Raw genomic sequence first — 72,089 nt, 5'->3', positions numbered from 1 at the left:
TTCAATGTTTGCCATTGAGGGAAGGGCCATTGCCCCAAGCAGAAAGAACCATGATGACTACCTGAATATTACCTTTTTTAACCATTACCAAAATCACTGTGCATCTGTTAGCCTGGAGTAACTCTTACCTGGGAGGAATGACTGGACCAGCATATTATGAGGGTTAATAAAAGCAGGCAGCATAGACAAAAGAAAAAAAAAACAAAAAAACAATGATAATGTTCTTCAACCAACTGTGGCATGAGTCAGACATGTATTGTTCATTTTTTTTTCTTTTTTCTAAACAGATTGTATTAAACTGTCTGAATTAATATATTTTCCTTGGATTTGCAGATAATTTAGAACATTGCTAAGAGAAAACTGTTTAGGCACATAGTTTATAAAAGCAAGACAAGCACATAGGTTATACAATAAATACATGTGATTCTCTGTTCAATATGTACAAGAACAATTGGGTGCCATAAGTGTTTGGTGCTGGCAACTCAACCAGTAGCTATATTGCGGCTATTTTAGTCAAGAAAAAAAAACTTCCCTTTAATATAGCACAGATAGAAAATGACATCCAAGGATATATTTTTATTTTATTTATTTATTTTACATTTGTTGACCGGGATAGTCCAACTGGATATATGTCCATTTTCAGTGGAGGCCCGGGGAGAAAAGATGGAGCATATGTCATAGTAGTGCACATCACTCTACATTGCCTCATCCCGTTGAGATGGTTTCAGTCTGTATACCATCTCACCATTCAGTAATTTTCTTTTCAACAATAATTTCACATCATGTCAGTTTTCCACAGTCATTTCATTATAACAGAGACTAGAATTTACCTCTGAGTTTATCCTTAGACAACTATTTTGCCCTACAGTAATATGGATATTCATTTACTATGCTAGCTTATTAAAACTTGTGACCTTTTCACATGTTGTTGAATCAGCAAACGGGTACTGAAATTATTATTTCCCCTTTCCATATATCCTGGACAAAAATAGACATCTTTCTTTTACCTAAAACATTTCAAAGATACAGCCTTAATCAAATTTAACTCAGTACTCTGTCATTTTTAGACCATTATTCATTTCAGCTCAGGATTGTCACTTAGGATATGAATGAGCCTGGTCTGAACTGAAAGCTTATTCTCCTCTTTTTCCATGATAAGGAGGTGAAAGGCCAGGTTATGTGACTGCTTCAATCTTTATTCACATCAAATCAAGACAATAATATTCCATTTGGGATAACATGTGTAGCCTTTAAAGCTAAGTTTATAGGACTTTTTTATTAGTAAAGATATATACATTAAAAAATGGAAAGAAAATGTTGATCCTTGAAAGTTGTACTACACAATTAGATGATAAGGTATAACACATTTTTGATCGACATAAATGTGTTCAACAACTGCATGGCATGAGCTCAGATAATTGCATGCCTCTAATCTTTCTACACAGGATATTCCTGTTGCCTTGTACTACATGTATGACAAAATGGATGCCTCAAAAATTCCCATATTGGTACAATGGATATGGATAAACTTACATTCAAAATACCATCAAAATAATTTCTAGATCATCCAACTATAAAACAAGAGGCATAAATTGCCACAGTTGAAATCCTGGATGCAACTTTATATCTCAAAACAAGGAAGGACACTAACTTTATAGCTTCAGTGCTGCTTTCTTTGAAGAATAAAGCTAACTTGTCCCCTTTTCAATTAAAAGTATAAAATTGCTTTAGAAAAATTGGACAAAAAGAAAACAGTTTTTATTTTTATACATAATCTTGATCTTCTGCTAAACAAAAATTGTCCTTCTACATTACTGATCAATGTAGGCATCAAGATGAATAAATTATAGTAAAAAGATTTCTTCTCATGGCTAACTATGCTGTCTGTAAATTTCAGTCTGGTTTCATGTAACTGAGTGATCTGATTTGTGATTTGAGGGAGCTGCAGTCAATCTTTTGATGTCTTATTTGACTCAGCATCTATCTGTCTTACCAGCAATGAATGTGATTGACACCTACCACAATTTGTAGAGACAGTAGGCAGGCATGTCTTATGTCAATTTATCTTTTTATTTTATCTATATATCTTTTAGTCTTTAAAATCTCAAGAGATTCTAAATAGCTAGCCATTCATTTTTTAAATGGCAACATCAACATTACTTCCTTTACAACAAATTATATTTTCAAAATCTGTTTAAGCCCATATATCATTTACTGCAATTCAAAGAGGAATAAAATAGATTAAGATATTTAGAAATAAAACATAACATAAAGCTAAAAATGATAAATTAAACCTTTTCTAAATCAACATTGTTTCTTTTCACCACTATGAATAAGGTAAATACTCACTTTTAGCATTTATATTAATGCCTGAGAAAATGAACTTAAATGTCTGGCAATTAAATAAAAATTAACATCTTTATCACTGTCTACATGAATTTCAATTAAACACTAGGTAGAATCAAACTAGACTTAGAATGGATCTAAATTCAATGTACTCACTCGATCATTTATAATTAAAATGCACAACTTCCCTGAACTTTTTTTTATTTTGCAGTAAGTTATTTTCAGGTAAGATAGTCATTTTTCAAAAGTTTTGTAGAGTAAGAGCAATAGTTCGTTTTAGTAATCTATCACAATTGAAATCTAAACTGCAGTGAAAGATCTCAATTTGGTTTAAGACTCATAAAATTATTTAACATTACTGGTCAATTGACTTCAGGTCTAACATATCTTCCATGATCTTGACAATAAAAGCATGTATGTAAAGTCTATATCTGTCAAGTTCACCCTTTATAGCTAAAGGTTAAAATATTTTTTCAACAACTCCCTTTATATATTAAACTTTTAATACTGAATGCCAAAAATGTCCTGAAAATGTAGTTTGCTCCAACAATACATGCTGCTTTAACCATTCCATGATAGCACTAATGTTTTGGCTAATAATAACACTTTAACAGTTATTTAGTTGCCTGTGTTAAAAAGAAAATCTTGATTATATCATATAACATTGGGTGTCAGGATATTTGTTAACACAGAAATGCTGAAATTATACAATTTCAAAAATAGCACCATTCTACAATTTAATATGGAAGAACAGAAATGGCAACATTTTAATCACTTTCTTGGTCTGACAACAATATACTGAAACTGATATCTGCATTAAGAGTTATTCCAGAAGGAAACCTTTCCTGCTATTTAAAAATGCTTACTGCAATGTGAAGGTTTAACTCTAAATACTTCCCCATGATGGCAAAACTGAGATATTCAAAGACTTCTCTCCCACTTTTTATGCTGGCATTAGCCATAGCATGACGACTGGTCTTTCTGTTAAAGCAGCATGCAAACTTTGCAGTTCATGGAACTGCCTAATCCAAAATAGCCACATGCTCTCTACTAGAAATCATGCTAGCATTAGAATATCACAGTAAAGCTATTCATAGAATCAGTACAGGAGTAAAAGATCAGTGTAGCATTTTGGCAGTATCCAGCACTTCATCCCAATGGAATGATAGAGGATCACACCTGAATTACAAATAGGTATCATGGAATTGTCCATGTGTGTGCGTGTGTGCGTGTGTGCGTGTCTGTGTGCGTGTGTGTGTGTGTGTGTTTTGAGAGGTACATGCACTGCTCCTGTAGTGGTTTGGCTGGTTGAAGAAAAAACAGCTTTAATATCTGACAGCACAGTGTTGGATTCAGAGATGGTTATAAGCTATTAAGGATGTGTTCCTTGGTTCAGCTTCACCTCATTCCTGAACTGGTGATTCTCACTAGAATGCAGTCTAGCATACCCACTTTAATCAATTAATGCTGCCAGTGAGAATATCTCTAAATTCTAGGGATTATCTTTAATTTTTGTATAACTCTATACACTACTGAAATACTTACTCTTCAAATTAATAGATTATCATTACTCAAAACTCTTAGCATTGTCACAGTCATTGAGACTGGGAGAGACTGTTCAGAATATTATATATATACAGATCTCTCTATCTCTCTCTCTCTCACTCTCTCTCTCTAGATATATATATATATATATATATATATATATATATATATATATATATATATATATATATATGTGTGTGTGTGTGTGTGTGTGTGTGTGTGTGGGTCTACCTGAGTTGACTGAAATTACATCAAATTGAATTTTGCTTAACTGAAACAATAATACCAAAAACTTAGTTTAATGAAAATTCACATCAGAAGAATTTTTATCTGGGAAAAGAGGCAGTTGACCAACATAAAAAACAAACACATTGAAGCATATCAGACCCACCCAAGTGGGGAGTTTCACCCCCCCCCACACACCCTATTCCCCCCAACTAAATATACCAACTCCAAGATCACACTATACTGGGGAACAGGGCAAATTTACACATGTCGCCCAAATGCTTCCTTTTCTGGTTGAAATTCCAGTGATGTGAATGTTCATTAAACTAAGGTTTGGGTATTATCATCTCAGTTAAGTAAAATTTGATTTCATGACATTGCTGTCTACTCAAGTACACCTATACACACACACACACACACACACACACACATATATATATATATATATATATATATATATATATATATATATATATATATATATATATATATATATATATATGGGTCTACTGCATTAGACAGACAGTCCACAACACCGACATCCACAGCACCGACACCACAAGAATGAAACCACAAAAACAAGAAAGTTCACATGCCCGACAAACCACAAAACTGACAGTTAACAAACCAAAACATTTGCTGTTCCACACAACACACACACAACACAAGCGCATCAACAACTTAAAAACCTACACTACACCTTACACACAACTATCTATGCACTAACCTTAACCCAAACCCTAACCCCAAGGTCTGTCACTATTGGACACTTACCTTACCCGCACCCTAACCCTAACTCACTTAATCCTCCCCTAACCCTCAAGTCCCTCACTATCGCACACTTACCTTACACGCACCCTAACCCTAAATCCCTCACTATCACACACACACCTTACACGCACCCTAACCTAAATCCCTCACTATCGCACACTTACCTAGTTGTGCTCACACATTTCCCATGTCAGTGTTTTCTCTGTCGGGATTCCGAGTTGTCAGTTAACTGCTCCATTGATCTTCTGGCATCAGTGATGTCAGTGTTGATCTTCCGAGCTTTCGTTCTAATGTAGGGAACCCATATATATATATATATATATATATATATATATATATATATATATATATATATATATATATATATATATATATATATATATATATATATAGATATATATATATATATATATATATATATATATATATATATATATATATATATTACTAAGAATCCATTGAAAGGAGGATTAGTCAAAACTAAGCCTAATCTATGAAATAAACAAATTCTATGCATAAGTTATGACAGGCAGAAGCCCTAGAAGTAAAGCAAAATACCTTAGTTCAAACATCCTGTCGCAGAAATAGATTAGCAAGTCAATTTATGATAGGAAGAAGCGAGGAAGGGCTAGGAGGCAAACAGATGTTATCAGAACCAGAATGAATGGTCAAACCCAAAACAATTCGCCATGCACAAGGATGCTAGAATATAAGAAGAACTTCTGGATGCTGGTTCTCACAGACACAGAACGTTGAGGATGAGAGAAACCTTATGGAAGACTAAGAAGATGGTAGAAAGTGTTACAAGCAAGTTGGAGCAAGCTAGAAAATGAGAGACCACAGAAGACAAACTTAGGAAGACAGCCACTCAGTGCCATCAAAAGACACATATACTGTCTAATAGATGCCAGAAGGTCTCAGTAAATTGAATAGAAGCACACTAAACAAACATTTAAAAAAAACAGGGCTACAAGAAAGAACTCATGGATGACAGAAAAGTAAATGGAGGTCATTCAGAAGTGAAAAAGCTGGACCAGAGAAGGGTAATGAGTGGAGAAATAGCAGGCCATGAGAAAGACATATATGCGAATGCACAAAGACTTCCAAAGCTATTCAGATGTTACAAGAGGAGGCAAAATAAATTAACAATAGGCTGAGATTAAGATAAATTAATTTAAAAGATTTAGATAGGTAGGACACTATTTTGACATATATATATATATATATATATATATATATATATAGAGAGAGAGAGAGAGAGAGAGAAAGACATAAAACAAAAGATGAACCAGAAGCAGTCACATATAGAAATGGCAACAGATTGCACTAGATAACATCCAAAACAATGGAATTGGGACTAAAATGGATGGAGAGAGGAGTTTCTCTGAATAACAAGAGGTGAGGTCTAACAAAGATGCTGTTAAATGAAAAGGTTTATAACCAGTATGGTAAAATACTGTTAGCACCAGTATTAGATTACATTGTCATGCAATAGACTAGGCAATTAAGCACACAATTAAAAGCAAAGAAAAAAGATGAGTGTACAAGTCAAAAAGAGTAAGTGTGCTAAAGGAAGCTATGATGAAAACAGTGAGGAGGGATATAAAAGAATATCTTGAAATGCCATGAAATAATGCAGAAAAGGCAAGAGTGCCTAATGTCTAGAAACAAACTCAGTTGTACTCTGCAAGATGATGCCTCACATTCCAGGGGGAGATGGCAGGAACAGATGCTAAACAGTAGCAAATAAAATAAAAAAAAGGGAGCAGTGTTTTATCTCAGTGGGAGGAATCAGGAAAAGGGAGATATCCAAAGGCAGTTGAAGAGGGAACACAGCAAAATAGTGCAAGGGAGGAAAGACAAATAGGAAATGACAAACATGCAAGAAAGTGACATGGATTTTGGTTGGGGGTATCAAAATTACATTAAAATGCATGCAAAAGTGAACAGGCTAAAAGAACATATAATGCTGCTATAGGAAACTAAGCTAAAATTAAGGAGATGCAGAAAATGCTGATCCTGCAGTTCTCCAAATGAGAGTTTAATAAAAAGGCTGCAGTGGCAACAACAAGATAAGTGATACAAAACTCAGGAAATGTTTAGCTCTTCATTCATATTTGGTTTATGTTTTGATTTCCATTTTCAAGTAGTTGTTTTTTTGTATCCAATAGCTTTAAACTAATACCTTACCAGAGTCTAAGCATTTCATATCCTGTATCCCAGCTCAAAAGAATCATTTCCTTAGTTTCAGCCATTTGCTTCTGCATCTCTAACAAAGTACTCTGTATGGAATTTTTAAGGCCTACTAACTATACTCACAAAAATATGTTATCAGTTATATCTCTCTTTCCAATCACACCTACATTTGTTATCTACCTGTAGAAAAATTCTGCAAAGTTTGCTCGGGAATAAAAATACCTATTTAAATGCTTCCTAGAGAAAATCTTAAACCTTCTGGACGTTGTTGCATACTTGGAATTTTGTAAGTACAAAATAATATTGTCTGCAAATACAGGTAACTTTGCTTGATTACAATACCATTTATATCCTTCAGTTTTTGACTATTTCTACAGGCAATTTCTTGATGCTTAGGAGCACACAGGAGAAAAAGCATTGCTATAATAGGAGGATGCCAATGTTGTGACTGACCCTGGAAAAAAAATGGCAAAATAGAATGCAACTACATGCTGAGATGGGGCTTATATGCAGGAGCAAAAAGAGCAAATAAGTGGACATGTAGTGTGAAAAAAAAGAGTGACTACGTAGTGCAAGACAGCAGACTAGACAACATATTAGCAAGAGAGAGAGATGCTACCCAGAGTATATAAAATGGACATTTAGAGAAGGCACACATTGGATCACGCTACAGTGGTACTCATATTAATAATGGAAGGAGGGCAGCAAGGAATACAGGGGTGATAATGAGACATGCATGGAGACTGAGTGAGGCAAAACCCAAGTTGCAAAAGCTGATACAGGAGGCAATAATGGAAAAGAAAGAAGGAAGGGATAAAATGGAAGTCAATTTACAAAGATCATTCTGGTGTGACTCTTATCCTAACACTGAAAGGCAATCTCCTTCTGTTGCTTCAAGGAATTCTTATGAAATTTTCCAGGCAAGATCCAGTGATAATTGCACTTGTATTTGATTTTTCACAGCTCATTAGCTTTTAGGTAAAAGCAGGCAAGAGAATCTGAAATATGAGTATGCCTGTGACATCATGTGAAATATTTGTATTTTGCCATAGCATATACAAGTAACAGAAAATATTTTTCTCCAGAAAATAATATTATCTTTGGATCTCATTTCAGAAGAGTGTACCATCATTATGATTTTGATACATACTGATTTTATCAGCTTGAAAAAATGCAACATATATGACTCTCTGTTGTCTTTTCAAGACTTGCAGGTATGAACCCAGGATTTATGAAAAAAAAAATATATATATATATATAAACAGCAAATGTCAAATAGCACTGTTTTCTTTTGAAGCATTATTTCTGGAGGGAAGCAATCCCCTTAGCACCCCCTATGTGGGAGGAAAGACTTTACACCCTCTAAGTACATATATATATATATATATATATATATATATATATATATATATATATATATATATATATATATATATATATCTCCAGAAAATAGACAGGATACCAACACTTACTATATTCCACTACAAGTACATACAGAAACATATTACCCTTCAACTATATGCAGGGGGGCAAACCCCCTGCCCCCCACACCCCCTGCTACTTAAATATATCAAATCTGAGATTGCACTTCACTACACTAAGTGCAGTCTTGGAGCTGATAGATTTAAGTAGCAGGGAGTTTGGGAGGCGCAGCCCTCCACATGGGGGGGGGGTGCAGGGGTGCTTGCCCCCCTGCTTATACTTGTAGAACAGTAATATAGTTTATGTTTTATTTATTTCTGTATGTACTTGTGCTGGAATATAGTAAGTGTTAGTATTCTGTGGGTTTTCAGGATTTTGAGTTTTCAGTATTTTGAACTTTCAGGATTTTGGGCTTTCAGGATTCTGTAGTGCTACTATATATATATATATATACACAGACACACACACCACACATGCACATAGACACACACACACACACACACACACACACACACGCACACACACACACACACACAAGATGTATAGATACTCTGCATTCTACTGATTTTTGTTGTTGTTGTTCCTCTTCATGGACCCCAGCAGCTTCATACTCTGCCCGTATTATGCAGTAGCAAGAAAATAACCTCAGTTAAAGTAGTGAGAAAGTACAAAACAAGGCTGCCTTCTGCCACCAGGACATCTTACGCTGATGAACAAGGAATGACAGCGAAAACAGGAAACCAATGACAATACTGAAGAAAGAAAAAGGCAGGTGCAGTCAAAATTCAACCAGCACATTGATGGTGCATGCTGCTGTCTACAAATGCAGATCATGCCTAATGTTTTGTTCAACATTTTGTCTTGTATTTCACAAAAGAATAAAAAAGAATCATTATCAGCTAAAAATTACCAAGGTGTTGACAAATGAGATCTGAAAAGGATAACGCATGCCTCATTCGCTTATTTATTTTTATTTTCATTTTTATTTTATAAGAGAAGACAGTCTGTTGTACTGCCTGCTGGTTTAGCTTTGTTTCTGTTATTTTGTTTACTGACTGTGTGCGTTATTCAGGTATTTGGTTCATCAACCAAACTGTATCTTTGGTGATGTTGACTGTACTCTCCTTTTGTACTGTATATGTATGCTTTATTGCTGTTGACTATGTGTACAGCAGAGCCAGTTCCCAACATAATGAAATGCACATTTAAAAAGTCATTACAGGCATGGTTATCACTATCAACTTTCAGCAGGTAGAGGTGGTTGATGCTGGATTTTTTTCTTTCATTGGAAGAATGTCTCTTCCCTATTTCTGCAACAAATCTCTGTTATCTAGCAAAACAGAAACTAGCATCTGTTCTTGTCAGCTAAGGATTTTATAAACTTCATATATGCAGTTTATAGCAATTTTCTTTTCATAATTACATTTCATATGAGAGTCTCCCACAGGGATATTTCTGTATCATAAATCCTTACAATCCTTTTCGGGATCATTACAAGAAATTTTGTTACCTGAAGTAAATCTATTCTTAGTGAAGCTCAGAAAAGAGAATACAGGCTGATTTTTCTTTCCTGGCATCTGCTTTTTCAAAACTACAAAATGCTTTCTTTTTTTCAGCACTCCAGTAGAATAATCACTTTTGCAAAGGAAAACTGTTTCTTTATTTTATCCAGCAACATATGTTTTTTTCATCAGTCTGATATAGCTGTTTTCTTTCTAATGTGTACACTTAAAGCAACTTTAGTTTTCAGAATCTTAGTAGGTTCACAAAATTTTGAGAGATTCCATCTGTTCTTTGCATTTTTAAAAGTATCATTTTACCAACTAGATACCTTAGTCCTTGAATCACAGAACCCCTTCCATCCTAGCAGCATGAATTTTGTAGTCCAATATTCAGACACTGACTGAAAGTTTGTATGTGCTGGACAGGGGTATTTCTCCATGAATGACATGGCTTGCCCATGTGGGTGAAATTCAAGCGGTTAAATTCCAGCAGGACTGGGTATATCCATCCTTATCTTCTGACTATCCAGTAGATATTAGCATTATACAAAATAATTGCTTTAAAATATATATGCCTTATCTTTGCAGAAGAATTCCAGCGCTATGGAGACCTTCTTTTTACATAGTCATATTGTTGATGTGAATAGATTCATAAGAGACATTCACAACATGTATTTCACATCTACGTATGCACATATAATAATTTATATAGTTGAAATAAGCAAATAAACCACTCTATATAGCTGGTATGTATCTCACTTTCTGTGCAGCTGTTAATGTATGACCGCACTTCTGTTTCAACTTTAATAATATCTCAGAATACCTAGCCAACCATGATACACTATTTAATGAAAAAATGAACTGCCCTAATGCCAGGATGATTGATTGATAGACTCATTTGTTTAATCACTGCCTTATATATTGTAGATGTGCCATCAATCTTATAATAACAGCAAGTTATCTTCTATTCTGACTTAAATAAACATAAATTTGTTCACTGATAATCATAGGTTATCACTGCCAAAAGATTTCTGTTTAGTCAGATGCACATCTCAGATGTTACACTTGACGAACATCTGCTTTATAATGTTTACTGAATTGTATTTACTAAATATTCTGTCTGAAGCTTCAGACTACATTTGGTAATACCAAGCCACATTAGGTTTTATTAATTCCTTTAAGCTCTGACCCAGGATTTTGTGGCTTGAGAATGAACGTTCCTTCGACCCATCTTGTTCCAGCTGGGCAGATGGCATTCTTCCAGAATGTGGGTTTCTCCTGAGAATTGTCTATTTGATGGGAAGTTATCTGCAATTATTGTTTCATTACAGCTGCTGAATTAATTATTGTTTTTGTCAGTGAACTCCAACAAGACTTAGTTTAGTTCCTGCAAAATTTAAATCCAGACCAGCGTTCTTCATAATTTTCACAACAGCTCATTATTTCAGTCTGCATTCATTTATCCATTCGTTATCTGATGCCCATTTTATTGCATCCAGTGCCAGAGGAAATGGAATCCAATCCTGATAAGCCATATAAGAATGACATAAGGATGTTTTTATTAAATGAGTAATTAAAACATAAAAGTACTATAATCAAGTAAAAAAACAGAATAGTAACATACAGAAAACTGAAGAAAAATGTGTTCCTGCTGGAATAGCAAGACATACTGCACACATTTTGTAGGGTGTTTCACACATTACTCTCTAAAACATGTATGCCAACTTCATGGTCACACCATCTAAAACACATGTCCCTGCAGTGCTTCTGCACCATTTCACTGAACATATGAATGTAAAAATAGGCTTAATGACCTAAATGAAAAAGAAATATATACATTTGCACTGTATAATCTAACTGACAAGGCCCACAACCACTAGTACTATATAGATGACCTACTTCTCCTCCTTTCAGATAAATGGGATCTCATCTTGGTAATAAAGGATGAATGAATAATTTAAAACAGTGCATAGCATGACTTTGGGATGAGATGCCCTCCCACTGTAACATGTCTGCACATATATGCAAACACAGACACACACACACACACACACACACACACACACACACACACACACACACACACACACACACACACACATGCACACACATTAGGGGGGGTGTTCATATAAAAGCATACGGGTAGAAACAAAAGGCTGCACTCAGTATGAGGAGGGGCTGATAAAAGGAGTGTGAGCCATCCTTGTTAAAACAGGGACCCTTATCAACCATTTCATCAAAGGCCAATATATACTGCACCCCCTTTGTGTGACATCAACTACTTAGCCAATTGTTTAAGCCTGTTATTTTGTGTTGGTGTGTAGGCATTATTGTTGGGGAATGCAATGTACTAGTTAAGACCAGTGCCTGTAACACAAACATAGGAAGTTACATTAATTCTTCTTTCATTTCCCACTAGATAGAACACTTCTGGTCATTCTCTCTCACATAGGCTATTAGTAGGTTACTTTCCTATTTGTCTGGCTCGAGGGACTTTAGGGCCATTATGACATCATGGATCCCAGTACCTGACATGCCATTTACAGTTACTATGTTCTTGTCCGGTCTGGGGAGTGGACAGTCTGTATACCTAACTATATGCCACCTAGGACTAAAATGTTTCCATGTGCAAAAGCAGACTCAGTGGGCCTTATGGGCTTCAGTCTGCATTCCACCTGAGTATGCAATGTGGATTTGAATTATGTATGAGTGGAAAAAGAGTCGGTTGTGCAGTGTTTGCTGGAGATTGAGATCTTTGTATTCTATGGTACTTATGAAAGTGCTTCTTTAAATGCTCAGTATAAAATATGAGCCTGGGAGTGTGTTGTGCTGACATGGTGTTGTGGACATATGATACTTTTAATCTTCTATGATGTTGTGGACATATGACACTTCTATTCTTCTTCATCTTGTCCTGACAAACATTTCTCCTAGCTGTACCACCCCACCTGTTGTTTGATCCTTAGACAAATCTAACCATTGTGTCATGAGCACCTCTATGAGAGCATGCTTTGTGGCCCCTAACAATTCTACTGCATTCAGGATTTGCTCCAAAGCCAGTTATTTTCTATTAATTACCTTAAAAATAACCACAAGTGATATTGCTCTACAACACATCTTGTAAGTAAGGCTGCTGTCTCCTGCTCTGGATTTTACTCTTTGAATCACTGCATTTAGGCACCTGTACCAATCCAGTTTAAACATAATGGAAAGTTTCAAATGGCACATTTAGGAGTACTGGAAAACTAAAACAAGTCCACATAAACCCATCCATAGTTACTGGATATGTAACTGGTTATCTTGCAGATCCCACAATATTAAGATCATTGATGTTTGCTGTTGCCAAAAAATGACACTAGTGTGTCCTGCAGAAATCTGGCATGAACTCCTTCCTCTTTAGTATATATTTCTCTGATATAACAGCTGATAACAATGTACTATGCCTAACCAAGTTTGTTGATGATTGCAAAAAAGGGGCAGTTATTAATGCCCATTCTGATATTTAAATTTACCAGCCTGGCATGACCAAACTAATGCTAGGTGAAACAGTCATGGGCTTGCCCACAACACTGAAAGAAAAGAAAAAAAACAAAACAAAAAAAAAAAAAATAACCAGCAGCCTGCTTTACTTTGGTAAATTTTGCATCACTACTATTTACCATATAGATAACATTCCACTTATGTCTGACACTGTTATCAGTGAATTTTGATATATATGTTTATAACAAACTCTCCTTTGACCAGCATGTCTCTGACATGGTTAAAAAATCCTTCTACTTTCCTGTAGATCCAAAGAAGGAATAGTCCCTCTTCATTCAACCCTTATTAGGCTCATCATTGAATATAATGTTCCATTCATCAAGCACTTTGCTAAACACCTAAACCAGATTGATAGGCCTCAATGTTTCCTACAAAAACATCTCTGGAATCAGTACCATTAGCTACTCTGATGGTCTAAACACTCTGCTCTCTTTTCAGTGTCATACAAACTCCTGAATGGTGACTTCTGTTTAGTCTTCTGTGCTACAAATAACCCAGATCTCTTTGGACTGCTTCACCTAAATACAGCCAGTGGTAAAGCAAACACCCTCTCTAGAAACCAAACCTATGCTACCACATCAGCAATACCAGATGTCATGACATACCTAACCGAACATATCCCATATTTGTGGAATAGGATGTGGTTACCTATGAAGCAGTGTATTTCCATGGCGACCTTTAAAACCAAACTGGATGGCTGGATGGGCGATTACAAAATTTCATTGGGGATATGTGGAGAAAGTGCACCTAATAGGAGAAATTGCTAGTTTCCCACCAGAACCTCATGATGAGTCTGAGCTTCTCAATGGTCTCCTTGGCAATAGGCTTAGTAACAGCTTATGGACCTATAATCTGCTAGTGACCTAATGCAAGACATCTACCTCTATGTTTCTTAATATTTATATCTGTATCAGATGCACTACAAACTGGCAGAAACAGTGAAGATATCTAAACAAAAGGCAGTTACTACACTGCCTTTGAACACATAATAGGATTAAACTGGAAACATATTGTTTAAGACCAGCCTGTTGAGCCATGTTGCTAGAGGGTGAAGGTCTAAGGCTGGTCATAGTTAGACCAGTATAGTAGGTCCTGAAGCTTTATGCATGAAGTATTTAGGGTGGTACTCTGAAGTTAGGTTATATGCTATCTAATCTAGTACTACTGAGTGAAAAGACAAAAGGACTACATTGTATAGCATGATGATTTTACACAGCTACTTTGGAGAGTTACAACTCCTAGGAATATACAAGTCATTGTCTCCTAGTATAATACAGGTTATTTGAGTATACTGCAAAGCAGTTGCTAGGTACTGTACATTATATTTTAGTTTATAGCCCAGAATGAGCAGTACACACTTACACCAGACTTCACTTGCTGACAGTAGAGTGAAGTGTTAGGGGGTTGCTGCACTCCCGAGTGTGCCAACTTTTTAAAGAGACAGTAAAACAAAGTCCCATCTGCTTGAGCTGGTAATAGTTCAGGTGGACGTAAAAGATCCCATGGTACTAACTGGAAAGTATAGTGATGGTTATGGGGAGTTCTGGCCAAATTTCATTTGTTCACTATGAATTCCACTTGGGGTCTCTTGTGAAAAGAGGCTGCTGACCCATGGTGACTAAGCCAGTTAATAAAGAGCAAATAAAATGTAAAATAAAATAGGAATTATATCCAACTGGTTCCTAATGAGTCACAACCTAAATGTACTTTTCCAGAGAAAAAGTCTCAGCACTTTTTGACCAAGAATAGCCAGACTGAGTTTCAATGAAGCTACACCTGTACTACCAAAAGACCTACCTCAACTGAACATTCAATACACTGGTTGAAGTCAAAGTTTAACTGTTTGCAGTGACAGACTGTCTGCAGTGCAGCCATTTCAATTATTTCTAAGCTAGAGTCAGTCACTGTTAGGTGTTTGTAGTATTAACTTTATTTCTGTTGAGCTGCTATGTAGTTTGGAATAAACCACACGTTGATGATCAGAAACGATCCAACACCACTCAAACTAATAACAGCAAAGAAACCAAATGGATACACCCAATAAAATCCTTTATTAGCGCTTTTGTTTTCAATTTAGAAAACTTCATCAGACAACCATATTCCAGTCAACCCCCCTCCCCTTTTATACATCCACAAATATGACCTCACTTCCTACTAAAGTTGAGGTGCAATTATATATACTAAAACACATAAGTTAATGAGACAAATATAATATTAAAATTCATCATATAATACTATCGATATAATTAATAAATGCATTTATGTAAACATCAAAATAATTTACATATAAAACTCTGATTTTAAGCTTAAAATGGCACTAATGGATATGGTGCTTTTCAGCCCAGGATATTCTGAGGCATTGGTTCTCATCTGCCATCTCAATTCCTTTAGTTCCAGAAAGTCATTACGAGGACCACCTCTTTCCCCTACAATGGCTTGGTCGATGATGGTAAAGCTAAACTTGTGTCCTTCATGTGAAAGGATATGTGCAGCAAGAGCATTTTTCATCTCCTTTTTACTTATGTCATAATTATGTTGATATATACGTGCCCTTAAGGCATTGATGGTATTCCCTATATAAAAACAGGGACAAGAAGAACACGTTGCCAATATAGTAACCCATTCCTGCTACATGTGTACTTCTTGAGGAAATTATACTTGCCAAAATGTGGAATGTATACTTCCTTCCCTTCTTTTATGTCTCTGCATTGAAGGCAATAACCACACTTTTTTTTTTTTTTTTTTTTTTTTTTTTTGTTCATACTAGGCTATCTGCCCAAGGGCATTTATAAGCCTAGCCCATAGTTATGTGGCTTTTGCCACCCCTTTAGTTTGAATAAAAACTATGCCTATCATTTTTCTGTGCCTCTGTCAAGCAGTGACACTGAAGTAATCCCTGGGGTATATCTGCGATCTCCCATCCATTGGTCAAGATTCCTCTTGAACAAGGCCAGCGAGGTGCTCTGCCTCACATGTACCGGGATTTTGTTCCACAGCATAGGAGTCTCTGGGTGATGAATCTGTCCCTCCAGCACGTTCTATTTATAACCGTGTCAAGGTTTAAGTCTCCGCCCTTGTGGTTCTGAGGGATCTAGATTTTTGAGGTGAAGCATATTCATCAAATCTGGGTTTGACATGGCCTTATATGTCAGGCACAGGTCACCTCTGAGCAAGCGGTATGAGACTGAATAAAGCTGGAGTTCTTTCAGTCGGGCAGCATAAGACATATTTTTGAGACCCTTTATCCTTTTGGTGAGGAACTTTTGGGGCCTTTCAAGCTGCATCAGGTGTCTGGTCAGATACATTCGAACGGGCATTGTACTCAATCATAGGTCTAATGAGTGATGAGTACAGGGGACGATGACCTCCCTTGATCTAGATGTGAATCCCTTCATGATCAGGTGGGCGATATAGAAGGTTTTCCTAACTACTTTAGCAACATGAGTGTCAAACGAAACACTACTGTCAACTTGGGTCCCCAGATCCATGATGACTTTTTCTGTGCTCAGTGGATTGTCACCTATATGGTAGCTAGGGGTAACCTTGTTTTTCCCGAAGGGTATGACTATGCATTTTTGGCGTTTAACTTCAGGCCATGGCTCTGGCACCAGTTATCCGTTTCTGTGAGGCCCTTCTGGAGGATATCTGTGTCAGATGTGTTTTCGACTATGGCCCAGTTTGCAGTCATCTGCAAACTTTGTCAGCCATAACCCTCCTGTGTTTGCTTGTACTTCAGAAAAGTAGATGCCGAACAAGAGTGGACCCAGGACTGAGCCCTGTGGGACACCACTTGTGACAGGCTTTGAGTCTGACATGGCTCCAGCAACTCTGACCCTGTGGGTTCTGTCGCTTAGCCAGTTTGCAACCCATCTTGTGATGTATGGGTTTACATTCAAGCTGATGAGTTTTTCGATGATACCTGAGTGGGGTATTGTGTCGAAGGCCTTTGCCAGGTCGAGGTAGGCTGTATGGACTGCCTTTCCCTCATCAATGGCCTTGGTGACTGTCTCGAAAAAGTCAACCAAGTTTAAGAGGCAGAATCTGCCTTTGACAAAGCCAAACTGGGTTGGATCCAAAGTCTGCAAGTTCCCTATGTCTTTATTTATGAGTTCCATTATGATCCTCTCCATGGCTTTGCAGATAAGGCTTGTCAAGCTAATGGGGCGGTAATTTCCAGGGTCTGTGGAGGCACCGCCCTTATGAAGTGGGACCACAGTCGCCGTCGCCACTCCTTGGGTACGTATCCTGAGGTGAGGCTAAGATTAAACAGCTGTCCTAACTGTGGGTTTAATTCCTCGTTGAGTTCATGAAGCACACAGCCGGGGACACCATCCGGTCCCATGGATGCTGTGTTTTTGCCTTAGTGAGGGCAGTTCTCACCTGGGCGTTGGAGATGTTTGGGGGCTACAATCCTCTGGAATAGATATCTCTCCTTTTGGGGAGGGGGAGAAGTTTGCACTGAACCTGTCAGCCAGTATGTTAGCAATGTGTGTAGGTTCAGTAATTTTCACATCATTTTGAACTAATTCTGAGCATATCTGGGAGTTTCCTCCTAGGTTTCTAACATAGCTAAAGAAGGCCTTATGATTGTCTTTAGAGTCCTTGGCGATTTTTCTCTCAAAATTTGCCTTGGATGATTTTATGAGAGCTCTTAGTTTTTACTTATAATGATCAAAGGTGTCTTACCTTTCAAGGATTTTGCTCTATCTTGTAGTAGCTTCCTCCTTTTGTTGTAGAGCTTGTTTATGGCTGGGGTCCACCAGACTGGACGCTTGCCTTTGGTACAGAGAGTCTTAGTTTTGTTTGGGATTGCCTGATCCATGCAGTCCTGTAGGTGCTGGTAGAAGGCATTTGTAAGTGATTCAGCGGTTTGAGTAATGTTTACCACTGGCTCAGGGGCCTTAAAGGAGACCACACTAGTTTTTAGAAGTGTGAAATCGGCTTTTGAGAAGTTTTTCACTGTGGTCTTTTTGTTTCAGGTGGGGCGGGATGAGGACCTCCAGCGAGATTAGTTTATGATCTGATCTCACCAGTGAGGGTATACTTCCGGTGTTGAACATTTTGATCCCATGTTCGTGATGATGAGATCAAGTATGTTTTCACCTCTTGTGGGGATGGTGACTAGTTGTTCCATGGCATTTGAGTTTATGAACTCCAGGAATCGTTGGGTTAGAGTGTTCGGGCTTGAGTAGTGTTCCCAGTCTATATTAGGGTAGTTGAAGTCACCTAGTATGATGGTGTTTGGAGATACATTTATCCCTCCAATGTTTTCAGGAAGGCCATGTGAGGTTCCTGAGTTTGAGAGGGTGGCCTGTAACATGCTACAAATTGCAGAGCAGTCTTGCCTATGGTTAATTGCACCTGGATGGTCTCAGATGCATCGTGCGTTGCCACCAACCTTGAGGTGTGGGTGTCCTTTATGAATATGGACACCCCTCCTTTCTTGGTGTTGTCCGGATTTTGGGGCCGGAACGTATGATATGAGGTGAAACCTGTTAGTGCTGGGGTGCTCTCAGGAGCCTTGAACCAGGTTTCTGTCACAGCACAGACATCGATGTTCTCCATATTGAGAAGGGCCTCGAGTGCGTGCATCTTGAGATTGAGACTTCTGGCATTGAGCAGCATTACCCTTAGTTTTTCCTTTTTGGTGTTCTAGGGTGGTAGGTTTAGAATTTGAGCCTTGCCTAAAAAGGCACTATGGGGGTGGCAAGAGCCTTTGCCAATATCCGGAAGCCCAGGGTGACAGGTGCAAGCCGTCCCTTGTGAAGCAGTGTGGCTTGTCCAGCATGTCATCCCAGGCAGACAGACATTGGATCCCCTTTGAATGACACCAGAATTTAAGCCAATTATTAAAGCTGATCATCTTATCACTGTATTGTGGCATCATTCTAGGTGAAGGTAGGATACTGCTCAAGGTCAGGGTCATACCTGCCTGGGCTACATAATCAGAGAGCTCCTCGACGTCCCTTTTCATGTAGTCCAAGGAGGTACGTCTCAGGTCGTTGACACCAGCGTGGACAATGACTGAGTCGTACTTGTACCTGCTGTTGAGAGACCTGAGTGCTTGCGTTATGTGGCGGATTCTAGCGCCCGACAGGCAGCTTACTGTGACCTTCTCCTTACTCAGTCTGGTGAGCGGACGTCAGTGTGTCTGACTATGGAATCACCAATGACAAGTGTGTCTGGCATTTTGTTTGGCCTTAAGGGCTGTGACTGTTTGACACTCTGACTGTGTGGTCTATGTGTTGCATGTGTTGGGTCGTGAGGTGGTATTTGTTTGGGTGTCTGCGTTGGTGGCCTCTGCTGTTTTGGTAAATTTTTGACCAGAGCCTCCGAGTATGTCTTTGTGTGAGTATGTGTATGATTTGAAGTTGTGATGGTACCATGTGTGACTGGGTATGTATTGTGTGTGGTTGCCTTCTCCTCCTGTCTGGTCTTGCCAGTCCTATGTTGAGAGAGCTCAGCCTCCAGTTTGGCCGTATAGTTGCATCTCTCGCATGTATTTGTGTTTTGTGGGAGAAGGAGAGGATTGTCTGTGTACATGAGGCAATTGTAACATTGCCTCAATATTCCCAGGTTCACCAGTTGAGCTGGAGAGGACACTAGCAACTGATCCCTCGACATACTAGAAGTAGTAGATAAAGAACTTTCAAAGGACTCCGGGGAAGTGGGTTTTGGGCTGGTGGGGTACTATCTATAATAAGAGTGCTTTATCAAGGTGCAAGTACTGTAGGAGTAAGTGCTAGGCTTTACAGACAGAGAATAGTCTACTTGGGAATCAAGTAGAGATGAACTTTTCAGTTATAGGATATGCTGGTTAGATCAGCAGTACAGTTTAGCGTGTTTTATAGCAGGGGGCTGAAGGGAGCTAGGAATTGGCCCAAACGACCAATGGACTACTAGTTTCTGGCTGAAACTTCACCAAATCGGACAAAAAGGCCGCTCAGTGCTTCCCACTCCCACTGGTAAGCAAAGAAACTTCCCTCCTTCCTAATAAGGCAATGGATCAGTAACAGGAACTAAAAACAAAGCCCAGGGATCAGCAACTCTGAAACTGGACTACTCTAGTTCAGTAAAGTGGGAAAACAAGAGATTTTTTTGTTTTATTACAGAGATAAGGAAAAAAAACAGACAGTAAATGCTATAAATGCTGTAAATCGGCTAGCGCACTTTAGTGTGTAGCCTACAGAAACAATTTGCAACAATTAGTAACTTAAAGTGCAATAAACAGTGTAAAATGCAGAAATCACTTAAAGTAGCAGTAAAACAGGCGAAATGCAGTCGCTAGCTTAATAACAGTGGGAAAGCCACAAAAAATACTTATATCTGGTAGAAAGTCACTCTTTTAGCTCTCTGCTGCTTGGATCACTCTGCAGGCCACCACGAGGATCTGTGCAGAGTTGGTACAAGCTGGAAAACACGTGTTTAGCATGTTTTATAGCAGGGGGCTGAAAGGAGCTAGGAATTGGCCCAAAATGACCAATAGACTACTAGTTTCTGGCTGAAACTTCACCAATTCGGACAAAAAGGCTGCTCAGTGCTTCCCACTCCCACTGGTAAGCAAAGAAACTTCCCTCCTTCCTAATAAGGCAATGGATCAGTAACAGGAACTAAAAACAAAGCCCAGGGATCAGCAACTCTGAAACTGGACTACTCTAGTTCAGTAAGGTGGGAAAACAAGAGATTTTTTTTTTTATTACAGAGACAAGGAAAAAAAAACAGACAGTAAATGCTATAAATGCTTTTAAGTGGCTAGCACACTTGAGTGTGTTAGCCTACAGGTAAAATTAAGCAACAAATAACTTTTAAGAGTGCAAAACAGTTAATCAACACAAAAACAGTTTAAATAGAATGCAGAGCTGTATAAACAGGCTAAGATGCAGTCGCTAAGCAGTAAATATTCAAAAGCCAGAAAAAATACTTAAATCGGTTATAGCAAATACAGTTATAACAAATGCTCTGAAATATACTGTATATTTCCAATATGTTTGAGAAGGACAGTCAGAACACAAGAAGGTTCAGGCGAAGAAGAAAAAAAAGTTTTGTTTTACTTTTTGAAAAGGTAAAAAGGAGGAACAGAAGGCCTTATCAAATGTTCTCTCTGTATTAAGAAGAATGAGATAATGACACTAGACTGGGAGGTGTGTCACAGTAGGGGCGGGCAACTGCAAAGCCACCAAGTATAAGAGCAAGACACCAACAGGGAGGGACGGTGGGACAAAATAGCCTAAGACAACAAGCTATGACAGTTTTTAAACAAAATAGCCTAAGACAACAAGCTATGACAGTTTTTAAACATACCTTCCCTTCTTTTGCAATTATTTCTAAGCTAGAGTCAGTCACTGTTAGATGTCTGTAGTATTAACATTATTTCTGTTGAGCTGCTATGTAGTTTAGATGAAAACATCCATGTTTGACTAAACCAGCAGTGTATCCTGACATTTTAAAGTGACCAATATCAAAAACACAGGGTAGTCACTAATGGATACTCTGACAGGTTTTGAGTAAAAAATAGTTGTATCCCACTGCATCTGCTCAACAAAATTACCTAGATGACACAAAGAGAGAGAGAGAGAGAGATTGAGATCATGTTTGTACAGTACAGCATGGACTTTGTTTCTTTTCTTTTTTTTATGGGGTGGGGTAGGGGTTAATTTTGTGGTTTGAAGGAGCTAGACTGTGATAGAGTCTAGAAACCTATGAATGAGACTTCTGCTATTACTGGGTCTGCAGTTGCTCTACCATATAATATTGTCAATGTATTCTCAAAAAGCAATGGAAAAGATAAACTCTTGTCACTTCCCATACAATGTCCCATAAAACAAGACCAATAGAAGTGTTAATTTCATGGCTAAGAAGTTCTTCTGCTCAGTGCTTAATGGCTGAGTGCTAATGAAGTGAAAGTGTTTTCTGTACTGCTCTGAAATAATACCTACCCTTATCAAAATTCAGAGAGATCTAAGCATAAAAATCCCAGGTATCATTTCTAGGAAGTGGACTGCTGATATGCTATGAAACATGCAGTAGGACAGTTATTAAGCTCAAAAATGTGCACCAAAAGAAGTTGCTACCTTTAAGGCAGACTGTATTTGTTATCCATAACAGCATGTAAGACACTGTATCTATCTCTTAAGGCCTTATGAAACGTTCAGAAAAATCCATTAAGTCCATGGTGGCTTGCATGACTTCAGAGAAAGTGTCAGGAACTGTAACACTGATGCTGTGACTGGGATCATAAAGGGCCCTATTTTTGCATGCATCAATTTTGGAAGATCAGTCATGAACTCACACGCACACACACACACACACACACACACACACACACACACACACACACACACACACACACATATATATATATATATATATATATATATATATATATATATATATATATACACACACACACACACACACACACATATATATATATATATATACATATATATATATATGTATATATATATATATATATATATATATATATATATATATATATATATACATATACATATATATATATATATATATATATATATATATATATATATATATATATATATATGTATATAGGTTCATAGGTTTATAGGTAGGTACTAGGTTATCGGCCCAAGGGCCTACGTAAGCCTAGCCAGCAAGGTACCATAGCTTACGCCACCAAAGAAAGTTATTTTCCTGTGCCACTGTCCAGCAGAGACACAGGAGTGATCCCTGGGGTGTATTTCCTATTTCCCATCCACTCATCAAGATTTTTCTTGAAGAGTGCTAATGAAGAACTTTGCTTGATGTAGATGGGTAGCTTGTTCCAGAGTATAGGAAGTCTTTGGGACAGGAATCTATCCCTCCAGCATGTCCTGTTTATTGTGGTGACAAAGTTTAGGTCCCTAGAGCGTTTAGCTTGGAGGGATTGGGATTTCTTTAGGTGTATCATGTCCAACAGCTCTGGGTTTGACATAGCTTTATATGTTAGGCAGAGATCACCTCGGAGTAGGAGATATGCTACGGAGTAAAGCTGGAGTTTTTTCAGGTGGTCAGTGGAGGGCATTTGTTTGAGGCCAGTAATCTTCTTTGCGACGTACTTCTGTGGCTTTTCCAGCTGCTGCAGATATCTTGTGAGGTGCATTCCAAAAGAGGCGTTGTACTCTATAATGGGTCTATTGAGTGACAAGTAGAGGGGAACAATGACCTCTTTTTTCCTAGATAAGAACCCTTTTATGATGCGGTGTGCCATGTAAAAGGACTTCCTGACTACTGTGGTGATGTGACTATCAAAGGAGAGACTACTGTCCACCTGGGTCCCAAGGTCTCTTATCACGCATTCGGTGTTAAGTAGATTGCTGCCTATGTGGTAGTTCATGGGTACAGAGTTTTTACCCAAGGGGATGACGCTGCACTTTTTGGCATTGAGCTTGAGGCCATGGCTCTGACACCAGGCATCTGTCTCAGTGAGGCCCTTCTGTAGGATGTCCACATCATTTGGGGACTTGACTATGGCTCCTAGTTTGCAGTCATCTGTGAACTTCTTTAGCCAGAGGCCTTCTGTGTTAGCCTGTACTTCAGAGAAGTAGATACCAAACAGGAGAGGTCCCAGGATGGAACCCTGTGGTACTCCTCTTGTCACTGCTTTGAGGTCAGATTTGGTGTCTGCAACTTTTACAGTGTGGGTTCTGTTAATGAGCCAGTTGGCAACCCATCTTGTGATGTAGGGATTTATACCTAGTTTAGTGAGTTTAGCTATAATTCCAGAATGGGGGATGGTGTAGAAAGCCTTGGTGAGGTCAAGATAGGCTGTGTGAACCACCTTACCCTCATCCACGGCTTTGGTGACTGCCTCAAAGAAGTTGATCAGGTTCAGGAGGCATGATCTGCCTTTCACAAACCCGAACTGGGTGGGATCCAGAGTTTGGAGATTACCAATGTCTTTGTTTATGAGTTCCAAAATGATACATTCCATGGCCTTGCAGACCATATATATAGAGAAACTACATAGAAAAAATGCATCCATATACAAATAACACTCATAGTGTGTATAATTATCAAACAATGGGAAATAAAATTCAGTAAACAAAGATCGGCTTTTATGTACTTCATAAATTTACTTAGCATGTCATATTCCCAAATACCCAGGGTAAAAAATGTTAAAGAGTTGAGGTGCTTGAGGACAAAAAAAACAGTCAACAGAGATTCCTAAATACATTCTGTGAACATTTAAAAACACAAAAGATGAGGACCAAAAAGGCCTAAATATGTCTCTATGGGAACATGAGGTACTTTAAATATGGGGACCCAAATCTTGCAGGAAAAAGTGTACTCACATTACAACTTTAAAGATACTCTGAGAATGAAACCATGGCCAATTCATATTCTACACAACTGGAGTAATATGATGGTGACTAGCAATCAATTTAACTAACAGTTCAAAAAAAATTAAATACATTAATAAACTTTTGTTCATGCATTCACTCACTCTTTTATTCATTCATTCTATGATACTCAGTTTATCCAATACAATGTCATAAAAAGCTAAAGCCTATATTGGCATTCACATATTATAAGACAGACAAAGTCCTGGGTAAGATGTCAGTGCATCACAGAATGTACACAGTTATTGTTTTGAATGCAATAAGATAGCAAACAATGCTTTCCATGGCCAACAAACAGCACTAGTGGGAGATGGAACTCCTGCACTGTGCCCTTTTTTCAGTGAGAAGTTAAGTAAAATTTATATGTCATCTTTAATCCAAGAAACATATGCTCTTGAGATCCCAACTATTTCCTAAATGTAATATATCCCTCATTGAGCCAACCACTTTAGATGGATACACATACAAATTACCTAATACCACATAATTTCTGTAAATGTGAACTTTTTAATATAGTTTGATTACAAAAGTAAGTTTGCCTGTCTCACAAGTGGTAATTCAATAAAGGTGTTTTTTTTTAGAAAAAAAAGTAAAATAAATCTGTTGCTCAACTACATTATAGCTAGCGAGGTCATTATACAGAATTTTCTTTCAGCTGTCATTCATCCATCTATATAATTTTTCAAATCCTTATGTTACCTTATCCTTATAACATTAACTTTCTCTTTGTTTCAACATGTTAAAAAGTTAAGAAAAATCACATCAATCCTAATATTGTGCATTTCATGTACATATCTGTCTCTTCTGTCTGGATTAGCAACTAACAGTTCATTGTATGTTTAGTTACTGTAGCTGTAGCCCTTAAATCTCATTTTTTCAAAAGAAATATTATGTTCTTTAGGCAGCATATTTTTGTACACAGTCCAGAACTACCTTGTCCTTTTATCACTAAATAAGGGTTTGCTTTGAGTGAAAATTACATCATTGTGAGTTCTTAACTCTGCCAGATATTTTGTTTTATATCTTCCTTCCACTGATTAGCTCTCTAGACTGCCATTCACATCCCTAGCATTGTGGCTTAGCTGTAAACGATAGTGGAGGGTATCAATTTACATTTTTAAACTATTTCTAAGGTAAACTTCCAGTAGGAAGTTTATATATCTGAAGGCATTTTTGAGATAGTCTATCACCTTTCTCTGCTGTAGATGACTATACATTCAGTAGGCGTTACTTCATATTTCTTGATTTGCTTTGTATTTATTTAGTTTGCATGAAAGTATGTTAGGTGCAATATTCTGTGATGAAACAAAGAAAATGAAATCAGTAATTTTATTTTCAGATTTTAAATGTATTTGCCCTACTTCTTTGTATGAGTTAGATGTAGCAATTTTATCTTGCCCTGGCTATCAAGGATCCTAGTGCTTGAATGTTATTGGAAACAAAGAATTAAGGAGATTTTGTCAGGCAGATCTGCTGAGGGGGTGCTTTCCCTTTAATATTGTAACTTTCAAGCATTTTTCTGTAGTGTGCTGAAAGTCTGCTGTCAGTGTACTGCTGTTTTCAATCTGCTTCTTTTGGGTTCTGCATTCTTAGTATTCAGTAAAATATCTGAACCTCTGTAAGGTAAGATGTTACAGCTGAGGAAGGGGATGGGGCTTCTTGTGTGAATACCAATATTGGCATGTTTCTTTTACATATTTATTTTTAACATTTGTTTACCAGGAAAGTCTGACTGGGACAGAGCCCATTTTCAACAAAGGCCAAGGGAGAAATTTGGAATGTGGCAAGAAACCCAAGAGAACGCAGAGAGAATATTCAGACTCTACACAAAAGGCACTACAGCCAAAATTCGAACTGGAGAACCTGTTACTGTGAGGTGACAACACTAACCACTACACCACGGCACTGCCTATTAATAAAATTGTGATTGTGCTAGATTAGAACCCTGGATAACATGTATTGTGAGCATTAACTTAAACCAGTCACCACAGGGAAGGTTTTCTCCATGTTTCAGGGTGTTTAAAATGTTCCATATTCAAAATGTTGCCATCTGTTTCCCTCATATGACTGCAGTCATGTTACTGTTGAGGTATTGGTTTAGGCCATAAGGTTCTGTTTCTGTTGGTTTAGAATTTTAAAAGATTTACTGTCATATTAAAAACAAATTTCATAATTTTAAAACAATCTGGAAAGAAAAAAATGATATTTTCTAACCCCTCCATTATGCAGTTGTCCCAATGGGTAGTGCAAATCTTGTTATGGAGGTCAGGATCTTAGTAAGGAAGCTATTTCCCACTTCCACCCCTGAGAACTGAGTTTTGCTGTTTTCTCAAAATTCCTAGATCAACATTATGCTTAAATCCTGCAGGGACTGCAGAGCAAAATGTCATATTACATAGATGACTTTATGCTAACATTACACAGTGCTTTTAACACCTAAACTGACTCTGCTGTGCTTGCACAAGGTCATGTGTGTGTATATGTTTGAAAAATGTATTTGTTTAGTTACATTGAGATGGGAGCTTTGATTTTAACAAAGCTCATGGTTCTGTGATATGACATACTTTGCTAAGGCTGGGCTAGACAGTATGTATGTATGCAGGAGCGGAAAAAGTGTTTAACATTCTGAAGATGTCATCTATATTCTCTGTAACCATTTTGCAGATTGTGCTTTCACATGGATTTACTCTGCTACTATTATCAGCTGTTCATCCAATGTGTTTGATACATTGTTGCCACTAAATTAACAGTGCTAAGGATAGATATACAATCAGTACAATAATAGCTTCTATTTAAATTGTGTTACAACAAAGTGAATAGTATTTTCTCAGTATTATTAGCAGCTGCTCTTACAATGTTACAGACGTTACCACCATATTATATGTGTAAGGTTTATCCTGCTTTCATGCTAGTGTAGCGTTTATGTTTGATTGCAATAGGACTGCTCTGAAAGACTAGGCTACAACATAGCAAAGTGCAAGGCAAAGGATTTTAATGGGTTGTTAGCCACTTTACAGCAATACCCTGCATTTTAACTGTTTTGAATGTTTGTTCCATATAAAATTATAAACTGTTTGGAATGTTTTTTTTCTATATCAAATGTAGAGCACATACTGTTAAAACATAGTTAGCTCAGCAACACCTGTTACAAATATGGTATGCCTGAATGTCTTAATGTTACCAGCTCAAACCTACAGACCTCCAAGTGTAGTGGTGCAGCCCAGCCTCAGTAAGGCTTACTTCATTCAGTCATAATATTGTTCTAGTGGAGAAGCCTTCTCCTAATGTAACTTTCCTCTATTGCAGCTAGTAAAAGTCAATGAAAGAAGCTGGTGTTCTCCTACTGGACTGAACCCAAATCCTTCTAACCCTCCCAACCTGCAAATATCACATAACCTCCCTCTGTCTGCAAGGTCACCTATACCCTGAAGGAATTGTGAAAGTGTACGTTTTAATACTTTTTAATGTATAATTTTATATTTGTTATCTTTACCATTGGCTAGCACAACCGCACGGACTATACATACTACGAGCAAAATAACTTGCCTTCTCAATTAGACCTATCCACCCCTGGGGTGCTCGTTTCCCCACTTAAGCCACTAGATGGCAGCAAACCTGAAGACATCCAACCTATTCATTTACTAGACCCAAATTTAAAAGCCTTAATTCTAGTCAACCTTCTCAAGAACTCCCCATTCTTTCCTACTCTATACCTAGTGCAAGCCTACACAAATTAAAGTACTGTTTCCAAAGTCACTCTATCAGGAGCAACCATAAGTAGGTCCATTTGGCAATATTAGCTGTTAAATGCTAAAAGGGACTGACCTGCCTGATAGAAACAGCAATCTAATCCTGATTGATTGATTTCTTTTTAGCAAACACAGGTGGCTCAGTTTGGTCCCCACTCCATTCACCCTTGCTGTGCTTGGGCTCACTCCACTCCCTACCCCCATTCCTACCCACCCCACATCAGTTATCTTTATACCTATACACCAGACCCACACTTCACCACTCCACCTCCAGCACCCCACCCCAACCAATCACATCCACCATCCAATTAAGCTACATACACCTTCTATTAACACTCTTTATCACCCCCCACCCTACCCTCTCCCAATAACACCTGTTACTAACCTACCTAATTAAATCATGATATCACTATCAGAACCCTCACATCCACAACTCCTACTATATTCCATTTGTATCTCTTGCTTCATACTGCTAACCTCCATTACCAGTTATCAAACTCCAATTAATTACACACTAATCATCCCTAACAAAGAAACATCCCTCAACACTGCAAACCCCAAGCCTTCTACTCAGCTAACCCCATCCCACTATCACACCACCATTATCCACCACCTCAGACACAAACTAGACCCATCACACAGACAATCCACACTAATCTAAAGTACACAAAAATCATCAATAAGCTATTCAAACTTTATTTAATATGCTGTGGTATAAGCTATTCAAACTTTATTTAATATGCTGTGGTGACATACATCCCAACCCAGGCCCATTCAGTCCAGACACACTAATCCCCGACCTAAATAATAACCTGCTCCACAGACCCACAAACTCACTCCTCATCATAAATCTAAATGTTAGAAGTATCTCAAACAAAGTCCACAACCTCCATGCCTTAATCTCCTTTTACCATCCAGATATTGTGATTCTGAGACCTGGCTAATGCCAGAAATCCACAATAACAAAATCACAGCACCAGGCTACAATATAATCAGAAATGACAGAGTAGGAAAAAGGGGTGGGGGAGTAGCCATAATAAACAAAACTAATCTTATCTTAGAAAAAATAGACATCACAACCCCAGACCTGGATAATATTGAACTCACTCTCACTAAACTGAAACTTAAAACAAATAAGCACATCAATATTATAGAATGCTATCTCCCTCCAGGCATTAATATTCCCATCACAGAAAAACTCCTAGATTGGATATCTAACTCCCTTCCCTAAGAAAAAAATGTATTAGATTACCTTAATATTGACTGGGACAACTGCTTCAGTCAAAACCCTCTCTCCCACATCAACTTACATGGCATGGACTAACCCAGCTTATAACTTCCCCCACTAGAACAGACAAGAGAACCAAACATCAGTCTATACTAGATTGGATACATGTATCTCATCCTTGCCATATATCTCATGCCGGGTGCCTGCCAGGCACTCTCAGTGACCAACAAGCTACATTTCTACTAAAAAGCAAAACTCCCCAACTGACCCAAGTAACTGTGCATGAAATTAGGAACAAAAAACTTCAACCGACTCAACTTTAATGGTGACCTAAAAAAGTGTAACTGGATCCCTCTAAAAAATTTCGACCTTGATGAAGCAGTACTATACTTCAATACTATCTTCACAAACATACTTAACCATCATGCCCCCCCCCCCCAGAACTACAAGAATCATAACTAAACATGCCTCCTGGCTAACTTTAGGTACTAAAACATTCCTCAAAAATAGAAACAAAGCCTTGACAAACTATCGTAAAAGCACATCCCAAATAGATAAACAAACATACCTTCAATTACACAACAAAGCCAAACAACTTATCAAAACAGACAAAATCTCCTACTACCAAAATATTCAGGATAAATATATACACAATCCAAAAAAGTTCTGGGCTGCAGTCAACTCTGTATTAAAACCAGGTAAGACAACCACCCTCACCCCCAAAATAGTGAATAACCAAGACAATATCCACACGCAGTTTAACAAATTCTTCATGGAAACTATCCAAACCTTAGCTAACAACCAACTGAGCCCGAACAACCCCACCCCAACAAAAACACCCTTTTTACCCCAAAACAAATCTCAATCATCCCATCTTCACCTTCTACCCAGTCCCAACCGAGATCATACAAAAACTACTCCAAAAATTTAAACCAACCTCCACAGCCACCAATAAATTACCAACACAATATCTTCAACTAGCCACTGAATCAATAGCCTGTCCTGTCTCCATACTACTAAACAGATCTATCTCTGAGTGCAAACTACCCCAGCTTTGGAAAATATTTCATATAACACCACTGCACAAAGGGGGTAGCTCTGTAGAACTCAGTATCTATCGCCCTATAGCTATACTATCCCACCTATCAAAATTTCTAGAGAGAATTGTCCACATGCAATTGATGAAGTACTTCCTAAAAAACAAATTGCTATCCACACAGCAACATGGTTTCAGACCTTTCCACAGCATCAACACCACACTTACATCATTTATTAATACCATCAATAACCACAGAAACAACGGACTGCTAGTATCTGCTACAGTCTTAGATTTATCCAAAGCTTTTGACATGGTCAATCATGAAAAACTGCTTCATTCACTAACCACCCTAAACCTTAGTATCTCTGCTATTTTTTGGTTTAAGATCTATCTAGATGGTAGGCAGCAAGCTGTAAAATGGCAAAAACAGCTGTCTCCCTTATTGTCTGTCTTCCTAGGGGGTACCCCAAGGCTCTATCCTGGGTCCACTGCTCTTCACCCTATCTACTAATCAACTACCATCCACCATTCTCAAAGCCTCAATAGTCCAATATTCAGATGATACCACCATAATCTGAGCAGCCAACACCCTAGACCTCCTCATCTCCCAAACACAAGAATGCTTTTCCCTAGCCGAAACATGGATCACCAACCAGAATCTCACTCTAAACCCAGCTAAAACTGAAGTACTCCTCTTCAGCCCTCACAGATCTCTAACCCCCTCATGTAACTTTACAATCTCCTCACACAACACCACCATCACCCCCACCAATCACGACAAACTGCTAGGCCTGGAAATTGACAATCACCTTAAATTTGACATTCACATTTCCCAGACCACAAAAAAGGATCATAAAAAAATGGGTCTACTCTATCGCAACAAACAATTTCTCTCCAACCACTCCAAGATTACTACAGTCAAGACACACCACTTATTCACCTTACTTTATGCCTCCCCTGTGCTTACCAATCTTCAAAAAACAGACCTAAACAAACTAGACAGCTGTTACAGTAAGATAGCTAGATTCACCACAGGATCATCCTCTAGAACCCACCACTGTGAAAGCCTCAAAAAACTCAGCTGGTTAGAACTCCCACTAATACTTCAAGTTAATCAACTATCACTCACACACAAAGTACTACATCATTCAGATGACACCCCAGCCCTACAACAACTACTTCAACCCTACACCACTACCAGATCCTTAAGATTAAATACCCAACACCTCCTCAAGGTAACCAAATTCAACAATGGGGCAGGAAAATCCGTTTACAGCCACTACATCTCTAAAATTTGGAACTCCCTTCCTGCCCATATAATAAGTAACAACTCCTCAACCCAGTTTAAGAAGCTACTTAAAATACACTTCTTGAATCATAGACTATGCTCCTGTACCCCCCCAGCTAATAATTCATTATTCTTTGTTATTATCAACTAGAGTAATAACTGTATCTACAGGTTTTTATTTTCTATATGTGTAGATGTAAAGTCTCATAATTCACAAGAAGACTAATTGTATATCCATTTTTTCTAAGGTGTAAGAAATCTGTCTTCTGTAAGATGTCAAATGTGCCTTTTTGTTATACTTGCTGTCTTATATGTTAGCAATAAAATTGTTTTGGAGCTTTTCTCCCCGGCCCGCCACTGAAAATGGACATATATCCAGTTGGACTCTCTCGGTTAACAAATGTAAAATAAAATAAATAATGAATGGCGCACAGCAACAGTTATCCCACTCCACAAAGGGGGGGCCACCACAGACCCCGGGAACTACCGCCCCATTAGCCTGATGGCATGGTCTGCAAGGCTATGGAGCGTATCATCATGGAACTTATAAACAATGAAATTGGTAATCTCCAAACTCTGGACCCTACCCAGTTCGGGTTTGTGAAAGGCAGATCATGTCTTCTAAACCTGATAGACTTCTTTGAAGTGGTCACCAAAGCTGTAGATGAGGGTAAGGTGTTACACACAGCCTATCTAGATCTTGCCAAGGCTTTCGACACCATCCGCCACTCTGGAATTATAGACAAACTCACTAAACTAGGTATAAATCCCTATGTCACAAGATGGGTTGCCAACTGGCTCACTGACCAAACACATACTGTGAAATTAGCAGACTCTAAATCCAACTTCAGACCAGTGACAAGTGGAGTACCACAGGGTTTAGTCCTAGGTCCTCTCCTGTTTGGTATCTACTTCTCTGAAATACAGGCTAACACAGAAGGCCTTTGGCTAACAAAGTTCACAGATGACTGCAAACTATGAGCCATAATCAAATCTCCTAGCGATGTGGATATCCTACAAAAGGGCCTCACTGAGACAGATGCCTGATGTCAAAGCCATGGCCTCAAGCTCAATGCCAAAAAGTGCATTGTCATCCCTTTTGGTAAAAACTCTGTACCCATGAACTATCACATAGGCAGTAGTCTACTTAACACTGAAAATGTGATAAGAGACCTTGGGACACAGATGGACAGTAGTCTCTCCTTTGATAATCACATCGCCACAGTAGTCAGGAAATCCTTCTACATGGCACACCTCATCACAAAAGGTTTCTCATCTAGGAAAAAAGAAGTCATTGTTCCCCTCTACTCATCACTCATTAGACCCATTATAGAGTACAATGCCCCTTTTGGCATGTACCTCACAAGACATCTACAACAACTGGAAAGGCCACATAAATACCTCACAAAGAGGATTACCAGCCTCAAACAGATGCCCTATGCAGACCATCTCAAAAAACTCCAGCTTTACTCTCTCGCATATCGCCTACTCAGAGGTGATCTCTGCCTAACATACAAAGCTATGTCAAACCCAGAGCTGTTGGACATGCTCCATGTAAAGAAATACCAATCCCTCCAAGCTACATGCTCTAGGGACCTAAACCTTGTCACCACAATAAACAGAACATGCTGGAGGGATAGATTACTGTCTCAGAGACTTCCCATACTCTGGAATAAACTACCTATCTATTTCAAACAAACCTCCTCATTAGCACTCTTCAAGAAAAATCTTGATGATTGGATGGGAAATTCACCCTGGGGATAACTTCTGTGGCTCTGCTTGACAGGGGCACAGGAAAATAATTTTCTTGAGTGGCAAAAGCCAGGGTACCGTTTGGCTAGGCTTATATAGGCTCTAGGGCCAATAGCCTAGTACCTACCTATGAACCTATAAATATTGTGCTTGCAAAGAGTATATTAGTTATTAGTTTGTTTTTTAGCTGGTTAGTTAATTTTAACAGGGGAGAGAAGTAGGTAATAGGGATACACCATCGGCTATGATTTAGTTACAAAAATATAGAAGGCATGCATTTCAAAAGAGAGAGAAAAAAGTACTTTACAAAAAAAAAATGCAAAACCTGGAGGTCACTTCTATAACCAGATAATGAAGGAAAACAATCTAAAGCATTATGTTGTGCAATACACACACGTACCATTATTTACCTAAATAAACATAAGAATAATCAATCACCAATTATTGAAAATTAAAGATTTTAACAAGGAAACTACAATATTACCATTATATCAAGTGCATACTTTGTATATCAGTTGGTCAACATTTTTAGTGGAATTTCTTTTTATTTTTCCATGCCAGATTAAATATGACCCTCCAGAAGCTCATACATTTTCAAAAGACAGAGGTTTATTTTTTTGACAAATGCAAATTTAGTCACATTTGTAGCATTTCACAAAAGTATCACAGAATAAACTATGCTGTCCATAAACTGAACGTGAATTGTGCATTATAGTCATTCCATGTTTTTCTTAACATTCATAACATTTTTAAATTTAGGAGATGTCCACTCTGAAAGCATCATTTTTAGTGTTTTCAGAACAGAGTGGTAGGACTTGTCTTGATATACAATAGAATTCCAGTGCTATATCACATTCTGGGTATCAACAAGGACATTGTACAGCTTCATGTTGGTTCACAGGGTGATTTTATTGTGCTCAAAGGCAAAGTACACATTTTCAGACCCAGGCTGGTATATCTATTTGGCTATAAATTACAAATTCAGAGATCACTAAAGATAGCAATGAGAGAGAATGCTTCTGAGGGGTTTGTTGGAAACCAGTTATTCTGATTGTACAATATTCAAAATGAAACGCTGTACAACAATGGCCAATGAAGTAAAGTTCTCTTGGAGAATAGGTAGTGTGGTTAAATGATATAAAACTTAAAAGTGCAATACATATAGCAAAAATCTTGCATACATTTCCAGTACTTAAATTAAATGCACTTACAAGATATTCACGCCGTGAATACAGTTATACCATAGCAAAATGATGGCTCCAAAGTTTCCAGTCTTATGATGGCTTTAAAGTATCCAATCTTTTTGGTCTGATATACAAAGTATCCACACTGAAGATGTACTAGCTGCTATGTGACTGTGATGAACTGTGATAACAGCTTAAACAGTCTAACAGATCAAATAAAAGCTTCTAGCTTTAATGGCAGTTAAAATCCTTTTATTGTAGGAAAAGTTAAAATCTTCATGTCAAGTTAAAATCTTGATGTAGAATAAAACAGTCCCTATGTATTCCAAACGATTCATTTTGAATACTGTTTTTACTTGTTACTGATAGCTGTACTTTAGCATTAGGAGGTACCCTTTCTTTAAGTTATTCTGATTGGTTGGGTAAGGAATAAGTCCTAAATGTTTCATTGTACTCTGTGTCACTGATAAATTGGCTAGCATATTTTGTACATGAGATGTGTTATGCCTACTTCATGATGAAATGTCCAAGGACTTGTGCAGTCTGCTTCTCAAAGAATGGAATAATACATTTTGTGTAATGTTCCTTCTGTAGTGGTAGTGGGAGAGTAATAGACTAGTGCAGTGACTTACTTAATGTACACAACATATAAAAAATGATAGCCTAGCTAGACTGGATGATGGTTACATATCATTAGTGACATTTCCAAGAAGGTGCAAGTCATATATTTGGATACAAGGAGCAGGACTCCTTCTCCAGAAACAATCCAAGGCTTTGGATTTGGAATGGTTGCAGTCATTCAGGGTGTCAGAAGAATGAATGAATGGATTAATTTAATAATCTAATTCTATACATGATTTTATAATTCCAAAAATATAATTTGCATACTGTAAGCATGGCTGACATCCCAATAGATTTATTACTAATGCTGACAACATTAAAGGTAGCAGTCCTTAGCCCTTTGTGCCTGCATAGTGTGGAACAAGAAACACCACTACTTTGGGTCTATATCACTGAAAAGTAGCAATATAAGAGATGCTACTAGGACAGAGATGATGACACTGCATGAATCCTTGAACTCTCCATCTTCCTTAGAACATGGTCTTCATCTTTTTCCATATGCCCCTCTGATGCAAAAGTGATAAGAAGTTATAAAACACCTTGACAAATTATTTATGAATAGGAGCATCTGTTTAGATTTGGAGCTTGACAAATTCCCGAGAAGATGTTACAAGGCAAAGTTTGCAGCCAATAATCAAATTTTACTGAAGGTATCTGTGCCCGTCTAATACAAGGCCAGTTCTTTTTTAGGAAACATATAAAGTATAATAATAATAATAATAATAATAATAATAATAATAACAATAATAATAATGATAATGTACAGCTGGGTCCCATACCTTTTATAGAGATGAGATCAAAATTATGAATTGTGTCACTGAAATAACCATTGTGTCCTTAGTTCTTACTCTTCAGAGGCCATGGACAGTCATATTAGAAGTGATGATGGCATGTTATAATTTTTCATCACAGATGTTTTGAGTTGAGGAAAAAGAAAGTTAAGATTATGATTCTCAATTTTAAAATGACAACTGCACCCAGAGGTTTTTTTTTTTAGTATTAAACACACCAACCCTCCATTTGCTAGACCTCCATATTTATTGTTGCTCCTTATTTTTTGATCAGTCATTTTTCACTCAACAGTTTTTTTTTTCATTTCTTTAGTTCCATAAATGAACTTGTTCCCTTAGAATCATACCTGTAATAAATAACCATACTGTTATACACTGAAAACATTTATCCTTTGTGTACCCAGAATCTCTTTTTCAGTTTTTGGAACTACTTCCTGTTTTTGCTGTCTTATCAAGTCAAGCCTTTCTTATTCTTGCAGTCTGACTCATTGCTTTACATTGTCAGTCTGTCTAAAGTGGAAGTATTTCTAGTGCTATGGTCTACAATTTATTGGCTTTTCGAAAATGTGTTATGTCTCAAAGCTCCAAGCAGAATAGTCTCCCCAAAGAGTTCTTACATTTGTACTGCAGAACCTAACTAAATATACCTTTGGGCATACCTTGTCAGTACTTTTGTCACCCTTTCTTGAATTTCTACCCATTGACAGTAAGCTGAGAGAGGGTTCTGATTTATGTTACTCTCTGCAGGAACTTCTAGAGTCCTACTAGATTCCACAGGGATAAATATGTTTGTGTTACCAAACATCTTGGCTATGAGGGTGCTTTTGTTCCATATTGTGACAGTATAATCTTGAGTGAAATGCAGAGTCACTCTCTGTATCCTGGTTCATAACGTTCAAGTCTAATGTTTGATTTGATGCTATAATGTAAGAAGTGGCATCTCTCCAACCTTAAAAACCAGGGACACATGTAGGATTCTTAACCAGTTTGTTTGATGCTTGAGAACCTCAGTATTTGAAGGAAAAGGATCTGAATCTAAAGGGAAGGTATACATGTCCTTGTACCACCACCTCTAGTAGACCCTTAGACTTAAATCTTTAACCTGTCACTCTGCATGATTATGGGAAGATGGTGGTGGGTGCCAGTTTCCAGTTAAATATGGACAGACCCTATACATGTCTTCCTACTGCATAAGAATGTATACAATGCACTTATAGATTTCTGGCCCATATTACGGTACACATTTTTTTCAGACCACTGAATAGCTAATCTGGAAGAAGGTCAGTGTGAAAAAAAATTCATAATTGACAAGAATGAGTAGGCATGTACTCCAGGAAACAAAACAACGCTGTGTCCCATAACATTAAAAAAATACAGACTAAAAGCCCTCATATGAAAACAGTCTGCAAAAAAAAAAGAAATAATAATAAATAAATAAATGAATAACTAACTAACTAACTAACTAAATAAATAAAACTAAGCAATACATCAACAAATCTGCAGCAGGCTAAGTAAAAAAAAAAAAATAAATAAAGAATTGTGAAGCAGGAAGCAGAAGGCAGGGAAAAAAATAAAAAGACTGCAACTTCAGAGTGCTATTTATTTGGTTAGGTTGTGTTTTAGAAAATTTGGATGAGTAAGTGTTGTTCACTGAAATAACGTGGTGCTATAAGGTAATAGTGTTAATGCATCAATAGCTGTGTTAGTCAACAAAAACAGGAAAGCAGTGATAGAGAGAATGTCATCAAACTTGTAGTAGAGATCGATGGAGTTTCAGGAAAGCCAAACAAGAAAGACAGTCAAAAGAAAGAGACAATGAAAAAAAGGTCTTGTAAAAGTTACAATACATTTCAGCTAAAATGATAATGGCGCAAGCCATCTGAGCAACACTATTTCAACCTGTTTAAAAGGTCATTATCTGTGCCACTGTAAGAGATACATCTGTTGGGGCTAGGAAATTAATATTTCATCCATTTATAGAGACACGTTTGCTATCTAATCACAGGTTTATTGTTTTCATTAGCAGGAATATAACTTCTAGAGCCTTGTATATTTCTTCTACTCATACATTATTTTGAAAACAAAAAAAATGTTTTAAAATCCCACAGAAAATGGGATACACATTGAATGCTTTTAGGAAAACTTTGTCATTTAGATTTACTATGCCTCAAGGCTGTGTAGTCATCTCTCTAACACAGTCTTCAGAGTTTATTTGTCTGATGTAGATTATTCAAACCGTATACTCATGCGTTGAGTATGTAGTGTCTGGCAGTTGGTTTAGGTGACTAAGGAACTGTTAATGAGATGTTTGCTGTGGTCCAGTGCTCAAGAGTTTGATTGCCTAACTGCAAGACTTAAGCAGGCACTACACTCAGGTTCAATCTAAAAAGAGGTTCATGGAGATTAGTGCTCTACCCTTGTCAATGAATGCCATTTGTCAGACACTTTACTGTGCTGCAGACATTTTTATTTAGCTTTTATGCTGCCCTTCTCTTACATACTGTCACATATTCTGTTCTCTTAGCTAGTAAGATATTGTTTTTATTTCTTATTTATTTACTGGGAAAGTCTGACTTGGAACAAAGCCAATTTTCAGTGGTTTTTCAGTGGAGGCCTGGGGAGAAACCCTCCAGACGCATGTCTTTGTAAGGTGGGAGGAAATGGGAGAACGCAGAGGAAACCCACACGAATGCAGAGAGGACATGCAGACTCCACATAGAAGGCACTCCAGCCAAGAATCAAACTGGAGAAGCTCTTGCTGTGAGGTGACAATGCTATCGCTATACCACTGCACAGTCCACCTTATAAGATAAATGATTTATGATGCAGAAGCCTTATTTTTGAAGACTTTTTTTATCAGAGTAAGCCTGTATGAATCTTGGAATGGTCTTCTGCCTTGGTTTTCCCTTGTCAGGGCTTAGCACAGAGACTAGTTTCATGGGAGAAGCCACAAACTAATGAAACAGAATGGGGGAACAGCTTGTGCTAATTGGCCAAGTGGTCTTCCATGGAAATGGTCATGATGCTGACTTTACCCAGCTGATATATTCTTGGCCAAGAAAAACTGAACTCTAGGAGGAAAAGGGAAAGACATTTTTTTAATGATATTCATTCATTCACTTCTGTGGGAGTACTTACATTACACTGATACCACGAGGGTGGAGGTGTGTCAGTATATGTATTTGTCTGGAAGTCTGTCTGCATTTCTTTAGGGACATGATTGAGGCTGAATGAATGTCTGCATGTGTGTGTGTGTGTGTGTGTGTGTGTGTGTGTGTGTGTGTGTGTGTGTGTGTGTGTGTTTGTGTGTGTGTGTGTGTGTGTGTGCCTGCATGTGTGTGCTTGTGCACATACAAATGCATGCAGATGGGGAACTTTGTTAATGCAATGCTTAGGCAGCTAGCACAGTCACATCTGACCACACAGTGATTAGTTAAGAGACACGGTAATGAGGTGTTTCTCTCTTTTTAATTTCTCCAGGTCTTTTGGGTTTCTAATACCATGACAGGAATGGACCACATTCATAGTCAAAGTATTATTCAAATTCATGAAATCAGTCTTGTTTCAGTTTTTGCTATTAGCCAGAAGTTTTCTTTGCAACACCCACAACATGCCCAGTAATGCCTCCTTCTGCAATTCATACAGAGTTACATGTATTGGTAACATATCTAAGTATGATCATACATTTATTTTTATAAGACCTGCTGCTCCTACTACTATTGGAACTGTCTGCACATGCTTTTTACACAATGCCCTAGTTTCTGTCTCCAAATCCTGGTATTTTATGACTTTGTGTCTCTCTGTAAGTAAGACACTGTAGTCACTGGGTGTAGCAATTTCAATGATTAATGCTACTTGTCTTCATTTCATTGACTACACTATTTGATTTTCTCGCATATATTTTATGCGTGATCCCATGTGATATAAACTTCATCATTTTCTAGAATGGTTTGTGGCTCATGTTTCCAGTCTTTTTCAGATAGTCCAGTATTATAATATTTGCAGACTCCTCAAGGCAACAGTCTTGCCACATTATTATGCCTTTCAGTATACAGCCCTTCTACCATTAGTATATTACAGCCAGCCATAAAATGTGCGACTGTTTGCAGTTCTGTTTTACAATATGGGTAAAATTCTTGGCTAGGCTTATAAGGGGCTCTGGGCCAATTGCCTAGTATCGTCCTCTGAACCTATGAACCCATGAAAACCTACATTTGTCTATTTCTCCCACACATTAAATGGACTTTATAAACCAATGTGCATGTAGCCCACTATCTTGGGCCTCCAATATTAACCTTTCATTTTTTGGTTTAAATTCAGCTCCCCTTAACCATTCCTATGTTCAATCCTGATCAACATGAGTTTTTTTCCAAGAGTTTTCTATTCTTGCAGCTGTATTTATGTATTTCCCACATTTCTTGCCTTCTGATCTGATCCTTCACCTTATTGTCTTTCTTTTGTTTTTTGGCACATTCAGCTGCTACCTTATTTTTATCTACTTCTTGTTTGATCTCTATTCCCGCTTGACACAGATATGCTTCTCCTAAACTATGCATGGAAGTCATCTTAGACTTATTTTTATCATGTTTCAAAACCATTACTATGTTTGGGTCTTGTGAAGTCAGCAGATATGTATGCACTCCCACGATTGCAGATCTATACATGTAATCAGTTTCGAGGAGGCCCATATCTCCTTCAGAATGGGGAATATATAATCTTGGTATGCACTGATTTTTATAAATCATTTGGTGAGCATGAAGCATCTTTCTTGTTCTCCTGTCCAACAGCTCCAACACCTTTCAGGGGTCAGTCAATCACTCCAAAACTGAAAGTTAGGACAGGAAGAGCAAATTGGTTTATAGCTTGGATTTCGTTGCTAGTTGTCAACACTGTTTTCAGTATTAAAGTATTCTAAAATATCCCTTACTAAGTTTTGTTTTCACATTTGTTCATGTTTTATTGTTGATATATCAATTGTCAAATATTTATATGCTCCCTCTTGCTCAAGTTCTTTTATATCACATTCCTGTTCCAAATTGATGTTTTTTTAGTGCTGTAGCTTTCGAGCTTTAAAGGTTGCTTTTGTACATTTATGAAGACCAAATGATATTTTTATATTATCTGAAAAAGTTTTGACCACTTGCAGTTGTGCTTTTGATTCCTCGCCTGAAGAACTATACAGTTTTAAATCATCCAGAAAATGAAGATGAGAAGTCTTTACACTTTGTTGTTTTCTGAGAACCAAATTTAGCCATGACCTAATCTGTTAAGTAGACAGCTTAATGGATTGAGGGCAAGACAATAAAGAAGAAGTGACAGAGAGTCACCCTGGAATATCCCCCTTTGAGTAATAATTTGTCCTTTATCATGCCTTAACTGCAAAGTGGTCTAGCACTGTTTCATAGTCACCATAATGCAATTGATCAGTGTAAGGTGTATCTTTTATCCATAATGTGGAATACTGTAAAAGGCTTTTTTATAGGAAATCCATGCCATACTTAGATTCTTCCCCTTTTTACAGTACTCCATTATGATTTTATTTAACAATAAATGATCCGTTGTTCAGTATGACTTTCTTTTGTTCCCCTTTTGTTCTATTGCCATGATTCAGTTTTCTTCTAAATGACTATAAACTCTGTCAGCATCAATTCCAGTGTATAGTTTATATGTCATCGAAAGGCAAGTTACTGATCTATAAGTTTTAGGATAGCTTACAAGTTCACTCTTAAGTAGAAGTATATTTTTCCTCTTGTTAACCAGGTTGGTGGCTGTTCATGGGGCACATATAAATAGTTCTTACTTATGGCTAAATCTTCATGCAAAGATGTTAATTCTTTTAGCCAGAAGATACGTACTGCATCTGGGCCTGGGGTTTTCCAATGAAAAGCTCTTCATAACTTTGTTTCAATTTCTCTGGCTGTTACGTCATCCCATTTCATGTCCTGAACATTTGAACTTTTATTTTTTTTTACTTCTTCTATCCATTTAGCATCTTTATGTTCCAAACGATCTTCATAGATATTTCTTCAAAATGTATCTATTTCTTCTTTTTGGTGGTGTTTCAATTCCTTTTACCTTGTTTCCCAATTCTGTATAAAACATTTTTGTGTCATTAACAAATTGCTTATTTTGTACTTTTACTTTATGTTTTTCTGCATGTCTTCTAATTTTTTCTGCCTGAGCTGATAGTTTTAGTTTATTATTTGCAATAGTGCAGTATAGATCCTAATCTGTTCTGATACTGTGCATTGCTTTTATTATGTCTATCTTTCTGAGTGTTTTTGTTTGACTGTTCCCTCTTCCATACTCTTCTAACAGTGACAACTGTTTTTCTTAATTGCTTTATAGTTTTCTCTATTCGATACTTCCATGATGGCATTTGATTTCTCCTCTTCCTTTCCCTTACTACCTTGTGTTTTGGTGGTTAAGACTTTATCTGTTATTTACTTAGCTGTACAGTAATATATCGTATTTACTTCTATTATAGCGCATTAAGCTCTATGAACAGTCCTAATTACTGTGTTCATTTGTTTTATTAAACGTTTGACTTTTTCAGTTTTATTGACTTTCTGTAGTCTATGTCTTTCATTGTTCTTAATATGTCTGTCCATCTCTATTAAATCAAGAAACTCTTCTCTTAGATCATTTTCTTCTAAACTGAGGGCACATTCTTTGCTCTACATTTCCTGTGGGCATTCTATGCAAAGTTCCAGAGCATCTTCCTGTACCACATTTTCTTCAGTTTCATCCTGTGCCATCCATTGCTTTTTCATATGAGGGCTCATTGGTCTATCACTTCACAACATTGACTGCATCAGAGTTGCCACAGCTTCCTGTTTCTTCCCTTGCTGTGCAACTCAAACTAAATGTTTGTACTGGTTTCCTATGGGAAGCTTCAAAGTATCTTCATATGGCAATTGATCGGATATTTCCTGCTCCACTGGTTCCTCCTTAATTTGGGGATCCATTGCTCTCTCCTGCTGTGATGCTATCAAAGTTAGATTTTCTACACCAAATCCTTTACTTTGCAAGTAATCCATAACTTCAGTTTCTATTTTTCTAACTTCTCCATTACTAATCCTCTTTTCTACTTTTTTTTTTTTGTATTACAAATTTTCCATGTCTGTAGGCTTTTGCCTCTGCCTGTATTTCTCTTCACATATCTTTGGTGCTGCTCTTTTTATATTGATTAGTTTTGCTTTCTCCTTTGCATAAATATTGCACCATGTTAAATCACTTTTTCTTTCCCATGTCCATATTGCTTCTTGAAATATCTCCTGCTCCTCATGTTTCTCCTTACTCGGGGACTCATTCTTCCATCATGCTTTGACATAACCTGTGTTAGACTTTCTACTCTAAATCCTTCACTTTGCAGGTATTCTATAACTTCAACTTTTATTTTTAACTTCTATTTATTAATCTTCTGTCTTACATTCCCTATTTGTGATTGTATTTTTTGTATTGTGAAAATTTCCATAACTGGATGCCTTTGCCTGTATTTCTCTTCAAATATCTTTGGGGCTGCCTTTTTTGTATTGATTAAGTTGGTTTTCTCCTTTGCATAGATATTGCACCATATCAGATCTCTTTTTCTTTCCCATGTCCGTATTTCTTTTTTTATACCTTTCAGAAGTCTCCAGATTTTGTTCTTTATATTTTCACACTTCCTCAGTCATTTCATTTTTCCAAATGGCCCAAGGGTTCTTGGTCTATATAATGTTTTTTTTTTCATAAATCTGTTTTATTACTGAACACAAAATTTTATTTGAAGCTTCTGAAAGTTTTTCTTGTGGAAGTATTTTAATTTTGTCTATTTTTTCTCTTAATCCTTTTGTATACCTTCTGTCTAGAAAATCTGGGCTTCTTGCATAGCAGCAATAATACATATTTTCTTTCTTATCCTCAATAGTCTATTCTGTCATCTGTATGGCTCTTTTTGGAATATCATTTTTTTGTCATTTTTGTGGACTACTGCTTCTTTCTACAACAGGGGTCCAACCGCCCCCTGGGCCTGGCCTAGCCCTATTGAAGTTGAAGGACTATTTCCATGTCTTGAGGATTCTACGCTGTCAGTTTTCCCATTTCTGGCACCAGTGTGCTGACAATAATTGGGCACTTTTTCATCCTTGTTTTTGTGCACCCAGCTATGTTTGTTTTATTTTTAACCCACTTCTCTCCATGATCTATGCTATATAAAATACAGTCTCTATATCAGTGTCATCTTGGTGAGGTTTTGTGAAAAAACAGGGTCCACCTCTTGAAGGTACTCTCCAAGACATTAGGATGAATTCAATGCCAGCAATGCTGCTTTCCTTTGCTTGCTGAGCTATCATCTCTCCATTCAGACCATGGTTTCTCAGTGCAGCTTTATCAATGTCTTACTAATTACCCATCTGGAACTGGTCAATTAGTGTGGCTAGAAAGAAATTCTTTGAATTCCATGGGTTGTTGGTTTACATGCATTATACAGAAGAACACTCCTCTCCCTACTCTGTAGATCTTGTCATACACTTAATATGTCACTTTATCTAGCTTTGTGATTCTTTCTTATACTTGTTTTCCTGTTTATTTATTTATCTGTTTGTCTGTTTGTTTGTTTGTCTTTAGCTTATTGTGTGTTTTGTCCTCTTATTTCATAATGGTAACAAAGAATATTCCTTTGGTGAATGAGCCTTATCAAGGGAGACTGCAAGGGTGAAATGTTATTAGCGTGAGTTAAAGAGAGTAGTTGCCCAGGGTGCACAATATTAAGGAACAAGAAAAAACAGGGATAAATAAATATGCAATACTGAAATAAGTGTAGGTAAGTACACTGCTGTACGGTTATAAAGAAATTAGTTAAGTCATAAGAGAGAAATAAAATAAGATATATTCAAATAAATAGAATGTGAATAATAGGTAAACTCTTCATGGATAAGAAACAGGAAACATAGTGAAAAGTATATTTTTTATTTATTTATTTACTTTACATTTGTTGACCAGGATAGTCTGACTGGATAACATGCCAATTTTCAGCGGAGGCCAGGGGAGAAAAGCTCCACACAAGCAAGACATTACATAGACAAAAACATGTGGTGATATGCATATACATAAGGAACAAAACAATGATAAAGCAGTTATACACATTATAAAATGGATAACATGTCAATTTTCAGTCTAGGGAGAAAAGCTCCACAAGGCAAGTCATTACATAGACAAATGAATAGAGGTAGTGAGGGTTCTAAAGTTAGTTCTGTAGGGAGTGAGTTCCATGTTTTATCAGCTGAGTTTGCAAACAGAGAATCCCCAGCTGAGTTGTTGGACTTAGGTTTTTGCACCATGACTCTGTTTGATGGGTGTAGTGATCAGTTGTTGCTGTAGGGGCTGATTATGTTGTTTAAAGCAGGTGTGTTTTCAGGATTGTAGATGACTTTATGAACTACTATTAGCTGGTTGAACTGTATTAGGTTAGGTAATTCAAGCCAGCCTAGAAGATTTAAGTTATGACAGTGGTGAGTCCTGTGTGCAGTTCCAGTGGCAAATCTGGCTGTATGGTTATAACAACAGGACAATTTGTTAAGATCAGTTTTATTCAGGTTGGAGAAAAGAGGGGAGGCATAGGTGAGGGTGGAGAGAAGATGAGACTGGGTGATGTCGGTTCTGGCAGGTGGTATGAGAAAATGCTTAACTTTGTAGAGGGATCCAAGTTTTTTTATTAACGGTTTTGATAGTTTTATGACATGCATATCAAATTTAAGGTTGTTATTGATTATAACTCCCAGGAGTTTGGTTTGGATGTCAGGGGAGATAATGGTGCCATTATTAGCTGTTATTGTAAATTGTAGTTGATGTGGGAGAAGAGAAGCAGCTTAGTTTTGAAAGGGTTTAAAATCAGCTGTCTATTAGCTAGACAATTTTCCACAGTGCTGAAGGTTTTTTGGGTTAGTAAGTGCAGATTTGTCTGAGAGTTGGCTGAACAGATCAAAGTGGAGACATCTGCGTACTGAATGCAGGTAGCATTTGGGATAACAGTGTGAAGGTCATTGATAAAGATGGAGAAGAGAAGAGGTCCTAGTATAGTGGCCTGGGGAACTCCTAAAGTTATGGGCAGATGAGTAGAGAGCTTGTCCTGCCAGAGGACTGCTTGTTGTCTTCCGTGCAGGTAAGCTTGAAACCACTGGAGAGTGTGATTATCTAAGGAGAGGGCCTTCATAGTATGTATAAGTAGTTGGTGGTTTACCATATCAAAGGCCTTTGAGAGATCTAGAAAGAGAGCAGAGGATAGTGTGTTGTTATTTCTATTATGGTTAATAACATTGGAGAATGAAAGGAGAGCTGTTGTGGTACTGTGGGATGGTCTAAAGCCATGCTGGGAGTTGGCCAATAGCTTGTTCTGAATAAAATAGTACATGAATAGGCGGTCCAGTCCACATAAGAATACAGTTTAATATACAACAAAACAAAAAAACATATTTAGCGCTTTCCTCTCTACTAAGGAGACTTCTTCAGAATACATTTACTTGCATTGCCTACACCCTTTTTAGCTTATACACATCAAAACATCATTAATTGTCCCACCAATCCATATTCTAGGTATTAAATTAGTCATAAACATTTAAAATATCACTTTAAAAACTGTATAAAGGTAAAAATTATTCATAAATAAAAAACACACTATTACCCTTTACCTAAAAAATTCTGTCAATATACAAATACCACATACTTTATTCAAATCATATTAGCCTTCTCTATTGACATAGGTGTAATAGATATAGTTTCCTTTAACCTTGGGGGAACATTGCTGCCAACATTAGCTGCCATTCTGCCTCTTTCTTTTTTAATAAAATTTTCCAATCTCCCCCCCTACGGTTCATATTGATTTTATTGATATATATTATACATTGATATTTTAGTGTTGATTTTAGTTTATTATCAGTTCATTTCACATTATGGATATGTTGGATGTTTTTAATCTCTCCGGTACCGAAGTTATGGCTAATCGTTTTAAAGCTGAACTGTTGCAGTTGAGGGAAGAAGTCAGCCAACTGAAAGGTGATCTTTCCAAACTGATTGATTTATTGACACAAAAAGAAATTAATGTTCCAGGAGCCACTGGCGGAAATGGAGTGATTAATCAGCCTGGCATGAATATTCATGAGGCTAATCAGGAAGAGATGTGAGCCTCGAGCCCAATTGGGCCTACGGAGCATGTGACAGCGAGATCTGAGTTACAGCAGGAAGACAGAATGGCGGTGAGTGAACAGTGTTTTCACTCGGGAGTTTGCCCAGCCTCACTCAGTGGGTTCCAAGGTAGAGGCTTAAAGCAAAATGGTCAACGAGGCGATGAACTTTCTAAAAAAGGTACTGTAACATTCAGTGACTCTATTCACCAAGAAGCAGGCACTGTTTGTAATCTGACGACAGCATCTGGTCAGAATGTTAATATTAATGTGACTGCAAACTCAGAAAGAAGTTCCAAATTTACTAAATTGATTTATAGACAGTTTGGTTTTAATAACTATAGTAATAATGAGACTGCATCAAGAGTATCGGTACATGGAGATGATAAAGAATTTGCTTCATTAAAGGACTTAATATTTTATCTAGAGAAGAGACTTTTTAAATTGAAAACTACACAAATGGACATTGCCTACCTTAATGAATGTTTAATTTTAAAAATAGTCCCACAGGGACTTAGATCATATAAATTTCCGTTCAGAATATTTTATGATAATGATGTCATTGAAGATTTTATTTGTTTTTTTAATGATATTGGGATGAATCTTTTAAAGAAAACAGTTTTTTTATTATGAAAAATAAAAGTCTGTTTTGATGCAGGAAGTAGAAGAGTTAGATGAGAAAATTAGGGAGGATATGTTGTTTCCACAGTATCATGAGTTGTATTATAAGATCTTGGACAAAGTGGAAAAAAAGGTGTAAACATTTTTTTAAAGAAAAAACTTAAATTGGAACGTGACTTGAAGCAGTATCGAAACAAACAGGTTTATCCTGTCTCACATATTGCTAATTTCGCAAATAGGGATGGAAATGTAGGAAATGAGGCAGGGCCAACAAGTTACAGTGAAGCATTGAGGAGTAATAATGAAAACAACACCCACACTGAATATATATGTGATGAGGTACAGGATTTTCCAATAGTCAGGCCCTCAGAGAGATTAGCTCAGAGGTATGCAGAAAAGGGGAATTATAGTTTAAATTACTGTCCACAAACACAGAAAATGAATTACTACCAGAAAGGGAACAGGTACAAGAATTAAACACTGACATTGTGAAAAATAAAAATGGATTTCATTTATAATTACACTGATAGACAAATTACAGACAATTATTTTAGTTTATTGTCCAAAGGAATTAAGTTTATTCCTGAAGGAAAAGGCAATTTAGTGGACAATATTTTAGCAGTGAAGCTTTACACTAGAAAATTTAATTTTGAATTACAATTCAATGAGACTGGTAAAGAAATTAATGTCCTTCCGAGTGGTATACATGAGTGGAAAAAGAGAAGTATATATATATATATATATATATATATATATATATATATATATATATATATATATATATATATATAAAATCTACCTTTACACCCTTTGATAGATACCTTTGAAAAGTTAGTGTTGGAGGATATATATAAGATACACACTTTAGACAAAAGGTTTCCTTGGAATTTGAATAAAGATGAATATAGCCTTATAATGGATTCAAGAAGAGATAAAACTATATGTATAATGACTCCAGATAAGGGGGAGGGGTGGTTTTATATAAAAATGAAGATTATATAAATGAGATGCAAAAACTTTTATTTGAGGAAACAACATATGTGGTGGTTTTAAAAAAACAAATTAATGTTTCATACTCCAGAATAAATTCTTATCTGGAGGAATATCTGATGAAGAATAGAACCGATATAGAAAGGTATAATTTTTTGTATAGAAAAAAGTTACACCATACCAGTGTTCTTTGAAACACCAAAAATACACAAAAATATTCAAAAGCCCCCCCCTCCCCTTCAGGCCTATAGTGGCTGCAAGGGGTACTAAGACCCATCTCTAGGCAGTATTTATTGATCATAGTGTACAGCATGTTGTAGAAAAGATATCCCATTTAGTCAAGGATTTATGGGACTTTTTGGGTTTGCTTAAACAAGAATTGTGGTCCAGTGATTTGATTTTCTTAACTATAGATATTAAGGACCTCTTTACAGCTATCCCCAAAGTTGAAGGGCTGGAGTTTTTTGAAGAAACTTTATTTCAGCAATCTAGTTTATCCCATGACCAGGTGACTTTAACTTGTGAACTTATGAGTTTAATATTGGAGAATAACTAAGTTTGGTTTGAAGGGGAATACTATCAACAAATCCAAGGTGTTGCCATGGGGGCAGCATGTGCACCAGTTTATGCTAATTTAGTTCTCTTGGGTTGGGAAAGTAAATTTGTTATAGGCTGCCCCCATTGGAGCAAAATGAAATTATATTCTCGTTTCTTGGATGATATTTTCATTTTGTGGCAAGGAACAGTTGGAGAGAGAGAAGAATCCATTGGATATTTAAACAACTCTACTGACTTTTTTAAAATTCACCTATAATTTCAGTAAGGATTGTGTAAATTATTTAGACACACTCATCATGACACAAATGGTTTTAGATCCAGAGTATACAGGAAGGACACTTTCTGTAATTCCTACTTGCATTTTACTAGCAATCATCCTTTGAAGCTAAAAAAGTGTATTATTAAGGGACAGACAATAAGAGTAGCCCGGATGACATCACATCACGAGGATGTCCGTGTTGAATTGGATAAAATTGCTGAAATGTTTCAGGAAAGAGGATATCCCAGGTTTTATATAGATGGAATCATTGGGGAAGTGTATAGTAAATGGGACATACATTATAAGCCACTTTTGGGGGACTGGTCTGGACCAAGAATCCAATTCTGGAGCAATTAATAGTTACAATAAAGCTTGTGTATTACAATTTAACCACCTCACTGATAGTATTCAAAAGGCTTTAACACACATTTGGAACAATTTTAGAACTAACAGTGAGATTTTAGGGAATTTTGGAGGGAAGCCAATGTTTGTAACTAAAATAGCTACAAATTTTAAAAGATTATTGGAACAATAATTGGAAACAGATGATACTCTCATTCAAGGAACTAGGATATGTGGAAATTGCAGTCAATGCCCATACATCGTGAAAAAAACTTCTTTGAAATTAAATAATTGTTTAAAAAGCAGGGTGCTTTTTAAAAAAGGTAACTGCAACACTAGCAGAGTGGCATACCTAGCAGTGTGTGAATCATGTGCATATTTTTTATGTGGGTAAGACGGAGAATTCTTTAAAACTGAGAATCTATGAGCACATAAATGATATAAAAAATAGAAAGTTAAGTAATGCCCTTTATAAACATTCTCTTACCTGTGTCTCATTTAAAAAAATGTATTTGGGATTTTAGATAAAATCAATATGAACCCTAGGTGGGAGATTGGAAAAATTTACTAAAAAAGAAAGAGGCAGAATGGCAGCTAAAGTTGGCAGCAATGTTCCCCCCAGGGTTAAATGAAACTATATCTATTACACCTATGTTAATAGAGAAGGCTAATATGATTTGAATAAAGTATGTGGTATTAGTATATTGTATATACAATGACAGAATTTTTTAAGTAAAGGGTAATAGTGTGTTTTTTATTTATGAATAATTTTTACCTATATACAGTTTTTAAAGTGATATTTTAAATGTTTCTGACTAATTTAATACCTAGAATATGGATTGGTGGGGCAATTAATGACATTTTGATGTGTATAAGCTAAAAAGGGTGTAGGCAATGCAAGTAAATGTATTCTGAAGAAGTCTCCTTAGTAGAGATGGAAGCGCTAAATATGTTTTTTGTTTTGTGTATATTAAAGTGTATTCTTATGTGGACTGGACCGCCTATTCATTTTTTCTACTTGGTTATTTTATTTATATTTTCATATTTTATTTTAAGATAGTACATGAGCTGCTTATGGACACATTTCTTCATAATTTTGGCTAGTGGTGACAATATAGCTATGGGTCTGAAGTTAGACAGTTCATTGGAACTGCCTCCTTTATGGAGAGGTATAGCATGTGATATCTGCCAGATAGAGGAGATGGTAGCTTCAGAGATAGTTTGATTGATCAATATAGACACAGAGTAGGCTATAGTGTCTGCAGCTTTTTGCAGATAATCTGCAGAGTGGAGGTCAGCTGCTAAAGTGGTAGGTCTTAACTTCTTAAATAGAGTTCAAATGAGTGATGTAGGAATAGATTAAAAGCTAAAGAAGAATTGGGCACTGGGCGTGGCAGAATTGGGAGAGTCACTGTTGGGAGTTAGTCGATAAGCTAGACACTAAATAGTCTCAATGAAGAAGCTATTGAAGGAATTTGCAATATCCTCTGGAGATTTGAGTTTAGAGGCAGAGGGGTTGGAGTAGTAGTTTGTCCTGGGTGAAGAAGTTTGTTTATACCAGCCCAGAACTTTTGAGGGTTGTTTTGATGTTTCTCTTGCAGACGGCAGTAGAAGTTTTTTTTGTCTAGTATTATAGATTTTTTCGCGTCATTCCTTAGCTGTCAGTATTTAAGGTGGTCAAATGGGGTATTTGTTGAATGCCAGGTTGCCCATGCATTATTTCTGAGTGAGATTTTAGATTTGCTTTCTTTAGAGAGCCATGGTGCAGTTTTTGTTTTGGTTATGATAGAGCGGACAGGAGCATGAGCATCTAGGATTTCTAGGAATTTGTTGTTAAAGTAAGTTACTGCTTCTTCCAGTGGAAGTTGTTTCAGGACATACTAAATGCATGCATTAAGTTCCTCCTGGAAGTTGGTTAAGTTGAAGTTTTTGTTGTTTCTGATTGTCTTGTAGTTGGTTATATGGGGGTTGTCTTGGTTGAGCCTGATTATATATGTAAGACAGTGATCACTAATGTTATCGGGCAGAATACCTAACTTGTACATCAGGGGATGGCGATTGATGAGTATCCAATCAAGGGTACTTTCTTTGTTATTGTGTTTACCAATACTGGTGAGGGAGGGTATGGTCTGTGTAAATCCATGGAGATTTACATGGGCAGAGGAGGCTTCAGAGGAACAGGAGTTCCAGTCAATTTTAAAGTCCCCAAGAACAATGGCTTCTTGGGGGACATTACTGGATAACTAATGTAGGAAGTTTTCAAGGGAGTTGATATTCTTGCCTGGGGCTATGTAGACACAGACCATGTTTATGCATTTATATTCATTAATATGTAATTTTGTAACAAGAATTTCTGAATTCTAAACTTGGAGTGGTTGTTGGGTGTCTTTAGTGAGAGTTAGGGTGGACTTATACAGTATGGCTACCCTTCCACCCTTCCTGGCAGACCAGTCTAGTCTAAATATGTTATACCCTGGAGGCAGAACTTCATTGTCCTTAGTAGCGGGTTTGAGCCAAGTTTCAGTGAGACATAATATATCAGGGTAGTGGACTGCTAAGAGGGCATGGAGATTATGCATTTTGTTATTTATACTTCTGATGTTTAGATGGCAGCCCAGTAGTGAGTTGAGCAGTCTACTTAAAGGAGTTATGTTATGTGGGAAATTATTAAAGGGACTGGGGTCTACAAGTGTGGGTGGACTGGGGTTTGGGTGGAGGTCTCTATCCCTTAAGAGGTTATAGCAGAAGTTAACTATAAGTTTAAGTATTTTATTTAAGATTTTTTTGATAGTTTCTAAGTTTGGGGTTATGTATCTGAGCCTTGCAGGTTGGTGGTGTTTAGGGGTTATGGAGTTGGGTGTGAGAGGATAAGTGAAGTGTTTGCATTTGCCGAGTTCTAATGGGGTGGCAGTTTGGAATTTGGGGTAATGGAAAACTAGGTAGTGGGGTATTCATAGGTAGTTAGTATGTATGGGATAAACAATAGAGGTATTGTTGAAAATAGAAGAAAGTTTAGTTAGATAGAACATTGCTACTTGTTGAGGCATTATACAGAAATGTAATTTAGCACAGAGAATTAGTCAGAAACAGGATACCCTGTAGACAGTGGAAGGTAGATCAATTTGTTGCTGTTTGGGTATACAGGGGAAAGAGGTGTAGTTTAGTAGTATAAATCTAGCATACCTAGGGGCGGGTGTGTTTGGGGGCAGGGCTGGGCGTGTAGTGATCCCAAGCAAAGCAAGGGTGAACAGAGTGGGGCTAAACTAGATAACAAAATTCCTGTACTCATTGCATGCAAAGTACATCTTTTATTTAGTTTAGTTGAATGAGTATTTTTTTCTTAAGAATTTTACAGCCAGTTAAGTAAGAAATAATGAACTTTTTTATGGCTCTTAACTCCAGGTTAGACTACTGGTAGTTTAAATTAAGGTTTAGGAATTTTAAGAACTTGTACACTGCCACTAGATAGAGTTTCACTAGCAACTGTGTTTTAGCCACTTTTTAGGGTAGTATTGGTAGTTTTAAGGGACATAGGGGACTGTTTTCCTTTGCTAGGACCCAGTTCAGTAGCTTACATTAATCATCACATCCAATAGTTGTAGGTAGGAAAGTAAGTATATAAAATCGAACAGCATGTTCATGTAGTAGAAATTCAGTCTTGATAAATAAGGAACTAATGGCAGTATTCGACTCAGAATAATGTGAGTAGCACCTTCTGCCATTGAAAAAAAGTTGAAGCTACAACTCATTGACAATAGTGAAAAATGAAATAAAAATCACCACAGTCCCTTCCATCTCTAAATAAAAGTCATATTGCTTGATGAGCAATAATTTAAAAATGACTATATTGCTGAAAGCCATTTTCCACGAGTCACAAAATAAGTTTTTTTTTTTCTTTTGTAGCGGGTAATCTCCACAGCAGCCCATGTGGTAGGACACCCCCATATTTCCCTTACTTATATATATATATATATATATATATATATATATATATATATATATATATACAAACTCTTTGGCTGTGCAACCTGTAGGGACAGGTATATATCTCAGAGGATACCACTACTCTGGTGCACACTTCTCATCCATGTAAAATAAAGGTCAGCCATGACATTATTCAAAAGTTCCAATGGATGGGAGCAACACCTCACTTTACAGTAGGGTCATCTAATATACTGAAGGTGTGACCTTAGTAGTTAATCCTTTACAAATGAAAATCATTTAAATAAAATCATGGAGAGTTAAACATCTATGGTATAACATGGCTTGGTGACAAACGGGTAACATGTCTAGGCTTAAAATGACCAATCTTAGTATTCTGCTATGAATCTATGAACCTAAGAAAAGTACAAAGTCAATTTTTTTCAGAGAGCTGCTTTCAGCAATATTTTTTTCACTGTATTGCCCAGTGGAAAAAAAAAATGCCATTAAAACTTGTCAGGTCCCCTGCTAAATATACGAAGTCTGAGGTCACACAACCTTGAGGTAAGGAGAAAAGCAAACAGTTCTTTAACTGTGCTGCCTGTGGATACTTTATTTCTTTTCAAATAACACTATTTTAAGGATATCTGGGAATTAAGGAAAAGTAGTATTGCAATGCCAGTTTCACTGAAACATGTCTTGATGAACAGTAGGGATTCCTATGTATTATACTGATAAATACAGACTAACAATACTGCGGGTAAGCATGTGGTTAAGCATTAAAGCAGAGGTTCCTGTTCTATAACTGCATGATCAGACAGGTGAATGGCAGTCCCTTAAACCAATTTAAATAAAGACGTAGATGAAAATTACCTAATAGTGGGGGAGCCTGTTTCATTCTTCAAGCATACAGGTGGAGAAAATAGGTCAGTCTATAGATCATTTCATTTTTTAACATGCGCACAGAGAGATCCAAGGTATTGATACTCAGTAAACAGTCTTTCCTTTATTATGTTTCCTTAAGTCAAGACACTGTACTGATGGTTCATTTGTCATATGCATGTGTGCTTTTGACATATTAATGCAGTGTGACATTTGTGATTTCTGCTTCTGTATTGCAGACCATCACTCATTTCATTTAATGTTATTCTGTTGTTTAGCTGTCCACAAATTACTGTTATTTTCTTGACTGTGTTTTTCTTATACACAACATACTTCTAACTCCTTTACATTTCATTGCAACTCATTAATATTTATTCAGTATATCTGCACACATCATTCTGTGCTGTCCTAAGGCATATTTGCTGCATCACGTTTCTCTGATTCTTCAGCATGTAAACACAACCACTTTTAATGCAGTTTGTAAGGTATTTTTTAGACATGATCTACATTAGGAAACTATTGAGCTAGGGAATTAAAGTCCTCATCAAAGGTGCTAAATTTGAGTGGCGATATATCAAGCTACGTTTTTTGAATGCTGCCTTATTAAAACATTACTGCAAGGGTCTAATTTTACCCAATAGCTTATTATGAACAGATGTGTGGTATGCCCTGTGGCTAGTTTGAGCTTCTGCTTGTTGACAAGAGGTCATATAATCCAAAGGAGCTGACAGCATATCATTAAATTAATGAGTGTGCTGGAATGTAAATTACTGACTAGTAATACTGAATGCATAGCAGTCACTTTCCCATAGGTAGCTGTTTTCTTTTTCTTGTAGAATAAATCACACAAACATGCACATATGCACATACACACAGGCATATAAATAGACAGATAGATAGATAGATAAGATAGATAGATAGATAGATAGATAGATAGATAGATAGATAGATAGATAGATAGATAGATAGATAGATAGATAGGCCAATAGATAGATATTATACACATATTATACAATATATACATATTATGAACATGTTAGATATGCTGATACATTTATATTTACATTTCACTATATGACTATAACCTGATAACAACAACATGAATGTTTTGTGTTTATCTTCTACTCTTACCGTGTTCAGGTGATACTAGATGACAGCACTGTTAATTTCTGTAACCCTGTATTTTCCTTCACAAACGTACTATTTAAATTTAATTACTTTGATTTCTTTAGTGTCTCTTAACTCTTTATAAGACAAGTGTAAAAAGATATCCATGTTAGGCTAAGACTTAATATGGGTTTTAATAAATTGAAAAACTTGATTCTATAAAATCACATCATTTTTATATTGGCCTTACAGAAGAAACAAATGTAACATTCAATGTATTATCACACCAGACCTTTATGTAATTCGTTTCCATTAGCTTTTTAGTTAAGTAAACTCCTAGCAGCAGCACATATGGTCATTCAATTTAATTTGGGATATTATAAGAAATTTTTACATAAAAATATGCATTCTTATTAATATCAGGTGTTCAATGGTAAATGTTTTAGTTACATCGGATAATAATATTATATTGCAAAATATTGATCAGTATAGTATCGTCATGTTTAACTGTGAAAATTAAAAGTGTAGTCACTTTTGGAATTATTGTCCCATATTCAAAATGATCTTTAGTATAATAAAGTTCTATGCTGCTCCTCAACATAGAGAGAGAAAGCTTTACTATGGCCCAGACAACCCAAGTTTGAATACCGTTCTGGGTGCTAGATGACATGGAGAGGAAATGCTGGTGATGAATTGATGCTGCTGGATTGCCCTTCATCTTCCATTCCACCATTAGCAAAAGCAAAAGTTTGCAAGCAATGACAAGGTGCAAAGACTACAGTTTGCATGCTTTGTTCTACCAGTCCAATGATAGCAGTGCTCATTAGTACAAGGGAAGAAAACCACACATACAGTGAGTGAGGGTTGTAGATTCTTGCTAGGAAACAAGGCCCCGTGTAAGCTACACAGGGGTGAGGTTTAAGGCCATTAGCAACATCATCATTGCATTCATTGCTAAATGTGGATGAAGGCATAAACACCTCCATAGCTGCCAGTATGACAGTCATGACCCCATGCTGGGGGATCCACAGTGGCAAGGAAATGATTGGTCTCAAGATCAGTAGGTGAGGTTCGATGGTTGGCAGTCGTGGAGGGAAGAAGCACCAAGAATAAAACATAGTATGCACTTTTTGAATATCTAATAATGTTTGTTTCCATATTTCTAAAATATCAGGATTTTTTGCTTCATATTTGAGGCATGTCACTCTTAAAATTTGTGGTTTTCTGTCAAATCATTGTGAATTTAAGTCCTTAAATAGTAACAGACTTTTGTGCTTCAGACATTTCATCATTCAAAAAATGCATGCTAATGAAAATGCTGTTATTCTAGTAAGTAGTTACATTTAAGACCAGTGTTTAAAATCTTTTCCTATTTTTTAGCCTCCATCCCCCATTATTTCTGACTTTAACCAAAATTATTGCACTAAGAGGTTGAAAGGTCTGCTTTCATCCAGCCATTCCTGTATGCACCCTTCCCTTCATTCATTCATTCATTCATTCATTCAGGCATTCCTCTATATATACTTCCTTCCATGCATTCATCCATTTATTTCTAATAATGACTTTTTCAAGTTAAGAGCTTAAGTGAGCCAGTCCCCATCTTGGTAATCAACAGACATAAGGTAGGAACAAAGTCATGCCTTGAATTCTAGTCATTCACCGAGGGTGCTCTCTCTCTCTCTCTCTCTCTCTCTGTCTCTCTCTGTGTCTCATACACACACATAGAGAATCTAGAGGCAATTTGATCACTATCATTTCACCAATCATCCTATTTTAAATTGAGATGAACAAGAGCAACATGTGATAATGAGAGCAGATGCATGCTAAATCTCTCAAAACAGTAAGTTTATTTATTTAACATTTGTTTATAGGTAAAGTCCGACTTGGAACAAGTGAATTTTCAGCAGAGGCCCAGAGAGAAGCACTCCAGATGCACGTCTTTGTAACATGGGAGGAAACTGGAGCACCTGGAGGAAACTCATACCAACACAGGAGGACATACAGACTCTGTACAGAAGGCACCCCAGTCGAGAATCGAACTGAAGAACCTCTTACTGCTGCATTACTGCACCACTGCACCACTGAGAACAAATTAAAAGAAAGGAGAACACTCGAGAGCTTTGTACTGATAGCCAAGAAAGTAAAACAGGAGATTATATTTAGAACTACCTTTTGCAGGGTAAGACATGGAAGATGCTGCAGTGGCAGTATTTTTAGGGAAGATGATACATGTTCCACCTAAAGTGAGATTACTGAAAAAAATAATCCTAAATTAGTGGACTTACAATAAGTCACACAAACTTAAATTTACCATTTCTGGAGTCCGGCAGATATACCCTTCAGTACTGGAAGTCAGAATCAGAATGACAGAGTTCATGGTTAGGAAAATGAGGAATCCAAAATGGCTATTAGTCCTGTAGTGTTCAGTTGCCCAAACCTGAAACATCTTTTTTTTACATAAGTAAAAAGAGTTGTAAACAAAAAACAAAAAAAAACAAACAAAAACAATCCACACATCCACAATGTGCTTGTGATAAAGGAAAAGAAATATGGTAAAACAAAGAGTTTAAAAGTCTTATACAAGTTAGATCCCTCATTTGTACAGTGAGGCATAGTTGAGGTCATACGAGAAAGTGCCAAGGGAAAATCTAATAGAATGTCAGAACTCACCAAACAGGTTTTAGAGCACATAGAAGATAAGTGGTTTAAAGCAGATATCTTGGGGAAGATTATTTCCCGTGGAAAACATAACCCACAGATTTACTATTCTTCCATGCAGGACTAGCTTAGTCCTGTACGTAAGCAGACATTTAGGAGCAGCATGGCAGCATCTCATACATATTAATGAAGGCACGCAGCCTGAGTTCCTAAACAGACACAGAGCATGTATGAGTGCAGGGGGCGTGTCTGAGAGCAGAGCTCTCAGAATATACCTGCCCCTGCAATCAAGAACAGCAGTTTAGCAATAAGAAGGAGCAAGAACACTCATAGGTGTTCGCATACCACCAGCAACATTCCCTCAAATCTATAAGAGCAATAGTTAAAATATAAAATATAAACAAGCTCATTTATTTTATCAAACAGATAACATTTAACTGTAGGTGCGCGGGTTTGCCCATTGCTTAGCTATGTATACTTCAGCTTAAATGGCACAAGAGAATAAATATCAATATATATATATATATATATATATATATATATATATATATATATATATATATATATATGCAAATGAAGCAATAATGTAGTGGGCAGAGCATTCGCCTTACGAGCAATCATTCCCAGTTTGAGTCTCATTCCATTTTCCATGTCAGATCACTTTATGAACAATATTTTTTGTTGCATAACCTACTAAATAACATATATTTGTGAACTGGAGTACTGTATTAAATGCAGATTTGAGTTGTCTTTGTCATAATGTTATACAATCTACAGATAAACACAAGTGCCCCATACAGTATAAGTACACATGAATCAGGGATACAAATCAAAGATATGATGTGTAATTTATTTATTTATTTATTTATTTACATTTGCTTACCGGGAAATTCTGACTGGACACAGGTCCTTTTTCAGCAGAGGACCAGGGAGAAAAGCTCCACAGAAAGACATGGTAGATGAGAAAACAATAACAATAAAGGTATGTATATAGTAGAAGTGATCATGACATGGAGTAATACAGGAACAAAATTGGTACAATTGAGTAGTAAGCTCTAATTACAAACATTGAGAAATAAGAAGTAAAACACAGAGCTACAAATGTTCTAGACTGTGACTAGATAACAATAATAACAGACTAAAAGATAACTAAATCCTGGAAGGATTAACAAGTAGTGGGTAATCTTCAGTTCAGTTTTATAGTGATAGAGGGGATGCTCTATCTAAATCTGGGAAAGGAGAGAAGGGTAGAAGGGGGGGTTATTAGTTGGGGTTTGGACAAGGACAAAGCCAGTGAAAAATTAGGTGAGATTTAAGTGTAGTCTTGAAAATTCTGCAGGAAGGAAGGATAGTTATGGCAATGGGAAGGTTGTTCCAGAGCTTGGATATAGCGCAGGAAAAAAAGTGCTTCACCTGCTGAGTTTTTGGCTTTGGTGACCTGGAGTAGATTTTTGTTGCAGGACCGTAGTGGTCTAGAAGAGTGGTAGGGTTTGAGAATTGCATGGAGTGATGGGATACAGAGAGGGTGGTTTACTAGTTTATGAGCAAAGGTGAGTTGAGTTTGGTGTAGGAGTTGTGGAAGTTCAAGCCAGTCAAGGTTTCTAAGGGAGACACAGTGGTGTCTGCGGTAGGAGGTACCACTGTCAAATTTTATGATTTTATTGTAGCAGGCTTCGAGTTTGTGTAGGTCTGACTGTCTCTGATCAGTAAGTATGGGTGATGCATGGAGTAGGGTGGAGATTAGTTGGGAATTGGTGATAGAGATTCTAGCTGGTTTGATGAGGTATTGGTGGCTTCTATATAAGGCACCCATTTTTTGTGAACGTTTTTATTGTTAGTGATATGTGGGTGTCAAATTTGAGATTATTGTCTATCAGTACGCCAAGTAGTTTTGTGTGGGCAGTTGGTGAAATGGAGGTATTATCCTTGGCTTGAATAGTGAAATGTGGGGTGTTTGGAGTAGAATTGGAGGATTAGAAGATGGGGAGTTTGGTTTTATTTGGATTGAGGAGAAGATGGGCATTAGCTAGCCAGCTTTCAACTGAAGAGCAAGATTCTTGGGTGATCTGTTGGAGTTCTGTTAGAGTTGGGGCTGAGCAGATGAACGTGGAATCATCTGCATACTGTATGAGGGAGGCATGTTTGGTGGCAGTGTGAAGGTTGTTGGTGAAAAGGGAGAAAAGTAGGAGGCCAAGGTGGAGCCTTGGGGAACCCCAAGAGTAACAGGGAGGCAAGGTGATAGCTTGTTGTCCCAGATGAATGATTGCTGGTGGCCTTGTAGATAGCTGTGGAACCAGTTTGTGGCTGGTGTGGAGAAAGAGAGGTTGAATGGAGCAGAGAGTATTAGATTGTGTGACACAATGTCAAAAGTTTTAAATAGATCCAGAAATACAGCAGAGGAGAGGAGGCCATTGTTTTTGTGATGGAGGATAGTGTTGGTGTAGGAGAGGAGAGCAGTTGTCGTGCTGTGGTATGGTCTGAAACCATGCAGGGTGTTGGAGAGGAGGTTATTGTTAAGGAGGAAATTGGAGACCTGTGAGTTAATGCATTTTTTGAGTATCTTGGAGAGGGGGGAGAGAATGGCAATAGGGTGGTAGTTGGAGAGGTCAAATGAGGGTCCACCTTTGTGAAGGGGAATGATGTGTGATATTTTCCATATTTTGGGTACATATTATTCAGACATGGAGTGGTTGATTAATATGGAAATAGGATAAGCTAGGACATCAGCTGCTATCTTTAGGTATTCAGCGGGCAGGTAGTTGGCTGCGAGTTTTGTGGGTTTTAGTTTTGTCATGAGTCTTTTTAGGTAGGAGGTGGGTACTGTGGAAAGAAAGAATGTAGGAAGGGGTGATTTTGGGTTGGGTGAGGGGGGAATTAGTGTAAGGAAGTGTTTTTTGTTAGGGATAGAATGGATTCTGTGATATGTTTATTAAAGGAATCAGCAATGCTACTGGTGGAGAGAAGGGTGGTTGGTAGGGGTGTGCTTACTTTTACTGGGCAGATTACAGAGTTAATAGTGGACCAAAATTGCTTGGGGTTGTTTTGGGAGGAGTTTAGGGAAGTCTGATAGAAAATGGCTTTGTCTGCTTTTACTTGCTTTTTAACCTTGTTACGTAGTTCAAGGAAAAGTTGCCTGTCTGAAGGGTTTTTAGTTATGCACCAGTGTTCTCATGTTTTATCACTGGTTTTCATAAGGCCCCTGGTGTTTTTGTGTAGCCAAGGGGGAGCTTTTAGTTCTGATTCTGGTGTTTCTCAGGGAGGCATGAGAGTTAAGGATGTTGAAGAAGGTACTGTTATAGAAATGGACTGCTTCATCTAGTTGAGGTACTTTAGAAGTGACCAGTTTACTTTCTGGAGGGAGGAGGTGAAAGAGTTTGGGTTAAAATAAGCTTTGTTGCGAATAAGTCTGTGGGTAATGGGTTTGCCATCATTAATGTGATTTTTTAGTAGGAATGTTGGGGAATGATCACTGAGTGAGTCAGGTAAACAGCCTGCTAGGTAAGTGTGGGGGGCTTTGTTAACTAAGACCCAGTCAATAATGGTGTGGTTATTGGGGGTTTTATTGATCCTAGTGGGGGGTTGTATTAGCTGAGTGAAACCATGGAGATTTAGGTGGAGGACTGGGTGTTTGCTATTGCAGGATAGCCAACTGATGTTAAAGTCCCCGAGGATGATAGTTTCTTGGGGTAGGGATAGATTTGCCCAGTCTAGTAAGTTTTTAAGGGGAAGTATATGTTGGCCTGGTGGGAAATAGCACCCTATAATGTTGATTGATTTGTTAGGGTTTAATTTGAAGGAGGTGTGAAGTATTTCTTCCTTGTCGAACTGGGGAGCTGAACTGGTAAGAATTTCGATATTGAGGTGGTGTTTGTACAACAGTGCCACACCTCCTCCTTTTCTGGATAGTCTGTCCTTATAGAGGATGTTGTATCCAGGAGGAGGTATTTCCTCACTTCTGAGGTGAGGTTTGAGCCACGATTTGGTTAGGATAAGGATGTCAGGGGAGTAGAGGCTTATGTAGGCATGGAGGTCTTGGATTTTATTACAGATGCCTCTAATGTTAAGAGACATAATGAGGAGGTCATTTGGGTTTTTGTTGCTTGTGATTTGGGTGATGGGGGAGTTAAATGGAAGGGGGTTTGTTGAGATGCTGGTGATTCTGGGGCCAGGGTTGGGATGCACATCCCCACTGAGAACAAGTTTAGAGAGTGTTGAGAATATGTTTTATATATGCAGTATAATATTTGTTGTATTTTACGGATATTTTGTGTTCAAATGTGATGGGGGTTGGTAATGGAGTAGTTGTAGTGGGACGAGGTAGTTTATAGTTGGGGTAATGAAACTATGAAGTGGGTGTTTGAGGGGAGTTGATGAAAGAGTGCAGTGGAAATGGTTGGGGGTTATGACTGGAACTGTTTGGTAGGATGTAATATAGGCTAGAATAGTGCAAGTGAGGATTATAACAGTATTACCTAGTGGCATGGTTGCTATGGGTTAGGATGGGAGTTAAACAGGTAGGTGGGGTAGAGAGGTGAGGAGTATCAGCAGTAAGGCTTGATTGAGGAGTAGAACTCAAATTGAGTCTTAAAATAGCCCAAAATGGTTATTATAACACAAAAAATCCCAAAACCCCAAAGCTGTTATTTATGTTTTGAAATCAAGAAAACCAGAAATGTGGAGAAGCTTTGACTATCAATAGGAAAAGTATAAAAAATATAAATAAGCAATCACATTGTATACATACAAAAAAACATGAATGCAAAAAGCCATCTCCAGGTTGTAACAATCTTGTGTCCCAACTCAGTTATTTAGGACCAAGATGAAGAAATCTATCCATCCATAGAGAGAACAAGAAAACACATATATTTTATGAACCCAAAACAAAAATGGCGACTAGTTATTCTGCCGACTTAGAGTCCAAGCTATGCAATAGTAAACAAAAAATAGTATTGAGAACTGCAAATAGCACTACATGCTTAATATTGGCACTGATTTTGTATAAAAATGTAATGCACACTCATATAAACAGCCAAAATGAAGAGCCATGTAACAACTGAGAAATGTCCATAATTATTAGGATTGTCCCAAAATATGTGAAAGAAAAACACACATTACAATCTAGTTCCTTTTCTATACATTTGGCATCCTCGATTGGTGAAGCATTCACTTCTTAGCAATAAAAAAAGGATATTCCTGATACAAACAAAAAAAAACAGTTAAAACAGAACACACACACTGTTCCCAGAGATGTAAAACCAAAAGTATCTCTGAAAGAAGAACACTTTTTAGTTAGCTGATAACATCCCCAATTTTCAAAACAGCCTTCGCTTCTTCACAGCCAGCAAAGATGTCTCCCATTGTTATCAAAGAACAAATGCCCTTATAATAGGCCAAAAAGAAACCATACTTCAAAGATAAAAATTGAGCCCCAAATACACCAGCATTCGCTTCTGTACAACAAACAGGGAACTCTGCCAATGTCAAAAATACAAAAAGGCCCTTCAGATAAATCCAAAAATGATTTGTAGCTTTTACAGTTTCCTTGTTCTTGCCTTCCCTCTCAAGTTGCACCTGTCAGTTCAGACAAACATCTAAAGGCCTCTTATGTGCCTCTTGTTGGGCATGTAATGCCAATAATGCTTTTAATTTCTTCTCCACCAAACCTTGTATATTTAATTGTGGAAAGCTGATATCCAAATCTTAATTTGATTACCATATGTTTTTGAAGAAAACTAAATAACCGTTACCATTACCATTAACGAAACCGGCTTTAACCCTACTTTGCCTAACTTCTTTTACAATACTGTATCATGGTGATAAATCCATAGACTGTCCAAATCCACCACCTTCCCAAAACCATTTTACATTTCTGTCTAAATTAGTGCGGGGGTAAGTGGGAGTAAGCACTATTAAGCAGTAGTAAATGGGAGTAAGCATATTTAAGCAGTAGTAAGTGAGTTTAAGCCTGTTTACACTGGGGTAAGCAATGCGCATACAGGTTAAGGAATATTGAAACTAACTCTCTGTAAGCATATTTAACTGGAAGTTAGTATTGCTTACCATCACGCAAACCCGCTTACAATTGCTTAAAAGTGCCTTAATCACTCTGTATCCAACAGCCGCTGTTCTGGCCAGAAACAAAATAAACAGCATTTGCAGGGCTTGAACCCTGGACCCTATACAATACAGTCATAGTAGTTAACCACTAAGTCATTCCAGCAGTACATAAGGTATCACCAAAAAGATCCTCACTATAGGAAAACCAAGCTTAACATGTGAAAGGAATCTATATACAGTTTTATGTAGTATAACCTACTACATAACATAAATATGTGAACTGCAGAACTGCATTAAGTCCAGATGTTAGATGTCATTGTAATAAAGTGCTGAAATCTCCTAATAAACACAAGGACCCCATACAGTGTACATACACATGAATCATAGATAGCAAACACATATATAACATGTAATGAATAATAAATCAATGCCAAACAGCAAATAGTATGCAAATAAAAATTAAGTAACGCTAAGCATTGCACAGCTCAGCTTACTAGGTGTAAGCAATGTGTAGGCCAGCTAAATCAGTTTATCCATTGGTATACCCCTTTAAGCAATGCCAACCTTAGGTAAGCAGTTTAACCAATAGCTTAGCATTTCAAAACCGTTCAGTTATGGCAAAGTGTGGGAAATCGGCCCTATTTAAACCCAACATGTGGGAATGCATCTCATTAACTGGTTGCAGCTTCCTCCTGTAGGCACTATGACTGGTATGGGAGAGGGTGTGCACTTTCAGGCACAGCGCTGGGGCATTCAGGAGTCCAGAGTCATGTCAGGCCTCCTTGTTAAAGACCATGACCAGGGACTGCTGCAGGGCCAGTACCAGGGTTCCCAATATAAAGCAGAAGCTTGGGACTGTCTCACCCGTGACCTCACCAGTGCCATTGGCATACCTCGAACTGGTGAGCAGGTCAGGCATCACTATGCTGACCTGAAGCAGAGAAAGAGGGATCTTTTGGATCAGTGAAGTCAAGAAGCTAGGAGGACGGGGGATGTCCCAGCCATGTGTAAGTATCAGTCCACTATCTGTTTAACAATTGCCAGCTCATGTATATTATGGATATGTATGGCTAAATATTCCTCTTATGTCTTTCACAGTAACAGATGAGCGTGCTGTGAACCAGGAAGCCTATGCCTGTAGATTGCAGCGGTTGTGACGCGAAGCAGGTTAGTAATACTCTTGCATGTACTGTCATAGGAAATAAATCTAAAAGTAGTAGTAAGTTAATTGCCTGTATAAAACCTGTATTGTTTAAGGCATATACTGCATACACCAGAGAATATGGCAGGAAGAGTCTCATATAGGTTGCATGTAAATAAAACCATAATAGCCTGACAATAAAGGTCTAACTGCTGGACTGCTTGTGTTTACTCTGGTATCATATGGTAATGTAGTGTTGCATTCTCTTAATAGTACTTTTGTATTAAGCACTGTTACCCACACTGTGCTACATAAATAAAATGTGTAGGAATGTCTGTATATGACTGTTGTAATTACAAGATGTCATATTGTACAACTGAGAGAGACTTAGACAGAAAACAGTGAAAAGATAGACAGCATAATCCAAATAGCACACTCAACTGAGATGTGAAGTGTTGTATTTTTAGCACAAACAGCCATGGTTCGAAGTGGTAGTAGGCTATAAGCAGAATCATAACCCACACCTGTACAGATATGTCCAGAATGTCCGGTTATTTGGTCCATATCCGCTGCCTGTCACACTGCCCCCCTGGCAAATCAGTGGGATGATCCTAGACATTTAGGCAGCAAATAAGAAATACAACTGATTGTCAGACATCTATAAGAACAAACCTGTCATTCTAGCAACTCCCCAAAATGTTAGGAGAGTAATAAGCCAAGTATGTCCCATCTCCACCCCCATGTTGTAAAGCTATGACCAGAGTGTGTGCAGTAACAGAGTGAGACGTATGTGCATAATACTAATGTGGAATCTGGCAATATGTGTGGCAATATTCAGGTAGTGCTAACATACATTCCCTCCACAGGTCTGTCAGATACGAAAACTGTGCTTAGAAATAAAATATTGATATCCTGTACTGATACTGTTACAGTGGTATTGTATGGCATTTTTAGTGTTGCAGTTGTTCTGAATAATAAGGTATTACTCATCACTGTCACCCACACTGTGCTACATAATAAAACTGTCTAGGAAATCCTGAATAAGAGTGTTGTAATTACAAGGTCAGATTGTAAAACCACAGGAGACTTATAGACAGAAATCAGAAAAGAGATACAAAGCAATATCTATATAGCACACTCAATTGTGATGGACACTGTTTTATTTTTAGCAGACACAGCCATGGTTCAAATCCTGGGAGTGGTAGTAAGATGTATGCAGAATCATACCCCACAAGTGTACAGAATTGTCCAGAATGTCCAGTTAATTGGCCAATATCTGCCAGCTGTTATCCTGTCCCCCTGGCATATCAGCATGCAAATCTCTGACATGAAGGCAACATTTCATGTCATATAACTGACTGTCAGGCTTGTACATATTTGGAAAATGTCAATGTAAACAAACCTGTCATTGTACAACTCACCAAAGTTTTAAGAGGACAGTAGCCAAAATATGTCCAGGTTCACCTGCATGTGGTCAAGACATGCCCAGAGTGTGTGCAATAAGAGATGGACAGGTATGTGCATAACATCAACTGGGAATCTGGGAATATGTGTAGAAACAGTTAAGTATTGTTAACAAGCAATACCTCCACAGGTATACCAGGTAAGAGGTGTATACTGTAGGTAAAACTCAGTTCATGTATATAGTTGTCTACATCCATACAACTGTCCAAACTAAGACCATAGGGTAGTGTACTAATACCTGTAAGGTACGTATCACAGTACTGACTAGGAAAGTAATGAGAATTACAGGAATATACTAGTTGTTAATTGACATCTCCCCCCCCCCCCACCATATCTGCAACAATAAACTAAATACACAACTCAATCGGTATGTCCTCCATTAAATCTACTTTTGGGACATATGTCCTATTGCTTGATAAATATTTAAAATTGTTTCTATGCATATGTCATGTTAAAATACTTCCACATTGGTGGCATGCTTCCATCAATGTACCTGCATGCATTGTAATGGCCACTGTGGTTCCATATATACATATGTTTTGTTTGCTATGCAACGGTTCCATATCTGGTATTTTGGGTTAATGGGAATATCTATGCATGCAGTTATACCTAATCCTGGAATGTGTTGACTATTACTAACTAACATATGTTGCAAAATTGAAACACCATAGCAGGTTTTGGAAGGCCGGACCCAGTGGACCCACCTGTCCCACCTCATCTGGCCATGACACCGGGCAGGAGCATGTCTGAGGCCCACTCCGGGACCTCCTCATCCGCTGGTCCTGCACCACCTTCAGGTGGAACTGCCTCAGGAGATGGGGCTCACTCCCCCCAGGAGCAGGAGCGGGCATGGACAGGACACTGTCATCCATCATCAGGTCCGTGGCGTGGGGCAAAGCAAGTTCCACTGGGAGTTTGGAGATCTGCTACTCCAGCTTGAGGGCTATGTGTCACAACTAGAGGGTCAGCCTGGGCCTCCTACTCAGCCCCCCAGCACAGCCACCTTTAGGGCTGTGAATGTACAGTGGTGACTGCCCATGGGTGGGGACCTCAGTCCCACTGTTTCCACTAGGGGGCTCATGGGCTTCCGATTTCTAAACACCCCTCCCCATCAAGGTGTTTACCCCCTACAAGTGTCATACACCACCCCTGTATGCTGTCATGTCTGTCTTGTCTCTTATCCTATCCAGCCTACCTCCCCAAATATACCTACTATCCGTCCCCAACATCCCACTCTCACCTGCAAAAAATGGCAATGTGTTCCCCAAAAAACATATTGCCCCATACATAGCTGTCCATTTCGCACACGTGTCCACTGGACACATGTAATCTGGTCTAATTGGCTTCACAACATATTATTGCTGTCCTCAACCCTCTCTCAGAGGTATGACTGACCAAATCTACCTCCAAATCAGTGTCTATGCACAGCTGTTGCTGTAGAAGAAATGGGCAGCTATGGACCTTCACTACACCCATCCTGCACATCACTAACTATTTTCCCTACTGTCTTTCCCTCTTTGTTCCCCTTTTCCACCACTTTCCTATCAATCCTTTTTCATTTCTTTTAAAGAAATTAGTGTGGGGGTAAGCAGGAGTAAGCAGGTTTAAGCCTGTTTGCACGGGGGTAAGCAATGCTTACATAGGTTAAGCAATTGAGAAGCTAAATCAGTATAAGAAACTATAACCGGAAGATGTAATGTGATCCTATCTCACCTACATTCTGTACAGATGGAACTCTCCTGGGTTCGGAGCCGATCCTCGGCTCCGACTCGGCATGCTATACTATAGCACGAAGTCTCTTTTTGGCTGAGCCTCCTCATATCCCAGGATACCCCACTACTGCTTCCCCAGATCTTGTTTGCCGCTTCTACAGCATAGACGTGGTCTTGGACTTGGCTGAGCTAAGTGCCTCTAGTATTTTAAATTTCTGTCAGAAATTTTGTCAAAATTACCCAAAAGCTGTTTTAACAGCCACTTATTGTGGTGCGACTGTTTTTTTATCAAAGTTTGTGGTAAAATAGTGTGTTTGTCAATGGTAAAGGATCCCGTTTAAGTTAGAGGGGCCTTTGCCTAGCCCTCGCGCTCTAGTTAGGGCTGCCTAACAGCTACTTATTGTGCGTGTTCTATTTGTTTGAACTTGTGGTAAATTATATTTTTCTTGGTGGCAAGTGTTCCCGTTTTACTTAGAGGGACCTTGCCTTTAGTCTACCTGTTTCTTTTTTAGTCTGTATTGAAGTTTCTTTTTCTTGAAAGTTTACTGGGAGTAGATAGCCATGTCAAAAGAACATAGGCCATCTGGATTCAAAAAATGTTCAAAATGCTCTTACAAAATGTCCATTACGGACGACCATTTGCTTTGTGTGTACTGTTTGGGGCCGAAGCACTTACAGGAATCCTGTAGCGTTTGCCACGCTTTTTCCTCTCGCGTGCTCCAAGAGAGGAAAAACAAGTTGATTTTGAAAGGGCTTATTACCCCTTCTTTTGAGGAAGCCCTATCTTCTTCTTCTTCCCCGTCGAGGAAGAAAAAATCTTCGGCTCCGACCAGCCCATCAGATCCGACAGCAAAAAAGTCTAGGCAGGCTTCTCCGTAGGCTCCACGGACTTCGGAGCCGAGGGCGGAACGGTCTGCCTCGATGTCTCCAGCTTCGACTCCTCTGACTTCGGAGCCGAGAGCTCAGGCGTCGAGAGGCGAGTCACCTTCATCGGCTCCACTGCCTTCGGAGCCGATGAAGGTTGCCCGCTCAGACTCTTCCCCTCGGCGCCGATACTTCTCGAGTCCATTCGGAGCCGGTCCCCAAGTCTTTCGGAGCCGGCAGAGAAGTCAACTCGGACCCGATCGGTCTCTTCTTGGTCGTCGAGGATGTCCGATTCGGATGTAGACAGGGTGCTTCAAAGGTTGTTTCAGTCTCCGGTCTTTCAAAAGTTGGTCTCGGCTCTGGACCAATCGGCTCCGGAGCCGATTTCCCACCCTGCCATCTTTGCTCCTCCTCCAACAGCTTCGGCACCGTTGGAGTCGGTGTTGGTGGAACCAGTGGAAGTTGCAGGGTCGGCTCCGACCCTAACTCCAACCCCGCCCTTCGGGTCGGTGTTCGGTACACGGACCTCCTCTGTCGGCCCCAGGGGTGACGCTTCAGGACCGATCCTTTTGGTTCCTAGCCTCCCTCTCGGTGCGTCGGCGGTGGGAGTTCCGTCTGCTGTTGTGGCCTTGGGGGTTGATCCTTCCCAGGACTCTGGGGGTCCCGCCTTCACGGCCATGAGGAGTGCCTTGGCCAAATCTTCTCTGGCCACTTCTACCTTCTCACCACCACCTTCCCTTGGCACGGAGACTAGTTCCTTTGCAGTCCCCCTGTCTCATGACAGCAGAGCCCTGGGGCCTGAGGTTACCCCCACCGGGGGTTCCCTTCTTCCTGGAGGTCCCTCCGAAGCATCTTCGGTGGAACCTCCTAGGAAAAAACAGTGCAAGAGGAAGCACGTCGACTCCCCTGATGAGTCTCTCACCTCGGATAACGACCTCGATGATGCGGAGGGGTCCCCCAAGTCGTCCTCTGATGATGTATCCTTTGCGGACATCTTGGAAATCCTTAAACAACGAGGCGACTGGCAGTCCAAACCCCCTTCTGCTGAGGAGTCGGTGTTCCTCAAGGCCTTCGGGGCTCAACCCTCCGCCTCCTGGGTGTCTCCGCCCTTCAATGAGCTCCTGGATTTGATCTCGCGAAGGGTGTGGGAACATCCGGAATCTGTTGAACCGGTGCCAGCTCGACCCAATAAATTCCTTTCGGCACCCCCGGATAAGGACTTTCTTACCAAAGGTGTGGATGTAGATGCCTTGGTGGTGGCATCTGCTACCCAACAAGATGTGGCAGAGGCTTCAACGTCCATCCATCCTCCTAATAAGGAGTCTAGGAGCATGGATCCATACGGAAAGCGCACCCTTGCTTCAGCAACCTTTACATTAAGGTCTCTGAATTACCTGACGCATTTTACGAGACTGCAGAGGGATCTGGTCAAGGAGCTTGCAGATACCCTCTCTGGTAACTTACCTGAGCAGTTGGCCCAGACGGTTAACTCCCAGTTGGCTACCCTATCCTCCCTATCCAATTCGTCCATGAGGCTCATTTTGCATGCAGCCGAGGGAGCGAGCAGAGCGGCGGGCACAGGTGTTGCTCAACGGAGACAAGCCTGGCTGCGTCTGTGTCATTTTGCGGAGGCTTTTAAGTGTTCCTTTGCCGACGCCCCCTTCGATGGGTCCTCCCTTTTTGGACCCAAGGTAAAGGACACTTTGACTCGCTGTGAGCAGGAGGGCAAGACTTTAACTGCCGTAGGGGCCCGGTTTTCCACTCCCTTCAGACCTTATCCCAAGGCTCAAAG

Source organism: Protopterus annectens, chromosome 3.part1, assembly GCF_019279795.1.
Source record: "Protopterus annectens isolate FY-2018-M chromosome 3.part1, PAN1.0, whole genome shotgun sequence".
Lineage (NCBI taxonomy): Eukaryota > Metazoa > Chordata > Ceratodontiformes > Protopteridae > Protopterus > Protopterus annectens.
This window is presented reverse-complemented; position numbering follows the sequence as displayed.